This window comes from Thermobia domestica, chromosome 14 (genome assembly GCF_964235325.1).
Source record: "Thermobia domestica chromosome 14, izTheDome1.hap1.1, whole genome shotgun sequence".
Lineage (NCBI taxonomy): Eukaryota > Metazoa > Arthropoda > Insecta > Zygentoma > Lepismatidae > Thermobia > Thermobia domestica.
This window is the reverse complement of record NC_137467.1, coordinates 45,171,131-45,243,219: the sequence shown is the minus strand read 5'-3', so window position 1 is coordinate 45,243,219 and position 72,089 is coordinate 45,171,131. Positions and strand designations below refer to the sequence as shown.

At 35.2% G+C, this 72,089-nt stretch overlaps 1 protein-coding gene across 1 annotated transcript; it reads left to right on the top strand.

Moving 5' to 3' along the window:
• Window positions 1-14,593: 14,593 nt before the first annotated feature.
• Window positions 14,594-71,750, top strand: LOC145669665 (putative cytochrome P450 301a1, mitochondrial). Its single transcript, XM_081737923.1, has 11 exons — window positions 14,594-14,965; window positions 31,601-31,832; window positions 41,652-41,898; window positions 46,068-46,184; window positions 47,551-47,627; window positions 50,234-50,435; window positions 53,304-53,466; window positions 56,733-56,902; window positions 61,115-61,193; window positions 65,333-65,557; window positions 71,590-71,750. Exons 2-11 carry the CDS (start codon window positions 31,613-31,615, stop codon window positions 71,710-71,712), a joined length of 1,623 nt encoding a protein of 540 aa, XP_081594049.1. The 5' UTR covers window positions 14,594-14,965; window positions 31,601-31,612; the 3' UTR covers window positions 71,713-71,750.
• The last annotated feature ends 339 nt before the right edge of the window (window positions 71,751-72,089 follow it).

Below are 72,089 nucleotides of genomic sequence, written 5' to 3'. Positions count from 1 at the left end.
CTTATATTCGACAATACTCTGACAAGTGTGAGCAGAGGCGTAGTACATAGTGACAGAGAAGTGGCGGCTAAGCGCAAGTAAAAATTGTCATATAATTATCACATAATTGAGGAAAACGGAGAAACAAGAAGTCAGGGGAATTGTACAATAATAATACATGGTCAAGTAATCAAACACAAACTACAGACAGCCTGTAGGTGACACCGTGAAGCAGAAATGGAAGAAAGTCAGCTATGGAGAGGATTGTTCGTACAGTCCGGACCGCCTCCCCTCGAAGCGTCCGATGTGTATAGACTGTTGTATACAGGGTGAACGGTAACTATTTGGACAAACTTCAGCAGGTGATTCTGGACGCCTGTACGAGAAAAAAATCTTTAGAACATATGCGAGCTGATCAATAGTTTGGGAGATAAAGGACTCCGAAAGCGTGTGAAACTTCATTTGGGAGCTCCATAGCTCAACCATCCTGAATGACAGAGCTAAGGCGGCAAGATCACGTGAAAGAAACCGAACCCGCTCTAATCAAAAATGTCTATGCTGAAATCGTGACATACGTGTGCAAGGGATTCCCCGAAGGAACTGTGTCAAAATGTCTGTCGAAATGTGGGTCTAAAGTTTCACGGTTCGAAGGTTATACAAACAGTAAGCAATGATTTGTTGTCAGAAATGTCATATCGCCTACATTGTCAATATGGCACAGGAGTGTACATTTGCTATGTTAGGTTACCTGGTGTTGTTATACCTGCAACATCAGACAGCAGTTACAACAGGGAAGAATGTGCTCTTGAGTTACCATATATGGGAGGAGAAGTCCTTTACAATGAATAGAAATAGCACATTATGTAAACAACTGCAATACAAAGACACTGGAATTAGTAGTAACAAAGACGAAAATAGGGTGCAAGAACTCGAAACATATGGCATATGAAAGACAACTAAATGAGACATACATTTGCGTGTATTGTACGATTGAACCAATTAAACGAAACTAGCAGGTCAGTCTTGTCTCGTTTCGAAAGTTCGTATCGGTTTTCAATGAGACGAGACAGAAAAAGTTATCGTCTCCTAGCAACGCTAACAAGAACTCGAAAATGTTTGGGTTCATGTGGACACCGAAACACTACGCTGGTAGGAATGGCCTATGTTCTATTAAAGGATTGAGATATGTAGGAGACATCCAGTTCATTTCAGTACAGATACCACTGAGGCATAGCCCTAGTGGTACTGAGGGTAACCCTGACAACTATCAGGATGGCCGAAACGGAATTTAGCAATGTAAATAGTGTGTGGTATGTACGTCCCTCAGCCAGCATAACGTGAGGGGTGACGGGAGATGAGGTAACGACCAAGGTCTTGGAGAGGTACCTTTACCATATTCGCGTTATGAAACAGTGGAAATTATGGGAAACTGCATTAGGGTAAAAGAGAAACAAAGTTATTCATACAAAGAACTATCCAGTTCCAAAATATGTCATTCTACCATTCGTATAGTACAAGAATATTTGAACCTGTTTCTTACAATAGCTTATTGCATACGACAGGGTTTTTCTTTCTTCTGGAAACTTCATAGAAGATAGGAAGTTTCCTCTCTGCGCGTCAATGCATGCAGCAACTCGTCGCATCATGGATTCCGAACTTGCTCCAAACGACCATGTTGACCCGAAGTTCGTTAAAGGTTGTAGAGATACGTTGTTGAAGCGTTTGGAAATCAGGAACGTGCTCGGCATATACGAGAAATTTTCACGTGTCACCCAAGCAGAAGTCTAAGGGGTTGATGTCAGGTGATCGGGCAGGCCATACAATAGGACCTCCGTGACCAATCCGTATGTCCGAGAAAATGCTGTTTAAATATTTTCGGACGGGACGCCGGAAGTGGGCTGGAGCTCCGACATGCGACATCCACATGATCATTCGTACATGGAGTGGTTCATCTTCAAGTAGAATAGGCAGATTGTTTCGCAGAAAATCCATATAAACCCGTCCATTGATCTCCTGGGGAAGAAATACTGGCCCAAGGGGGAGGTCCCGAATAATCCCTGCCCAAACACTAACGCTGAACCGCTCCTGATGGGACGATTCAACCATTTCATGGGGGTTCTCTGTATCCAAAGATGGCGGTTGAAGACGCCAGTCGTACTAAACGTCTCTTCATCTGTGAAGAGGATTGCCGAAAGAACTCCAACAATAGTGGTGTCATTGTGTAATAACTACCGACAAAACTTTTCTCTAGGAGGGAAATCCACAGGCGATAATGCCTGGACACATTGGAGGTAATAGGGATAGTAGTTGTTGTCATGCAGAATACGTAACACAGTGTCTTGGCTTATACGAAAATGGCGGGACACTGTCTAGAGCTTGCACTGGGGTTATTCGCAATCTCTTGTAGCACACATTCTTCGAAGTTTGGTGTACGAACATACGCCACACGCCCTCCACGTTCACACATTCCCTCAAACGATCATGTTGCACGCAAACGTCGGAAAATTAGCAAAAGTTTGGTAATTGGGTTGCTGTCGCCCAGAATACTTCTCCTCGCAAATTCGTGCAGTATTCCGACTATTGCCGTCTGCTTGGCCATACACGAACATCATATCAGCTTGTTCTCGGTATGAATACCGGACCATTTTAACAGGACCACACAACACACGTTCACTCACGAGGCACACTCACTAGTACAGTAAACACGGTGGAGTGCCTTGACTGCCGCTACAGGACAGAATGCCATCTATGTACTGAACATCATTCCATTGTTTTTTTATCATATGCTGTGTATGTCTTGCGGGCTCCTGATTTTAAACACTGATTTTAAACACTGTAATGTCTTCCTACTGTGAATTGGGCTCCGATTAATGTTATTATACATAATAATAATAATAATAATAATAATAATAATAATAATAATAATAATAATAATAATAATAATAATAATAACAATAATAGTTTCTACAAAACGTATGTCTGCTCGTCTTACTCTTATTCTTATATATATTTTGTTTTGCTGCTTCCCCTCTCTCCAGTTCCAACTCTAACACCAAGCGAATGATGGTACCTCTTCAAGACCTAGGTCGTTACCTTATCTCCCGTCACCCCTCACGTTATGCTGGCTGAGGGACGTATATGCAACACACTATTTACACTGCTAAATTCCGGTTCGGCCATCCTGACAGTTGTCAGGGTCTCCCTCAGTACCACCAGGCCTATGCCTGATTGGTATCTGTACTCAAATTTTGTAGAAACATGACAACTGGCGTTAGTCTTCCAGCGCCTTAAAATTATAATGCTTAAGGTTTGGCCAAACCTCCTGGAAACGTTGAAACAGTGCAATATTTGGACCTGTAGTAGGCTCAAACAACGTGTCAAATACCGTGAAAATGATTAGTTCTTGGATTTGGAGCATGCAAGTTAAATACAACAAATTTCTTCCAATATGTTGTTCAAACAAAATGCAGGCATCTCTCATCGTACTTGTATTAGCAGCTGTTGTATCGGAACTCATGGCCACAATGTCATCCAGCACTTCCCAAAGAACAACAAGTTGATACATCGCTTTTGCTTGTGCCTCTCCTGTTCCAGACGGTAGTTTAACAACACCTAGTATTTTGTTAACGCTATTACCTTCACAAGTACTGGCAGTCTATCCACAGTTTCTTTTGGATTCATTTCATTTGTTCGATCTTTCATCACCTTTCTATCCCAGTGCAAGACCTAGTATTTTGCTAAGGTCATAGCCTGTCACAAGTACTGGCAGTCTATCCACAGTTGCTTTTGGATTCATTTTATTTGTTCGGTCATTCGTCACCTTACTATCCCAGTGCAAGACTAAGGGAGATTTTTCACTGTTACGAAATTCCTCGCACACAGCTTTATCAATGGTTTCCTGATGAGACTCTCGCTTTCGCTTCACTGTAGATCATGACAGTGATCCATCGTCGAGATTTTGGCCATCTGCTTTGGCAATCGCTGCCGCAAGTATAGTAAATTTTCTGTGCGAAACGTTGATACGATCTAAGGCTGAAGCAACATCTGAAGAGTTGAGCATAGTTTGAAGGATGCATGACTTTTCAGGTACATTATCGTCATCAGTAAGGTCTAGTTCTCCAGATGCTGTTTGCTTTTCCTGTAGTTACTTTCTGTAGTACGTAAGAATTTCAATCCCGTAATCGTTATCATCGTAATCTTCATATTCTTCACTACCATCAATGTCGCTAGCAATTACGGGTGACGTACTTGCTACAGCTTTCAATCTTTGTTCTTCTTGTCGTGTGCGCTTTAATTATTTTTCCTTCCTTTGTCTCGCTTGTTCTTTCCCCCCGAGTTAAATCAACATCAACCCCTGCCATCTTCATTTTCCGACAACTCTGATCTCCCAAGAATACTTTATCTTTCCCAGTTCTTATCATACGTTCCGCATCTTTGTGAACAATATCGAAGAGATGATTAATTTTTTCCCGTGAATGCCTTTTCTTTGGACTTCTGAGTTTCAGAATTTCAACCTTTGGTTTTCTTCAGGAACTTGTACTCTTTGAACAAATACTTCATCTTGGATACAATGTTCTGTTCGAAAGCTGTTGGGATACAAGCCTTGTTCCAAATACCAATTAGTTCATCGGTGGTTACCTTCAGACTCCCAGGAACTGTCATTTTTAAACTATTATGGTAATGATAGAAAGTTTTTAAAACATCACCTTTTGTAGGAAGAACTAATTCTGGTAACTTTTGTTCAGGTTGACTGATTAACCATAAACAGATTTTGTGTCGAGTAGCAATTGCAGAAAAGTCTAAGAAAACACTTCAGGCCACTTTACTGTTACTTGTACAACAACTGGACATCACAATTAAATGGTACATAATGTACTGGTTAGTAGATCAAGTTCGTAAAAAATATTTCCCCCTATCTCCATTCACAGTAACTTCACCTCGTTTTCTTTAAAATTAGTCGCCTGCGTCTGCTCTCCTCAAAGCCTAGACTCAAACTTCATACAATGACGTCAATACCACTGTTCTAGGACACTTTGTTCAGCATTGTTTTGCTTTGTACTTGTATCATTGTTGTTAGAGCGATTAAGTTTATTAAAACACTAAGAAATTATAGATAATTAACTGTTTGTTTTAAGTTTTATGACAACACGTTAATATTAAGGAAACGATGGACCTTTACTTTGGTTTGCGTAGTGCTTGTAAAATTCCTTCAACAAGATTTAAACTGGAGTTTCTGAAAAACTATGGTTGTAGGTGTAAAAATAAGACATCTAAGTTCACGGCAGCAAGAAAAATCTAGTTTTATTTATGACAGGTGTCGCACACAGAACCACAGACGCGTTAGTTGACACAAAAAAATGTATAACTTTTGTGACTCCAGCAAAACCTTTAGATGCATAATTTTTAAGGATGCAACTAAATGCATAATGAAAACTGTGTTAATTGATGCACTTGTGTGCATAAAATTTATTATGCAGATAAACGTTTTGCTGAAATCACAAAATGTTATGCATTTTTTTGTCTCCTACTGAAGCATTTACATGCATTAATTGAAACAGTGGTTGGTATCGCTGGTTGCATATTCCCTAAATATACAGGATTTCCAAGGGTGTGAAAACGATTAAATAAATTTAGAACACTACTAAAAATATGTAATCGAGGCTTTTTGGGTAATGCAGGACAGAGTACAGATATTCCATATTACATGAGAGCCTCTACGGCCATTTTGGAAGTAGTCATACTGGATGTGAGTTAATTAAGTGAAATATAGACTTTACGATACACTACTATTTTTGAAATAAAGTGTGATTTTTAAAGACATTAACAAGATTGTTTTCTATATTCTTTGTTAACGAAATTTTGATCACATAGATCTAGATACAAAAACTTGTCATTGTAAATTTATGATCATAATTTTGTTCAGGATGCAAACAAGCAGAGAGGAAACTACCATAATATCGTTACGAAATCACACCTTATTTCAACAATAGTATCGGATCGTAAAGTTCCCATTTCACTGAATTAATTAAAATCCAGTATGATACCTTCCAAAATGGTCGCAGAGGCTCTCATGTAAAGTGGAATATTTTCACTCTGTCATGCATCACACTAATAAACCTCGATTTCATAGTTTTGGTAGTGTTGTAAATTTATTCCATCGTTTTCACACCCTTGACAACCCTGTATATCAGATGTGCAATATAGAATTTAGGCCACTCAATTTATGAGATCCATCTAAACTATGTCACAACCATTATGAGAAAATAGTTACAAAAATAAGGCCTTCAAATAGTATATCTTACAAGTCAAAAAAGGAAAAGAACTCAATTTATTATACCTAGGTACATAGCTTTTTTTTACAGGTTGCTCTACAAGAGGAGTTTTGCCATTTTCACTAAAGCTAAAATCCCAAATTATCTTTGGTGAAATAAAAGAACATGGGTCAATGTTAGAAAAATCGTACCGATAGCAAATCTAGCGATAGGAAACACAAAACTTTACAGAGTAAAAAAAAAAAAAAAAAAAAAAAAAAAAGTGGAAACTACCAACTCAGATTATAAATCAAACTTTGTATGTCTATGTTCTCTGAATCTTTCTATCGCTTTTTTATAATATATTTTAGTATACTAATTTATGCCCGTTTGGCCTTTTTCCGTTTCGCCTTATGCCCTCAAAACATTTTGCCATAAAACCGATAAGGGTGTTATCTTAAGGCGGAAGAGGAATTCCCGTTTGGCCTTTTCCTGCTTGACCTTATAACATACAAGGGAATTTTCACTCTGTTTCTGTAACAAAGAGGGATTTATCTTATTCTCAACTGCAACGTATCTTCTATTTCAGACAAATTAAACTCAAATATCTTAGAACATAAATTTTATTATCACACCCAAAATAGCATATCAAGTTTCTATGTGGATATAATATGAAACAGCATCAGTATATGAAATTACATCAATTTCACTGTTCTTAAGTCTATCTTTTAGGCGGTGAATCCTGTCGTCAAACCGTCTCTACCTTAGCTTTCTAAGTGTATTTTCTGATAACCACTTGAAGAAGTACTCGCAATCTTTCATTTTCACGTTGCCTGTCTTTCATTAATTCAATGAAAGAATGTATGTCTAAGTGATCCCTTGATGCCTTTCTTCGTAATTTGACGTGCCACTGTCTTGCATTGTTAGTCATTTGTTCTTGATCGTTTTCAAAGTGATTCCACAAGTCACTGCAAATAGGTAAAAATACATCATTAGCACATTAAAAATTCAAAGGATTGCAGGAGAATCTACGTTGGAAAGTCGATGGCAAAATTTTGGGTGAACCTAATTTATTTCTTTTGCAAAGCAAAAGAATGTGTTCTTTTGATAATTTACAAATCAGTGAATGTAGAATCTTCAATACATGCACGTCGCAAGAAAATCTATATTACACTTTACATTAGGTGTTAATGGAAAAAATGCTATACTGTAGAGTGCTCGGGATAGCTTAATTAATGATTTAATAATAAAAAACAATCATTAATTTTTTGCACTAAACGCCATCTATTTATGTAGGAAAGAAAACATACTTACAGAGAAAATAACGTGTCACCATCATCCAGCCAAGTCTCTATAAGATAATCATGAAACTCCTCCTTCATAGAACGTCAGGCACATCTTCTTGCAAACGTACAAACACTACATCTAAATGGGAAGTTGGTACCAGAGGCTGTGCTGCTGCATGTCGAATCCATCTTTTTACTTCAGTGTTCCCTTTGTACAGTTGAGAAAGTTCTAACTGCTGAACCTTCCTCCAAACAGACTGAGAGAAGTGGAAGGAAAATCCTGTGATTTTAACCAGGAAATACTTTATTTATAGCATTGATTGCTACTTTCTTAAGATCAATAGAAATTTCTTTCAATTTGAAACGCAGTCCAAATTTCTCAGCTTCTTCCATGATTATCTCCAGTAATCTTACATGTGTCTCTTGCTTTTTACTGGGCAATATGCAGAAGAGGAGAACAAATACCTGGCCGAAATATTTTCCGTGCAGAATGTACATTTGGGAGAAAAGGAGAGGTACAGTCTTAAGTGTCCCTCCATTACAATCCTGTCGCACTGACACATAATTTTCAAAGTTCCAATAGTGCCGAAAACCTGTTGAAGATAGAAAGACTAGAATAAACAACACAGACATTCTAAAGAAAATGCTTTAATATTAATATTCTTACTCCTATTACTATTGTCATAACAGATTTTCACGATTAAAAAAAAAGAAACAAGAAGAACGTAAGAAATTATAAACTATTTTCTTGATTACTAAAATATAACTTACAAGAATTCTACTGGTGTCATCGCCTTCATCCCCCAATAAAAGTTTTTGCCGTCCTGCGTTTCGCTCCACGATCCTTCCACATTCAATTTATTCAATCTTTGCGATAGTGGTGCCCGGTTCATGCTCGTACGTTATATAGAGAGTGTTTAACGACACCAAAAATAGGGACAACAGATGCAGTTTCACCACAGTAATTTCCCTTAGCAATCTTCTTCCTGGAGAGAAGAAAATAAATTCATTTTAAACATCAATAGCAAAAAAAAAAAAAGTTGTACTTTCCCTCTAGAAAGTAAAGACAGACGGAATATTGCTTAATTACGACCGGTTAATTGTGTTACACTATAAATAAAAAAAAAAGACTATGTATTTGTGTGCTAGCTAGGATGCCATTTAAGAAAAGTTCCACATCTAAAGTTCTAAAATAACTTTTGGAAAAGTTGCACGAGTAAATATTTGAAACATGCAGAGAAGCTTCAGTGTCAAAATTACTTATACCTTATTACAACTATTATATATACTTACCTATATGTCTTAGTAATTGTTGATGTTCGTTCTTCCGCCGCTCTCTTCTTCATATGTGAGGTACAAATACAAGGCTACATGAGCAATTTTTTAAACAGTGACGCAGATAACACAAAATTCTGAATACTTGCTTTGATTATACGCTATTCTGTTCGTTCAAACGTAAATACTACTAGCATTACAAATGTTTTCCAAAATGACACTAAATTTCCCTATCATAACTTGAAAATCCCCTTCGCTGGTGTAAGGCGAAATGGAAAGGGCAAAGGGGAATTCCTGTTTCCCCTTGCAATCAAATTAGCATATACTATCTTAGCATCATAGCCTGAAGTAATGAAAACAGGCACAAGGCGAAACGGCAAAAGGCCAAACGGGAAGACATCCAAAGTTTCATTTTAAAATCATCTGAAAGAATTGTTCACTTACATTTCCCTGTTTTTAATTATTAAAGATATATTTTGCAAACGGACAAATACGTGGACGTTTCGAATTAGGTACAAAAATATGAAAACTGTTCTTGTGATGTATAATTACAATATTCTAAAAAAGTTATATTTCTGGGATAAAAGTCTGTAGGTCTATAGTAATTTACCATGTTAAATTCAAATCTGAAATCAGAATTTCGCTATCAGGTTTACTTTCTCAGTAATATAGGAGTTTACGTAAGTACACGACGCATGTTCTAAAAAAAAAACTGAAAATGGAACAGTAACTAAGACGTTACTGGTTTAGCCTGTAGCATGTTTTCTAGTACGTGTGTCTCTTGTCTCTACTGACACATCATCAGTAGCCTTCTGACATGCTGAGTTATGTTTCTTTCATTTCCCATTCATGAAACTACGAATTTTAATTAAAAATGAAGTAACAGTCAGTTTAAATCTCATAATCAAATTGAATTCATTGGAAGAACATAACACTAGTGGAAAATCCTGTTAACCTCTGAAAAGTTAACCTGATAATGATACCAGAAATTACATTTGAAATTTCCTTTCCTTATTATACGCTGTGTTAAAACGGCACCATTCACATTTCCCTATCATGTCCCTGAAACGGAAAGTTTGAGGGGGGAAATAAGGCTTTTGGTAGAAAAAATCCCTTTTTTCTATTTTGGGTCCCTCCGGAACACCCTGTGTTAACACACAGATCTCAAAATAAACTGAAAAATACTAAATGGTGTACGAAACGTGAGTACAAAATTTCAAGCTTCTATCTTGAATAGTAAGGATGGGAGAAACAAATTACCAATCAGCTAAGAACATCCCCACAGTGGCCCAGATGACTCAAAAAGATTCGGATGTAATATAAAAATTTTCTGAGACATCCTAGGGTCATGTTTTACACTTCATTCTCATCAGAATAGAACAGTCTTTCAAACGGTACCATTCATATGTTTCCGTCATGTATCTGAGGCGGGAAAAATTGCAAAAAATGGGATTTTTGTTAAAATATCCCTATTTTAGCATTTCTGGACCCCCCCCCCTGCGTTAACACACAGATCTCAAAATCAACTAAAAAAATGTTAAGGGCATAGTGAATATGTCTACAAAATTTCAAGCTTCTATTTAGAACAGTAAGGTAAATATATATATATATATATATAAACAAATGTGCTAAGAATATCCCCACAATACCCCAAATTCCCGCAAAAACGGGAAATTTTCTAAGACATCCCTATTTACCCTAGGATCATGTTTCGTACCTCATTTTCTTCAGAATGGAAAGTACTTTCTAACGTTACCAATCACATGTCTTCATCATGTATCTGAGGCGGGAAAATCTCGATAAAGGGATTTATTAAAATATCCCTTTTTAAAACCTTTTTACCCGTTTGAACACAACTTGGGGCACCGCAGAGATCTGAAATATATCTGTAGAATACTAAGGAGTACACTGAATGTATTTGCAAAATATCGATCTTCTAGGTGCAAAAGTAAGCCCGCAAAAAATAATATGCCCACAGAACCATAAATTCCCGTTTAAAACAAGATCTCAGGTAAAAATTTCCTGAGACATCCTTATTTACATTAGCATTATGGTTCGTACCTCATTCTCTTCAGAAAAGAACAGCCTTTGAAACGTTTTCCATTCGCATGTCTCCGTCGAGTATCTGAGCGGAAATATCGAGAAAAACGGAATTTTTGTTATAGGTGCAAAAGTAAGTAACTCAAAAAATAGTAAAAATAGGCCTAACAAAAAATTCTTTAGTTTTAATTTATGACGTATCACACCCTTTGTTTCGACCCAGAAAGGCGTAAAACCATACGTAACGTGTTCTAGAACGCTTCCACTCTAGAAAAAAAGCTTTATTAGTACTTTTTAAATCGAATAATGAAAATACAACTCTAACGTATAAACATATACGATATATGTAAGGGTTAATGCCGTGCTACTGTTTTTAACCTTCAATTTATTTCCTGCTCAATAGTAGGCACACCCGTGTTTTGTCAATATTTACTTCAATATCACGAAATCGGTGCTTTTGGCCCGATACTCTAACCAAAACATCACAATTACGTGACCATGTGTGACTTTTAGTAGATACTCAACTATTGGTATGTGCAGGACAAGGGCGCCGTTTTCTGTGTAACTTTGGAGGGCTCTATGAAAGATATGCATTAGTAGAAAGGAAAAATGAACGACCATGTACTGTAGAAATAGGAGAACCTGCTTCAACGTAGCAATTTGGCCCCCCTCGTTAGAGGACCATTTCAACTTTGGGGGTCCCAGACCACTAAACACCCCCAGGATCGGCGCCCTTGGTGCAGCAGTAACAACTTATGCGAGTTAAATGAAGTTTTTCTAAATAATCAACCTTCACCTAATAAGAATATTAAGTATTATTATTATTATTATTATTATTATTATTATTAATAATAATAATATTAATAATAATAATAATAACAGCGGTTCGGAGTTCACGCATGCATCGGATATATTTAATGAGAATCAAGCAGCCACTAGCATGAGTCACTTCAACATAGAGTATGTACTGTAGTTAACCTAAATATTTCTTCACTCCTTTGTGGATTTTTGTAGGAAACGAGTTCCTTCTGAGAATCCCTTATGGCTTTGTCTCTATTCTTGTTGCTATTTTTGTTTTGCTAACGGTACTTTTCTTAATAACTACATACTTGCACTACCTAACACAATAATATCGTATTTTAATATACACTTACCTCCGTTTTTCTAAGCAGACTCCAGCACTAGACAAAAGAACACACACAATAACAAATCAGAATTCGCTCCACAACAACACGAAAACCAGTCGAGCATGCGCAGTAAGTGCTGGAGACTAGCTTCAAACAAAACACGACAGGTGACGCTCACATCAAGAAGAAATGCATCAGTACCGATGCAAAGATCTGCATCAATCGAGTAATCTTAAACTACAATGCATTTATATGTCTCAAATGACCCATTTTTTATTTTTGATCGTTCTCTAGGGTTGAAAATGCTCCGCATCAGTGACAAAAACGAAATTTATACATAATAACGCGCCGTTTGATGCACGTAAATGTTTCAAATTTCCTATGATGCACTTGTAGTTCTGTGTGTGTCGTTCAAAATTACGCATAAACTTCAATTTCATTTTATGTTTCCCAAAATTGTGGGAGGTGCATAATTAATTAGGTGAAATTTATCCGTATTTTAGACGATACCAATCATAAATATAACTCCGTTTCTCTTCCAGTCGTGAACTTATATGTCTTATATTTATGCCTACACTAGAAACGCCATTTCAAGCAAATAGCCAAGGGGGATATGGACTTCCCTTCGAAACCAAGAAATGGAAAAAATAAGGGCGGATTACAAAAACAAACGACGAAAAGAAGATTCGGCGTTAAAATTAAAAAGTTACAGCAAGCGTTTGGTTACTCTTTCTTATGAGCAGCTTTGTGTGGAGGAAACGGGGGTGTAAGTTAAAAATGGATATTGTTGTAACGAGGTTATTTCATGTCACGGACCCTCTCTCCCCCTATTACGAAATCCTGGCTACGTGCCTGGAAACTTTAAATGTTGTTTTTGGATGAAATTCACAAGCATTGCACAAAACAACGAAAAGGTCCATCCCCACTTAAATGCGAATACGTTCAATATTTCAAATAACAGGTGTGAAACATATTTGAAGGCTTTGAGCGACCTCTAAATAATTTTTATTGCGATGAAATTCTTCATTCAGTACATTGAGACCACATGGATCGAAACTGGCAACTATGCGTTTATATCAGAGATCTTTTTTTTATTTTCCATTCTATGCTGAACCACCCTATATAATAACTATTGAAACACTCGACCGATCTCAATCAAATTTTCATCATAGATGAAGTTGAGGCCTAGAACGATTTTTGTCATTTTACTTTGACAAAATGTGCAACGTATGGGAGTGGCAGGAGGGAGATATATATGTAAACAAAAACAAAAAAAAAATAGGTGACTGTAACTTCATCACTCTTGAGCCAGGAGATCGATCTATGAAATTTTCAACATAGATGAGGTTTGCACTTGGAGTGGTTTTATAATATCAATTTGACGGTATCACGTAGGGGAGGGGGAGGAGAGGGGAAATGTACAAAAATAAATAAAACTTAATAACTCTTGAACCACCCGACCGATCTCGATCACATTTTCAACATAGATGAGGTTTGGACCTGAGCTGGTTTCTGTCATATCACTTTGGGTGTGCAGCTTAGGGGGGGAGGGAATAGATATTAAAAATTGATCGAAAATGACCGATATTAGAACGGAATCTATAGTTTTAGGGGCGGCTGAGGTAAATAGTGATAGTTCCGATGCTGTTTAAATTCAATTTCAGCCCCGTAGCTTGGCGAAGGGACGAATACTAGTATCAAATCCATATAGTTTTTCAGGTCACTGAGTTGAATACTGACACTTCCGATAACGTTTACGACCAAATTCAGCCTCTTAACTTAGAGAAGAGTGAGATACGTAGAAATGATCAAAAATGACCAAATATTAGTGTCGAATCCATAGTTTTCGGGGTCGCTAAGATGAACAGTGATGCTTCCGATCCCATTTAAATGCAAATTCAGCACCGCAACTTGGAGGAGGGAGAGGAAGGATATATATATAAGGATTATCGAAAATGACCATTATCTTGCATTTGCTCACCACTACATTTTTGTTCATGCTATACCATAAAAAGTGAGTGGCTATGAATATTTTTAAATGTCAGTACTACTGAGAACAGATATATATGTTTGTTACTTGCAGTTTATAATCTTTTTTTCTTTTCAATTTCTTACATATGATTTTATGTTTGAGAAATTATCCAAGATATTTTTACCTAATTTTGAGAATGTAAGGCTATTTATTGAACAAAATGAATTTTCAAGACTCGTTAATGGGGATTTGCTGTTGTTAACCTGGCAAATCTGAGTCTGTATATAAGACTTGTACATTATATCAGCATGCTTCAGAATTGCAATGTGTTTCCTCAAAAATTACATTATTTCGATTTTTTTTTCAGTCAGTGGCACTTCAGTATATGTAAGAGAAGGGAGATAGTGATGAAAACTGAAAATTTCAAAATAAGTAGGAAAGTGAATTTAAAATATCATATGAATTTGCGGCCCTCGCCATATAGAAATTTCTATAATGCGGCCACTATAGTTTAAAGAGGTTGGCTATAACTGTGCTATGTGGTTACTCGTACAATTTCCATTTGTTCTATAAACAACTGCCATCTATTGGCCGTTTCTTGAACTAGCAGCACATTCACTGCCCTTACATGTTACTGCGCAGGTCCTGCTGTCACGAGTCAGTCGCGAGTGTAACGCCCACTTGCGAATGCGATCCTAACCTTGAAAGGCTGGCAGATAACATAGTATTAACATTGTGCTAACGATGTAATAAAGGTGTTAATACACGCTAGGCGCAATAAAGAAACACTACATATCATATAAGTAACTGTTAAGTACATGAATTTCTATTATCCGTAAAGTATGAGAACTAGTATTAAAACGAGTGTTTCGTGCTGCATTGTCAATTCGGAGTTCCATTAGTGATATAAAGTTATTTTTTAACTTAGTTGCGTCTGGGAGAATATTATGTGTTGTGAAGCATCATCTGTTGCCTTAAGAACTTCGTTGTAGAAGATAGTCGTAGTTTTTATGTCTAGGAGTACAGAATCTGAAGGTAAGGGTTTTCTTTTTAATCTTTCTTTTTGTTTCTATTTTTCGGTCTGTTGTACTGACTTTCATAATATCTTGGCTAACTGGTAGAGCGTTCCCCTCTGGTGCATGGGGTCCTTGGTTCGGTTCCAGCTTGCGCCAAGTGAACTATGTGGTAGGCAAACACCATCTGCGTGGGTTTTCTCGGGGTTCTCCCGTTTCCTCCCACTATTCATTCCACCATTTCATTCATTTCACATCACCACCGTCTCCTTTAGCCTAACCGGCATACCCGTGAAACGTAAAACTTAAAGATTTCCTTTTTGTTCTTATAAGATCTTGTTTAGTTTTACTTTCATTTATTAAGGATTTTGATTTACCAAAAGTTTTCTATTTATTTACCCAGTCTCTTCATCGTGTGTGTCGATTTCCGGCGGGAGCTAATCAGGATCGTATCTACGGGGCCTAGCGCGCCGGATCCCCCTAAATTTTTACTGGCCTCCCCTAAAATTTTCACTGCATTCTTGCAAATGAACTATAATACGGTGATGAACCATAATATGGTTGGTCCGTCTCCTTTAGCCTAACCGGCATAACCGTGGGAATTAGAGATTTCATTTCATTTCATTTTTTATAATATGTTTCGATCGAGCCCCTCTAATTCTACCGCTCCCCTCCCCTGCATTTTGGGGCTGGCAATAAGCCTGGAGCTTATGTGGTTTGGATCACATGTAAAGTTGTAGGTCCACGTCTCACATAGCCTTGCTGTTGAAGAGGATGCTAAAGTTAAAATCAAATCTTATTTCCATGTATGTCTGTTTGTCCAGGTGTCAAAAGTCTCAAGAACCGCTTGATGAATCAACATTTTAGAGTCAAAGGTTAGAAGTCAAGTTCCTTAAAACCTATAATTGTTGTTATTATAAAGAAAAAACGGTAATAGATAGCGAAATTCGGTTTCTTGCAATCGCTTAGCCGTCCGAGGAATACATCTCACAGGAATACATTCGTTCTTAACTTTGCACTAGAGCTCCCTCTGGCTAAGCGGTTAGCGTACGCGCCTTTGGCGTGGGAGACCCGGGTTCGATTCCCGGCGGGAGTTTATGAGGTTCGGATTCGACGTTAATCAGTAGGTCCACGTCTCATATAACCTCGCTGCTGAACGGGACGTTAAAATCAACTCAACTCATTAACTTTGTACTAAAAGTGCAAGTTATAGAAATCCACTACAATTTCCGGTTTCGATATTTCTTTTACAACTAGCAAAAATAAGAGGAAGTGAGAAACAATTTACTTTAATCGATTTAGCGTTCTAAAAGTTATAGAAATCCACTACAATTTCCGGTTTCGATATTTCTTTTACAACTAGCAAAAATAAGAGGAAGCGAGAAACAATTTACTTTAATCGATTTAGCGTTCTAAAAGTTATAGAAATCCACTACAATTTCCGGTTTCGATATTTCTTTTACAACTAGCAAAAATAAGAGGAAGTGAGAAACAATTTACTTTAATCGATTTAGCGTTCTAAAAGTTATAGAAATCCACTACAATTTCCGGTTTCGATATTTCTTTTACAACTAGCAAAAATAAGAGGAAGTGAGAAACAATTTACTTTAATCGATTTAGCGTTCTAAAAGTTATAGAAATCCACTACAATTTCCGGTTTCGATATTTCTTTTACAACTAGCAAAAATAAGAGGAAGTGAGAAACAATTTACTTTAATCGATTTAGCGTTCTAAAAGTTATAGAAATCCACTACAATTTCCGGTTTCGATATTTCTTTTACAACTAGCAAAAATAAGAGGAAGTGAGAAACAATTTACTTTAATCGATTTAGCGTTCTAAAAGTTATAGAAATCCACTACAATTTCCGGTTTCGATATTTCTTTTACAACTAGCAAAAATAAGAGGAAGTGAGAAACAATTTACTTTAATCGATTTAGCGTTCTAAAAGTTATAGAAATCCACTACAATTTCCGGTTTCGATATTTCTTTTACAACTAGCAAAAATAAGAGGAAGTGAGAAACAATTTACTTTAATCGATTTAGCGTTCTAAAAGTTATAGAAATCCACTACAATTTCCGGTTTCGATATTTCTTTTACAACTAGCAAAAATAAGAGGAAGTGAGAAACAATTTACTTTAATCGATTTAGCGTTCTAAAAGTTATAGAAATCCACTACAATTTCCGGTTTCGATATTTCTTTTACAACTAGCAAAAATAAGAGGAAGTGAGAAACAATTTACTTTAATCGATTTAGCGTTCTAAAAGTTATAGAAATCCACTACAATTTCCGGTTTCGATATTTCTTTTACAACTAGCAAAAATAAGAGGAAGTGAGAAACAATTTACTTTAATCGATTTAGCGTTCTAAAAGTTATAGAAATCCACTACAATTTCCGGTTTCGATATTTCTTTTACAACTAGCAAAAATAAGAGGAAGTGAGAAACAATTTACTTTAATCGATTTAGCGTTCTAAAAGTTATAGAAATCCACTACAATTTCCGGTTTCGATATTTCTTTTACAACTAGCAAAAATAAGAGGAAGTGAGAAACAATTTACTTTAATCGATTTAGCGTTCTAAAAGTTATAGAAATCCACTACAATTTCCGGTTTCGATATTTCTTTTACAACTAGCAAAAATAAGAGGAAGTGAGAAACAATTTACTTTAATCGATTTAGCGTTCTAAAAGTTATAGAAATCCACTACAATTTCCGGTTTCGATATTTCTTTTACAACTAGCAAAAATAAGAGGAAGTGAGAAACAATTTACTTTAATCGATTTAGCGTTCTAAAAGTTATAGAAATCCACTACAATTTCCGGTTTCGATATTTCTTTTACAACTAGCAAAAATAAGAGGAAGTGAGAAACAATTTACTTTAATCGATTTAGCGTTCTAAAAGTTATAGAAATCCACTACAATTTCCGGTTTCGATATTTCTTTTACAACTAGCAAAAATAAGAGGAAGTGAGAAACAATTTACTTTAATCGATTTAGCGTTCTAAAAGTTATAGAAATCCACTACAATTTCCGGTTTCGATATTTCTTTTACAACTAGCAAAAATAAGAGGAAGTGAGAAACAATTTACTTTAATCGATTTAGCGTTCTAAAAGTTATAGAAATCCACTACAATTTCCGGTTTCGATATTTCTTTTACAACTAGCAAAAATAAGAGGAAGTGAGAAACAATTTACTTTAATCGATTTAGCGTTCTAAATGTTATAGAAATCCACTACAATTTCCGGTTTCGATATTTCTTTTACAACTAGCAAAAATAAGAGGAAGTGAGAAACAATTTACTTTAATCGATTTAGCGTTCTAAAAGTTATAGAAATCCACTACAATTTCCGGTTTCGATATTTCTTTTACAACTAGCAAAAATAAGAGGAAGTGAGAAACAATTTACTTTAATCGATTTAGCGTTCTAAAAGTTATAGAAATCCACTACAATTTCCGGTTTCGATATTTCTTTTACAACTAGCAAAAATAAGAGGAAGTGAGAAACAATTTACTTTAATCGATTTAGCGTTCTAAAAGTTATAGAAATCCACTACAATTTCCGGTTTCGATATTTCTTTTACAACTAGCAAAAACAAGAGGAAGTGAGAAACAATTTACTTTAATCGATTTAGCGTTCTAAAAGTTATAGAAATCCACTACAATTTCCGGATTCGATATTTCTTTTACAACTAGCAAAAATAAGAGGAAGTGAGAAACAATTTACTTTAATCGATTTAGCGTTCTAAAAGTTATAGAAATCCACTACAATTTCCGGATTCGATATTTCTTTTACAACTAGCAAAAATAAGAGAAAGTGAGAAACAATTTACTTTAATCGATTTAGCGTTCTAAAAGTTATAGAAATCCACTACAATTTCCGGTTTCGATATTTCTTTTACAACTAGCAAAAATAAGAGGAAGTGAGAAACAATTTACTTTAATCGATTTAGCGTTCTAAAAGTTATAGAAATCCACTACAATTTCCGGTTTCGATATTTCTTTTACAACTAGCAAAAATAAGAGGAAGTGAGAAACAATTTACTTTAATCGATTTAGCGTTCTAAAAGTTATAGAAATCCACTACAATTTCCGGATTCGATATTTCTTTTACAACTAGCAAAAATAAGAGGAAGTGAGAAACAATTTACTTTAATCGATTTAGCGTTCTAAAAGTTATAGAAATCCACTACAATTTCCGGTTTCGATATTTCTTTTACAACTAGCAAAAATAAGAGGAAGTGAGAAACAATTTACTTTAATCGATTTAGCGTTCTAAAAGTTATAGAAATCCACTACAATTTCCGGTTTCGATATTTCTTTTACAACTAGCAAAAATAAGAGGAAGTGAGAAACAATTTACTTTAATCGATTTAGCGTTCTAAAAGTTATAGAAATCCACTACAATTTCCGGTTTCGATATTTCTTTTACAACTAGCAAAAATAAGAGGAAGTGAGAAACAATTTACTTTAATCGATTTAGCGTTCTAAAAGTTATAGAAATCCACTACAATTTCCGCTTTCGATATTTCTTTTACAACTAGCAAAAATAAGAGGAAGTGAGAAACAATTTACTTTAATCGATTTAGCGTTCTAAAAGTTATAGAAATCCACTACAATTTCCGGTTTCGATATTTCTTTTACAACTAGCAAAAATAAGAGGAAGTGAGAAACAATTTACTTTAATCGATTTAGCGTTCTAAAAGTTATAGAAATCCACTACAATTTCCGGTTTCGATATTTCTTTTACAACTAGCAAAAATAAGAGGAAGTGAGAAACAATTTACTTTAATCGATTTAGCGTTCTAAAAGTTATAGAAATCCACTACAATTTCCGGTTTCGATATTTCTTTTACAACTAGCAAAAATAAGAGGAAGTGAGAAACTATTTACTTTAATCGATTTAGCGTTCTAAAAGTTATAGAAATCCACTACAATTTCCGGTTTCGATATTTCTTTTACAACTAGCAAAAATAAGAGGAAGTGAGAAACAATTTACTTTAATCGATTTAGCGTTCTAAAAGTTATAGAAATCCACTACAATTTCCGGTTTCGATATTTCTTTTACAACTAGCAAAAATAAGAGGAAGTGAGAAACAATTTACTTTAATCGATTTAGCGTTCTAAAAGTTATAGAAATCCACTACAATTTCCGGTTTCGATATTTCTTTTACAACTAGCAAAAATAAGAGGAAGTGAGAAACAATTTACTTTAATCGATTTAGCGTTCTAAAAGTTATAGAAATCCACTACAATTTCCGGTTTCGATATTTCTTTTACAACTAGCAAAAATAAGAGGAAGTGAGAAACAATTTACTTTAATCGATTTAGCGTTCTAAAAGTTATAGAAATCCACTACAATTTCCGGTTTCGATATTTCTTTTACAACTAGCAAAAATAAGAGGAAGTGAGAAACAATTTACTTTAATCGATTTAGCGTTCTAAAAGTTATAGAAATCCACTACAATTTCCGGTTTCGATATTTCTTTTACAACTAGCAAAAATAAGAGGAAGTGAGAAACAATTTACTTTAATCGATTTAGCGTTCTAAAAGTTATAGAAATCCACTACAATTTCCGGTTTCGATATTTCTTTTACAACTAGCAAAAATAAGAGGAAGTGAGAAACAATTTACTTTAATCGATTTAGCGTTCTAAAAGTTATAGAAATCCACTACAATTTCCGGTTTCGATATTTCTTTTACAACTAGCAAAAATAAGAGGAAGTGAGAAACAATTTACTTTAATCGATTTAGCGTTCTAAAAGTTATAGAAATCCACTACAATTTCCGGTTTCGATATTTCTTTTACAACTAGCAAAAATAAGAGGAAGTGAGAAACAATTTACTTTAATCGATTTAGCGTTCTAAAAGTTATAGAAATCCACTACAATTTCCGGTTTCGATATTTCTTTTACAACTAGCAAAAATAAGAGGAAGTGAGAAACAATTTACTTTAATCGATTTAGCGTTCTAAAAGTTATAGAAATCCACTACAATTTCCGGTTTCGATATTTCTTTTACAACTAGCAAAAATAAGAGGAAGTGAGAAACAATTCACTTTAATCGATTTAGCGTTCTAAAAGTTATAGAAATCCACTACAATTTCCGGTTTCGATATTTCTTTTACAACTAGCAAAAATAAGAGGAAGTGAGAAACAATTTACTTTAATCGATTTAGCGTTCTAAAAGTTATAGAAATCCACTACAATTTCCGGTTTCGATATTTCTTTTACAACTAGCAAAAATAAGAGGAAGTGAGAAACAATTTACTTTAATCGATTTAGCGTTCTAAAATTTATAGAAATCCACTACAATTTCCGGTTTCGATATTTCTTTTACAACTAGCAAAAATAAGAGGAAGTGAGAAACAATTTACTTTAATCGATTTAGCGTTCTAAAAGTTATAGAAATCCACTACAATTTCCGGTTTCGATATTTCTTTTACAACTAGCAAAAATAAGAGGAAGTGAGAAACAATTTACTTTAATCGATTTAGCGTTCTAAAAGTTATAGAAATCCACTACAATTTCCGGTTTCGATATTTCTTTTACAACTAGCAAAAATAAGAGGAAGTGAGAAACAATTTACTTTAATCGATTTAGCGTTCTAAAAGTTATAGAAATCCACTACAATTTCCGGTTTCGATATTTCTTTTACAACTAGCAAAAATAAGAGGAAGTGAGAAACAATTTACTTTAATCGATTTAGCGTTCTAAAAGTTATAGAAATCCACCACAATTTCCGGTTTCGATATTTCTTTTACAACTAGCAAAAATAAGAGGAAGTGAGAAACAATTTACTTTAATCGATTTAGCGTTCTAAAAGTTATAGAAATCCACTACAATTTCCGGTTTCGATATTTCTTTTACAACTAGCAAAAATAAGAGGAAGTGAGAAACAATTTACTTTAATCGATTTAGCGTTCTAAAAGTTATAGAAATCCACTACAATTTCCGGTTTCGATATTTCTTTTACAACTAGCAAAAATAAGAGGAAGTGAGAAACAATTTACTTTAATCGATTTAGCGTTCTAAAAGTTATAGAAATCCACTACAATTTCCGGTTTCGATATTTCTTTTACAACTAGCAAAAATAAGAGGAAGTGAGAAACAATTTACTTTAATCGATTTAGCGTTCTAAAAGTTATAGAAATCCACTACAATTTCCGGTTTCGATATTTCTTTTACAACTAGCAAAAATAAGAGGAAGTGAGAAACAATTTACTTTAATCGATTTAGCGTTCTAAAAGTTATAGAAATCCACTACAATTTCCGGTTTCGATATTTCTTTTACAACTAGCAAAAATAAGAGGAAGTGAGAAACAATTTACTTTAATCGATTTAGCGTTCTAAAAGTTATAGAAATCCACTACAATTTCCGGTTTCGATATTTCTTTTACAACTAGCAAAAATAAGAGGAAGTGAGAAACAATTTACTTTAATCGATTTAGCGTTCTAAAAGTTATAGAAATCCACTACAATTTCCGGTTTCGATATTTCTTTTACAACTAGCAAAAATAAGAGGAAGTGAGAAACAATTTACTTTAATCGATTTAGCGTTCTAAAAGTTATAGAAATCCACTACAATTTCCGGTTTCGATATTTCTTTTACAACTAGCAAAAATAAGAGGAAGTGAGAAACAATTTACTTTAATCGATTTAGCGTTCTAAAAGTTATAGAAATCCACTACAATTTCCGGTTTCGATATTTCTTTTACAACTAGCAAAAATAAGAGGAAGTGAGAAACAATTTACTTTAATCGATTTAGCGTTCTAAAAGTTATAGAAATCCACTACAATTTCCGGTTTCGATATTTCTTTTACAACTAGCAAAAATAAGAGGAAGTGAGAAACAATTCACTTTAATCGATTTAGCGTTCTAAAAGTTATAGAAATCCACTACAATTTCCGGTTTCGATATTTCTTTTACAACTAGCAAAATAAGAGGAAGTGAGAAACAATTTACTTTAATCGATTTAGCGTTCTAAAAGTTATAGAAATCCACTACAATTTCCGGTTTCGATATTTCTTTTACAACTAGCAAAAATAAGAGGAAGTGAGAAACAATTTACTTTAATCGATTTAGCGTTCTAAAAGTTATAGAAATCCACTACAATTTCCGGTTTCGATATTTCTTTTACAACTAGCAAAAATAAGAGGAAGTGAGAAACAATTTACTTTAATCGATTTAGCGTTCTAAAAGTTATAGAAATCCACTACAATTTCCGGTTTCGATATTTCTTTTACAACTAGCAAAAATAAGAGGAAGTGAGAAACAATTTACTTTAATCGATTTAGCGTTCTAAAAGTTATAGAAATCCACTACAATTTCCGGTTTCGATATTTCTTTTACAACTAGCAAAAATAAGAGGAAGTGAGAAACAATTTACTTTAATCGATTTAGCGTTCTAAAAGTTATAGAAATCCACTACAATTTCCGGTTTCGATATTTCTTTTACAACTAGCAAAAATAAGAGGAAGTGAGAAACAATTTACTTTAATCGATTTAGCGTTCTAAAAGTTATAGAAATCCACTACAATTTCCGGTTTCGATATTTCTTTTACAACTAGCAAAAATAAGAGGAAGTGAGAAACAATTTACTTTAATTGATTTAGCGTTCTAAAATTATACTCTCTCTCTTAGCCCTCTATTCAAATTGGAAACGGCAGAGATGCAGGGAGACACCTTGTATTGTCATTGAGGTTTCTTCCGCATAAAATATCGTGTTTTTTTTTGTTTTTTTGTTTTTTTTTTTTTTTTGTTTTGTTTTTTTGCGATTTTCTTCCTCAAGGATGACCATTTTTCCCTGTAGTGTTTTGTACAATTATTAAAAAGTGTCTATGATTCTACTCTACAACATTCATTACTCACGATTCCTTGGTTCACTTCGTGGCTGACTACATTCATTAGTTTTCGAACTAACATTTCGTTAGTGGTCAGTAAGTTTAAGTTATGCAGCTCATATATCACAATAGTCGTGTTGGTTGCATAACCACCATGTTTAGTTCTGAAATTTATACATCTTGCCATGTTTGTTGTACGGGTTTCCTAAATTCAAATTGACACGCAAGGAAAAAAAAGTATTGTTAAGCGAAATCTTTCAGTGTTGTGTCACATAATTATTCCCTTTAGGCTAAGGGAGTCAGATGAATAAGGCAAGCGAATGATAATGGAAGAATTGGTGGAATGAGAAAGTGGGAGGCAACAGGAGTACCACGAGAAAACCCACTGACACGATGTTGTACACTACAAACTTACTTACCCGGGGATCGAACCCCATGCACCAGAGGTAAGCGTTCTAACACTGACCCGCCGTGACTCCCTGAAAATACTATAAATCAAGAACCAAATATAAACTCATACTTGATTTGGTATAGAATTCCGCTTACATCTCGTTTTCGTTCGGGAAGCACACTATTGTGAGCTTCGGCTTTTACAACGGCTTAAGGGCTGAGCCTGCAGTTTAAACCTCCGTAGTTCGGCTTCTAATTAACCTAGAGAGATTAATTAGGTATCTATCTCCTTAGGAAGGATAAAACGTTCCAACGGTGTGGATTTCATCCATACTTGGTGTTCCGCAGCGGAAAAATAGGGGAAATTTGGATGCTTTTAGTTCCACCTCACTTTCAGCATTTGGTTAGGAGCTACAAGAATACAAATTGGTATCAATAAAGATAAATTAACATACTAACTAGTGATACCCTGTGTATGACCATTGGGCTTGCGAGGGGTGAATGGAGGGGTATTGAATTCACCATTTTTTTAGTGTATAATTTCTTATAAAATAAAATCATACTACTTGAAAATTGTGGGACACTGGCAAAACTATCATTTGCCATACACCGAATAATTATACATTCGGAACAATTGTACGAAGAATGAAAGGCAAAGATACAATAGCAAGGGAGAAAAATATTCGGAACATCATACAAACAAGAATCATCCTGTATATATTTTTCGATGAACTGTCGTCTACCCTGACATTGACAATCCTAGCGACGCCTCAAACTGTCGCACAGACAGGAACGATATCTCGTTGAAAAGCTTGTGGGACTCAGATTTCAACAAGGTAACTTTTGTGCCTCCCTTGTCCAACCCTAAAAGAATACAAAAGTCAAAAGTCGCGGGAAAAAACTTTTTCGAAGTTTGTGGGGCTTGTTAACTCTATTAATTGTCGTACTCAAGAAAAAAATTCTGATATATACGCCAGACATTGGTAACTATTGTACAAAAAATGAAGAGCGTAAGTCCAATAACAACTTAGCAAAAATTCGAAACATCGTACCTTCGTGAATCGTCGTGGGTATTTTCCGATGGACTGTCGTCTACCCTGGCGATGTCAGACCTAGCGCCTCTAACTCTCACAGAAACATGAATAATATTTCTTTGAAAAGTTTATGGGGCACAGATTCCAACAATCTAACTTTTGTATCTCCCGTGTCCAACCCCGTAAAAGAAGAAGAAAAATGTCAAAAAGTCGGGAAAAATACACTTTTTTTTAAGTTTGTGGAACTATGGCAACACTGTTATTTGACGTACGCAAGAAAAAAAGTTCTTACATATATGTCAAACATTGGAAACTATTTTACAAAAAAAGGAAAGGTGTAAGTGCAATAATAATGGAGCAAAAAATAAAGAACATCGTATCTTGGTGAATCATCCTGTATATTTTCCGTCTACCTCGACGTTCGCAGCCGTAGCAACGTCTGTAATTGCTGCAGGGACATGAACCATACCTTGCTGAAAAGTTTATGGAACATAGATTCTAGTAATGTAACCTGTTGGCCTTCTGTGTTCAACCCGTAATTAAAGAAAATATTTAAAAAATTGGAAAAGAATACTTTTTTTTTTAAAGTTTGTGGGACTATTTGAACACTGCTATTGCGCCCACGCCCTCCATTTCTTATACAATGATCAATAATATCTGACTTATGTGTGGGCAAGAGCGCCGTACCTGGGGGGCAAAACTCATGTGGGCCCCCTCATTGTATTTGTAAATTTATAATATATCGCATAATTTCAATGTAATTTGTCTTAAAATCCTCATATATGCTTTCTGCATCTGAATGCCCCCCCCCCAAATTTACAGAAAAATCGGCGCCCTTGTTTGTGAAAACTTTTTTTGTGAGTACAACGAATAATAGTGTTGCCGTACTCCTATAAACTTTGAAAACTTTTTTTTTTAATTTTTATTTTCTTCTATTACAAGTTAGGCACGGTGGCCACAAAAGTTATCTCGTTGGCAGTTGTGTCTCTTGAGCTTTCCAATAAGGTATGGCTCATGTCTATGTCACAATTAGAGGCGTCGCTAGGTCTGGCAACGACAGGCTAGACAACAAACAGTCCCTCGAAAAATATACAGGATGATTCACGTAGGTACAATGTTCCGAATTTTTTTCTCCATTGCTATTCGCTTAGGCCCTTCATTTTCTTACATAATTGAACCCAATATCTGGCGTATACGTCAAAATATCTTTTTTCTGCGTACGACAAGTAACAGTGTTGCCAGCCTCTGATAATTTCCAAAAACAAAATATTCTATTTATTTTTTTTAAATTATTCTTCTTCTACGGATTTGGTACGGGTTGGAATGTGTGTTTTATAACCTTTACAACAAGGTATCGCCCATGTCCCTGTGACAATTAGAAGGGGTGCTAGCAGGGTTTGAAAAAATCCTGGCATTTTTGAATAAAAAAACAACCCATATGGATTTTTTCTGGTGTTTTCGGGTTTAATTGTTTTTTTTTTTTTAATATTTCAATGTCTTTGGGGTAAAAGTGTTAAAATGTGGTTTATATTTCAAGATTAGCATTGTCACAACTTACAACAATTTTCTATTCACTGCTGTTTTAAAATAAATGGCCACTATTTTGAAATTTTACATTGGATAGCCGAGAAAATCTGTATAGCAAATTTAGAATGTCTCGGGCTTCTGCCCCCAATATTTCAACTTAAAAATTCGAAAATTGCACCCTGTAACGTTAATACCCGACATTTTGAAAAATTGCCGCCATTTTGAAATTTTACGTTGGATTCCTCCAAAATATCTCGTTCATGCTTGTACCCTGAAAATTTAACCGTAAAAGACCAAAAGTTGTACCCTATAGTGTGTGTGTGTGGTACAGGTAGACAAACGAACAAATGTAGATGTGACGTTCGCCAAATAAGAATACCAAATATATTAATTTAAAGATATAATTTATGTTTTATAAAATAAATGTTTCAAAATATCTTATATGAAATGAATATTTTCCAGTGTAACATAAATGGTTTTATTTTTGAAGTTCACTTCCGATGCTTTGTGTGTTCAATTGCGGGAATTTCCCGAGTACTTCTTTCACGACGTGTTGTTCCCGAAAATGCTGCTTTCTTTACTGTACATCAAAATTTCCACTAGTACGTAAGTTTGGATTCAGCACTTGAAATAGTAAGCGTTACGTAGTCTTCGGAACTCCGAGCATTAAGCTTCTTAAATTTGACAAGAATTTTTACCTTATTGCTGGTGTTGATTCTACAGACTGTTTATTTGAAGAGTAGCAACAAACGACTGAACTTAACTATTGTTGTTGGAAAACCAAATTTTACTGAAGGAAACTTCTGTTATCATCAAAGATAAGAAATAATACTAGTAGTTTCACTAATGTATTTAAATATTTACTGCTATGGCCTTAAATCCGTCGAAAGTATGAAGGATAATGTCGCCGAGATTTCGAGCACACTATTCACAGAAAGTATTTTCTAAAATATAAAATTGCATGTTTTACTTATTGCATGTTTCACTTTTAATTATCTCAAGCTGTTTTTTTTTTTTTTTTTTTTTACTTCATTCAGTGCATTCAGAATTTTATAATGGTCTTATGTTGAATTTTGTATATCTTAACGCGAAAGCATCTAATTTGCCCATAGGAAGTCCAAAATCTGATAAAAATCACTTGCAATGTGGTCACCTTAGTGACCAATGTTGTACCAATAATATACTAACAAAAAACTCAAAAACTCAGGTGGGTTTTAAAGTGGGCCCTTTCAGGTTGGGTCCACTTGGGCAAACCCTGCGGTGCTAGGGCTACCAACCTAAAGGTCTACGATTTTCTTGAAATCCCTGTAGGTTCTGAAAAGGTTTTAAAGCTATGAGCAAGTACTTTGAGTATGATGTTAGTTTAACGGTAGTAGAAGTATATTTACATTTCTTTTTTTGCATCCATATTTGAAATGGAAAAAATGAAATGAAATCTTTGAGTTTTACGTCCCACGGTTATGCCGGTTAGGCTAAAGGAGACGGTGATAATGAGAAATGAGTGAAATGAAGAAAGTGGGAGGAAACGGGAGAACCCCGAGGGAAACCACGCACACTGTGTTTGTCCACCACAAAGTTCACTTGGCGGGGGCTGGGATCGAACCCGGGACCCCAAGCACCAGAGGTGAACGCTCTACCACTGAGCCACCGCGGCCCCATATTTGAAATGGAGAACTTCAAAGGATCCAGAAAGGTACGTATCTGATCCTTAACAGTTATGAAAAAGAGAATGACTGCAAAAACACCCATCTTAAATCACGAGGGATCCAATGTTGTCTTACCCTGCACCTACTCAAAAAACGTTGGAGTATGTAACTTGTTTTTAATACCCATAAAAAAAAGAAAAGAGTGAGCTACCCCTCTATAGGATCAAAAACGCTCATCTTAGACGACAAATATCGCCAAAACCACGAAATTTTCCACTTTTGAAAATTCTTTTGTCCATCTAAGTAAACGAACTAAGATGCCCAGTAACACTCATCATAAGGGTGCGAAACTGGTCGTTAATAGCCATGAAAGAGTGAGCTAACCCTACATAGAAATTTGCAAATTTTTGCAACTTTTTCCATCCAGGATAATAAGTTACGACCCCAAAAAGTTCATATTTAGGACCCGTAGACTCTTTCAAAATTAGGGCCGCGGTGCCTCAGTGGTAGAGCGTTCACCTCTGGTGCTTGGGGTCCCGAGTTCAAACCCTGCTCCCGCCAAGTGAACTTTGTGGTGGACAAACACCGTGTGTGGGGGTTTTCTCGGGGTTCACCCGTTTCCTCCCACTTTCGTCATTCCACCATTTTCATTCATCTCTCATCATCACCGTCTCCTTTAGCCTAACCGGCATAACCGTGAGACGTAAAACTCAAAGATTTCATTTCATTTTTTTCTTTCAAAATTAGGAAGTAACATGCCTTTGTGATGTCATAACATAGGATTAAGGTCATTACCTTGTGATGTCACCAGGGTCAATGGCGTAAGTAGCATGTCGGAATAATGATCTAGATCACGTAGACGGCCAAATCGGATATAAAGGGTCCATTACTACTATTTACAATAAATACGAAGAATATTATTATTGTAGTGCTCGTCTGTCAATATACTGCTGCGTTAGTATGTTTCAATCTTCTTGATAATGAGATAAGATAAATTATCAATAACAGCGTTGTGAAAAACTGTACCAAAATCAACATGTGGCAGTTACACGTAATTGTGGGTACAGGCGTGTGCATTTGTATTCCGGAAATGTCGTTCGTAGGCCGAGGGAAAAATTTGTTACCAAACTAGATCGTGAATCGATTAGTTTGCGAAGGGCACAAGGATGGGCACAAATCGAGCATAAGGATGGACACAAATCGAGTCAAAGGTAATTTTCTCGAGTCGAGTCAAGTTTAATAAATGGCTCGTTTGTTCAACTCGTTTTAACTAGTTTTGAAATCATGGCCTGATTAGACTATAAAGCGAAAGCCATGAGAAATGTAAGCAGTAATATGGAATACTTTTAGTGTTGCTCACGAGAGGGGACATTGCTCGCATGTCGTCTCGTCTCGATAACAAGACAGCTTCAAATGCCGTAAACATCAATGTCTCTACAAATGTCGTGAACATCAATCATAAATTTATACTGTAGTTCTTACCATCAAGGCTGAGACCTACACTGTCGAATTTTTAAGCCCAAGCTGAAACCCAACCAGGGTAGTGATGGCAACTGTCTCGGCTCAGTTTAACTGAAAGAAACACCTCTAGACGGCTCGGTTGAGGTGAGCCATCAGCTCGGTTCGGCTTGGTTGGGGTTAGGAATCGGCTAGAGCCGACTCGGTTGGGATGAACCAACGGCTTAGTTCGGCTCACCCGGGTCGACAACCGTAAATCCGGTCTTAGCAGTCTTGAACACGTTTTGGCGGCGCCGTATAACTTTTAACAATTTTTGGCTCGAACCCGAATACTTCATTCTCTGGAACTCAAACCCGGAACCTCGTGAAACATGGCCCTACCTCCTAGGCTTCACGACCACCGAGGTCGGGAGTCAAACTTTTAGTATTCAGATACAAACCGCCTATCTTTCATGTTTATACACGTTATAATAATAATAATAATAATAATAATAATAATAATAATAATAATAATAATAATAATAATAATAATAATAATAATAATAATAATAATAAAGTAGTAGTGGTATTGATAATTAATTTTTCTATGTATGATACTTGAAGAGAGTACTTGAAACTACACACAATTTTGCTCGATTGCCAAATTCGAGTCGAGTTAGAGGAAATTTTTCGAGCCGAGTTCTCGAGTCGAGCTCAAAGTTGTCTGTTTCGAGTCGAGTCGCTCAAACTCGCTCATGCCCATCCCTATTGCGAAGAGTGTAGTTCGTGAAACGATGGTCCACTATATTTTGAAGCAGCAGGTTTGTATGGTGGAGCGGTCTAATGATGTCACATGATTTGAATATCCTGAGTTCGAATCCTTCTCAAGGTATGGTTGTTAAGAACTGTGTTTTTAATATTCCTTTCATTATGTGATTTTTCGTCATCACATTTAGACTAGAGGGCATCAACGTAGTATGTAAAACTCATAACGAAAGAACATGAACCTGTCAACGGGACTTCCTAATCAAACCTAGTCCATTCGATGAACATAACGAAGATATGTTCATGCACAAAAAATTAGGTGCCATGACAACGGAGTAAGTCCCTGATAGACGGAATAGATATGAGGGAAAAGCTTGTATACCAATACACGATTTTCCCTCATATCTGTTCCGTCTATCAATGCAAAACTTGGTATACACATTTTCTATCCCCTATACTATATTTTGAGATACATTTCCCCTATACATTTGGATTGTGTTCTTTTCCCCGAGGACACTCCAGAGGGGTTCAAAGTTGATGGGAGGGATTTCTGGAGGGAATTTTCCCGACATTCTTCCAGTTTTCCCTGTTCAAGTACGTTAGGGGCTCAAATACATATCACCTCTGGAAAGTTTACTTCATGCTGAAGAGAATAAACCATGAAAGATGACTTTCCAATAAACAGTGTTGATGCAATAGCTTTTTCACTGCGAGTCCACAATTTTCTTTATACTAACAGGGTTAATAGGCCCCAGGGACTTACTCCGTTGTCCATGACACCTAATTTTTTTGGGCATGAACATATCTTTGTTATGTTTATCGAATGGGTTAGGTTTGATTAGGAAGTCCCGTTGACAAGTTTATGTCCTTTCCTTGTCAGAATAAAATTATTGAAGTTTTTAAAAATAAGACACATAATTCAATGTATTTAGAGGTGTAATATTGTCAATTGGACATTTTGAAATATTTATGTCGATTGCCAGTGCTATAACCACAGGATTGTCTCTAATTACAGAAGGAATGCAACATGAATACAAATTGCCTTTGTCGATTAGTAACAAACATGAGCAAATTAGACTTTATATCACATTGCAACTTGTCAATGATAGTGAGATATGCGACGACTGTCTCTACGGCCTCCAAGACGTCACAAGATGAGTTACTAAGTGCTAAACCTTATAAGGATATACCTGGTCCCAGAAGTCTACCCGTTGTTGGAACTCTTCTTAGTATGTTACCACTTACATGTGAGTATATTTTTCACGTTGTTATTTATTTGCTATAAGAAAGTGGTATGCTCAGTATGATAGCAATTAATAGAAGAATTGAAAATTTTCTGTCAACTTCATCTTTACTACATAAAATCTACAGTTCTTCTCAAAGCAACTACATAGAAGTAACATTAGTGAAAATTTCTTATAACAGTTTGTTTTGAAAGTTATGTTTCCAGGGTTAATAGCTATCCGCCTTATGCAGAGTCGTTTTGACAAATGATTAGTGTCATGCTAAACACCCGACTTCTGCAGTAAGCATATGTAAATCGAACGCTTTAGTATGGCACTAATCACACGTCAGAAGGACTCTACATATGGCCCTATATGTCTATGGAACTTGTAATACAGGTAAGAGCACACGATAAAAATTAAATTATGGAATTATTAGATCTAGAAAGTTAGATATTGACAATTAATACTCTGTAGACAGTTATAAGTACTTAACTATAATTTTGTAAGCGTAGCGTGGTCTTGGACCCGATTTCCGGCAGGTTCTTCCCAATTTTCGGCGTCCACCCAGCGTCGTGAGCCAAATTGGAAGTCAAGTGAATAAAAGATGTGAGAACCACTAGAGGTAGAAAACTCGTGATACGCCTGTTAAGAGACTGGGCGACGCAGATCTCTGATCGCTAGGCTGGACTTAGTTCAGTCGGTCGCTAACAGATGGCGTTGGAAGCGGACTAGACTCATAAGGGCTGTCATGTCACTGCTTAGTCAGTCAGCTAAGCGTACAATGATAACTAATTTGCTCGTGGGCGCTTGATCATAAGCACCATGTAATTTACAGGAGCTAAAGAATAACACCTACGTCTTGATGTTGAGGTTCTTTGTGATGATTAGTTTATAGTTACTAACAATGGACATCACCCAATTGTCCGACTCGGATTTCAATGATTTTTTTTTCTAGTACAGGACATGTATTTATTATTTGTTATGACAGAAATTTTTGCCATGGTGCATGTTTTGTATTTTTCTATAATTTTTAAGAGTTGTGATGTGGTTATTAGAGATTACTGCAGAAGTCACTTACTACCCTTTGTAAACGGAGTGTTAATGAAAAAACAACCACGTAGATACTTTAAGGCATAGGGTAGGTATGATCTTGACGGCAGCCATCTTAAAATCCGCCATTTTGAATTAAGATCAAGTTTTGGAAAGGAAATAGGCTAATATAATAAATAATTTCGAGCTAGAATTTAATCAGGAAGACAATGGTGAAGCTAGTTTTAAGATATGCCCATTTGGGGAAAAGTTACAGGCATATTAATTGTTTATACTTACTATGTGCGTAAGTCCCTTACCTCCGCTTCTAACTCGCGTATTAATGATAATAAGTGGATAAGAGCTTCGGTATTATGCCTAGAGGGAAGTGATATGGTAAGGGTATCCTTGATTACAGCCATCTTGAAATCCGCCATTTTGAATTAAAGTGAAGTTTTGAAAAATGAAAACGATAGCATGTGGCACCTCATTTTAATAGTGAATTTTCTCAAAAAGCCAATACTATGCTTATTTTTGATCTGTAGTTAACTAGTATGAATTTAGGACTGCTTCTACCAAACGTTCATTATTCGATCTTTCAAATTGGCAACACTCCTAATTTTCACCGCATGTTTTAAGATTCCAACTGCACTTTGCAATTGCTGCCATGGCTCATGGTTTCTAAATTTATTACATCTTTTAAGAGTTGTGATTTGTCAGTTCGTGATAGTGTTGGGATAAGCATCCAGCAATCTTTCTTAATTTTGAAGACTTGCAATGTAATTATTTTATTTTAAACCAAAATATATGAGGAACCTATGGACCTATGTGACGTAAAGAAATACAAATGAAATTAAAACAAATTGGTGTTATACGAACACAAAATTATCAAGAAATGTAGCCTACAGGTTGCGCAAACGACAAACAAAAAAATATTTTTAATAAATACAACTTTAAAGGAACAGCAGCAATGATGGAAAATATCAAAGATGCATAATATGACTGTTTGCAACACACTATTTGTACCAAGAACATAGTATGAAAACAGGTAACTTGTTTATAAGTAGGTGTAACTTAATCGAGTTCCCGATGAATACTGATTATAAATCTTACAAGCATGAACTATCGACAACTATCACTAGAAAACGAATGATTTTTTGTCTGACTAGCTAAAAAAATCCCATAGAAAATAAACAAATACACAATAAAGAAATAAATATAAAACAAAACAAAAGACCATTGATTTATACAATAATCATATTTCGTTTTCCTTTTTCAAGTGAATTTTCATTTGATTTCTCGTCTCATCTACTATCCATTACAAGCTACGTCTTCGGTATTACCTGAATGCAAGGTTGGAGTTCTTTTGTTGTGCGATGATTCATGTCAGTAAACGAGTTTCTGAAGGGCAGGTATAGGAAGTAAATAATTACGTGGCATAGGAAATAAATAATTACATGACAAGTCTTCAAACTTCAGAAATATTTCTGGATGCTTATCCCAACACTATCATGAACTGAAAAATTGAAACTCTTTAAAAAAATGTAATAAATTTAGAAAACATGAGCTATGGCAACAATTGCAAAGTGCCAGTTAGAATTTTAAAACATGCGGTGAAAATTAGGAGTGTTGCCAATTTGAAAGATCGAATAATGGACGTTTGGTAGAAGCAGTCCTAAATTCATACTAGTTAACTACAGAACAAAAATAAGCATAGTATTGGCTTTTTGAGAAAATTTACTATTAAAATGAGGTGCCACATGCTATCGTTTTCATTTTTCAAAACTTCACTTTAATTCAAAATGGCGGATTTCAAGATGGTTGCAGTCAAGGATACCCTTACCGTATCACTTCCCTCTAGACATAATATGTATTACGGAAGCTTTTATCCACTTATTATCATTAATACGCGGGTTAGAAGCGGAGGTAAGGGACTTACGCACATAGTAAGTATAAACAATTAATATGCCTGTAACTTTTCCTCAAATGGGCGTATCTTAAAACTAACTTCACCATTGTCTTCCTGATTAAATTCTAGTCCGAAATTGTGTATCGCATTACCCTTATCCTATTTCAAAAACTTGATCTTAATTCGAAATGGCGGATTTCAAGGTGGCTGCCGTCAAGGTCATACCTACCATACGACTTCCCCTTATGCCTTATATGTATCTACATGGTTGTTTTTTTATTAACACTCCGTTTACAAAGGGTAGTAAGTGACTTTGCAGTAATCCTTAATAACTACATCACAACTCTTAAAAATTATAGAAAAATAGAAAACATGCACCATGGCAAAAATTTCTGTCATAACAAATAATACATACATGTCCTTTATCAGCAAAAAAAAAAACATCATTGAAATCAGAGCCGGACAATTGGGTGATATCCCTTGTAAGGTGCAGTAAAAATGAGGCATATTAATGCTGATGAAGTAGAATGTATACAGTGAAGTCCCAGTAATCCGAACAGGTCCGGGAGAAAAAAATTATTTTTTGGCGTAAATACTTAGTTTTAGGAAATTAATAACTAAAAGGATGAAAATGTGTGCATGTTTTCGTAGAAAACGAAGTGAACTTTCGTTAATTACAGTTTTTTTCTTTAATACTTGTATTTAGGCCTTAAGCCACATTACGACAATTATAAAAAGTTTGAAATAGAACAAAGGTTTTTTTCAACATTTTTAACATTATTCCAGTAGTCAGAAAACATGTTTTGGAATACTATACGCTATGTATTACAACACAATAGACCACTTCACCTGCTCCAAACCGCGATTTCACTGTTATTCCGGCTAATACGACAGGGTTCGATCCCTGTTATTTCGGATTAGCGAGACTCCACTTTATAATAATGCTGTTGACTGGCGAATGAAAATTTGAAAATAAGGGAACTCATGTGTACTCTTAAATAAGTTTATATAGTAGCATACATTTATATATATATATATATATATATATATATATATATATATATATATATATATATATATATACGTATTACATTATATATTAAAAATCTATTCATAGGGGTTGCTCTGATTCAGTTGTAGAATGTTCATCTTTAGAACGAGAAGTCCCTACTTTGATCCACGGCCACACGAGTTTGTAGTGAGCTCCTCCGTGGCTAAGCGGTTAGCGTGCGCGCCTTTGGCGTGGGTGACCCGGGTTCGATTCCCGGCGGGAGCTCATGTGGTTCGGATTCCACGTTAATCAGTAGGTCCACGTCTCATATAGCCTCGCTGCTGAAAGGGACGCTAAACTAAAATCAACTCAATTCAACTCAACGAGTTTGTAGTGAATAATATAATATTCATGACTTTTTTTCGATAATCTCATTTCCTCTAGTATTCCATAATCCATTATTTCATAATGATTCGCCTCCTTTTTGTCTCCAGGGCATAAGGATGTGGCGTAAAACTAAAAATATTATATATTATTTGTTCCACGAACTGGCAAATTACAGTGTCAACATCTTTCACTCCTACTCAGAAAAAGTAGGCAGAAATAATTATTTTCTATACTTTTACAAATCTAAAACATTACTTAACTCTACTTGATTATACGATATTATATTAAAGTTTATAGAATTAAATTTTACGGTTTAATTAGCTATTTCTACTAAGAAATTAAAAGTGGGTATGGAGAAGAATGGATATGATTAGTTGGACCGAACAGAAAGTGAGTGAGAGAGTATTAGAAATATTAGGCGAGAAAAGAACAATTTTAGATATTATTGGGAAGAGGAAGAGAAACTGGTTGGGACATTGGAACATGAAGGAGGATCATGGGAGACGTACTAAAGAGTATGGTGGCAGGAAAGAGAGGGAATGAGCGAAGGAAGCTACAATCAATGGACGATATCAAAGCGAAATTCGTACGTGAAGACGAAGGCGTTAGCGATACACTGTGGAGCATAATTTCTCACTTGCGGAAAGTGGCCTGTCAATAATGGCAGAATACCTATGATGATCATGATGATGATTCCTTCTTTTTTAGATAGATGGATCGGTAGAATGATTATCGAATTCGTTAGTGGAGCCAATCCGTTAAAATCTTAACATGAACTGTAGTCATCAATGTCCCATTCATCCATATGTAAATATACGTTTAGTATATCTAATACAAAACCTCAAAACATTCAAGTGCTTCTGGTTGCATAACAATCTAGACGTACATATTTATGTATTCTTAAACCTAATTATAAACGAAAGTCTATTCAGTCTAAGTGCTCGCTTTGTGTAATTATCTTTACTGTGATGTAGCAGAGTTTATTATTAATACTAGTACGTATTACATGACTATTACTTATTAGCTGCATTCTTGTTGTGTAGCAGTGTGGAATTCAGACATTTTCACCCGGGGGGGAATGTCAACTCCTCGGGGGGGAGGGTTGTTTTTTCTGTATTTTTGTAAGAAAGCAGCATTTTAACAATTCCATTCACATACACATCTTACCTATTATTGAGACTAATTGCTGATAAATATCCAATGTGAAATTATAATTTAAAAAAAAGAAACAATAGTTTGATTTCATTAAATAAAGACTGGCAAAAATATTTTACACTAAACTTTAACTGCTATTTACAGTAGCTATTTTTGTTATTATTTCCTGTATTCAGTAGTTACTGCTTGTTACTAATGTAGAAGTTTTTAAAAAGATTTAAATTAACTCAAATATTTTTTGTCCTAAAACAAACATACATAGGAATATCTTAACAAAAAGTTATCATTCTTTCTCACACTTCTGATTCTAAATCAAGCATATTAGCCTTGGTTTCTGCACTGCAATAGTTTAGTTTACGAAATCTTCAGTAGGATTAGTGCTGGAAGCGCTGGAAAATCAGCGCTTGGCGCGAGAGTATACGACGGCACCCCCGTATATATGAGTGAGGTCGACAGACCAGTCGCGAAAGCTGAGAAAATTTTAAAAAGTAAACCCTGCTTTTCATAGATTTTGAGCACTTTTCATTACTTTTTTCTTTTCATGTTATATACGTGCACATGTGTTTCATTCCTCTGTTTTTCTTTTCTTTTCTTTTTCCCTCCCGAATTTTACACCCCTTAATTCGGCGCCCGGGGCCATCGCCCCGCTTGCCTCTCCCCCATGGCACGGCACTGAGCAGGATCTTCATCACCTTCAATAGCAATCTTTCACTTATATACTACTATCATATTGATAAATTCTATATAAGTCTCTAATCCAGGAGGGATAACTGTTCCTCCCTGATCCCTTTAAATGGCGCCCTCTGAATCTCGCCCTTTAACTGAATTATTTTTAATTAAAGAAAGGTGTATTTACTTTAACAACCGTAAAACACATTTACGTCTGTTATTTCCGATGCGAGAAATGGGATTTAGGTGCCCTATTTCAAATAATGCAAGAACTGTACATTTTCAAGAACTGAAGTCTGTTGACACCAGAGATCATATGAAATGATCGAAAGATCTTCTCTATCTTTCCTTTCCTATCTCAATCTGTGCTAGTGCTACCTACTAATATATAATATAGGGCGAGAGTATAGTACCCACTAAAATACAAACCTTTCTTCAACAGTTAACAATTTCATGTTCTGCCAAACTCGGTCATAGCGTTAAGAAATACAAGTTTTATTGACTATTTGGTATTCTATCTTAGATGTTACAAGTTTAATATTTATATAGAATGGGTCTGCGTCATTTATATGTATATTGAGAGATCGGATTTCGTGTGCACGTGCACGGAAAGAAAACAAATAATTGGGTGAAGTAATTTCTACATTTTGTGAGTGAAAATTTTTTAGGTTCTCCGGGGGGAATGAATTTCCTTCGGGGGGAAATTCCCCCCCGGGCTACCCCCTGAATTCAACCCTGTTGTGTAGTAATACGCAAATAGAATTTGAACTGTATAGAATGATATAGAGAATACGAACTAAGGCCACTGAGTATGATATCGGAGATGGTCAAACGTGAAGGACGTTTGTGGATGTTTTGGAAACTAATATCTTGAATTGTGGTCAAAATATTTAAATGGGAATCAGTATATAGAGTAAAAAATTAATTGCCTTAAAAAGTACATGTCTTCTTTGTTAAACACTCATTTATAAAAATAATACTTGCATACAACATGCTATAAGTAACATTCTTTTCACTAAAATCTCTGTTTTCTTTACATATTATTGTATGTTTGAGAGTTCATGAGCAAAAGAAGTTATTAAAGCGTAGGGCACAGTCAATGGCATGTGTTCTAGGAAATTGAAATTAAGTGATTCGCGATGTTGCCATATAGTAAGAGGGTGTGGTTAAGCATACACATACACACTACTGCGCAAGCGTATGAGCAATTGACAGAAAACGTGGCAATAGTGCAATTCTCTTATTTGCTAACAGCACTTACAAGTAACTCGGAATGCAGCCTTCAAACGCCGGCTAATTATTTATGGATAGTCTGATGAAGCCAAAGTGTTAGTTGGCGAAACTGTAACACGTATATAGTTTTTTTTTAAATGCGAATATATTGTTTTGCTTAGCAAATAGTTTGTTTGTGTTTAAGTACACACAAAGCAAAGCTTCTACTTATGCAAAATTATTACGTAAATACCGTTTTCGTTGGTAATAGAGGTTGAGTGTAAATGATATTCCTGATTTCAATCTTTTTTAATAACCTGTATGTAAACAGAGATTACACGCACTGACTAATTAACTCAAAAAAGATTCTTTTAACATATTTTAAATGTTGAATATGCGATCCACAAGTTACATGACACATCTAGTCTATAATCAAGTTCCTGCCCAACTCTTCCTACCATGTTGGGATGGATATTGGCCGCAGCTGCAGCGATGCACTCACACCAATTGAACCACAGTTGTAGCAATTGTCGGCACAAATACTCTAAATTTTCCATAGTAATACCATTGAACTTACACATTGTACTTAGTCGCATGAAAATCAATCACACACAAAATGCTCTGTAGCTTGTAGAATCCATATTGCTCACTTCGACTAAACTGCCTCCTGGAGGCCCTGGTGAACCTTTGCAATAGAAAGAAAAAACTTTTTCAGATCATATTCGAGGAAAAAAAATTATATTGACAAGAAAAGGTCATTACTGTTCAAATAATAAATTAACGAAATCTGGAACATCATTTTGTCTCAATCGGTATATTTGAACCTTAATTAAACCCTAGGTTATGTTAGGTTCCTTTGGTTATAATGTAAGAGCGTTCTTCTTACAGGCCAGACACATATTTTCCAGTATAGCAGTGAAGTTATTTGGGACACTCATTTTTAAAATAATTGGCCTTTTGTAACGGAATTGAAGAAATAGTAGTGACAGGCAGCGATTCTTGCCCTGGTGTGACCTCATCCACTTTGAAATTAGAAATCGCCACCTCAAACTCTGTCTGTCTGTCTCTCTTTCTCCTCGTAGCAGTGGTACCAGAGCTCCAGTTTCTTTCCTGAATATTGGTAGAGAACGTTTTTCATCCATCTCCGGGGAAGATTTTTCAACATTTGAGGACTGAAAATAGTACTGCAAAAATAGTTACAATTTGTTTTGCGCACAACACAAGAGGTACATTTTTATATTCGAGACTAGGAATTTCACCTATCTTCTGAGCAACACTAGTCCAAAAAAGTTTTAGATCCTAATCCTGTTTTAGTGTTACATTATTGATAAGAAAAAGATTATAAATTGATAAAGTAATTGTATAAACACAATGAAGAGCACTTATTAATGTCTAGATTAAATCAGTACACAATAGAATATACTTCAATAGTAAATTTGGTTTAAATGTTGTTAGAACATACCCTTCCTGGGCTTCTCATAATACGGCAGAATTCTAGTCACTTTTAGATGAAACTAAGAAAGAAATCGGGGCATAAATTTCGTACATAAATTTACAATCCAGACTAGAGTTTTTCGGGACGAGACGAGATATGTTTTTCTACAATTGAGGCGAGAATGAATTGTTCCAGAATCAAGACGAGATCTCTAACACATCTATGATATAAGATAAGAAAGCATTATTTCTGAGCAATATTACTCGTAATCCACATTGATCACTATCAGAGATATCACCCCGGAAGATTTTTTTTTCCTGGGCCATCTCCTGAAATCATCTCTCAATCTTATGCTGAGACCCGTTTATCCTTTCTTTATACGCTGAGCGTAGGGATATTTGTCGAGTATGAAAGAAATTTAAAACAAGAATCTTGGGAATGATCAAAAGAAAATGGATCAAAAGATTATGATATTGACCAAATAATTAGTTTTCGGATCAGGGGGTCACATTTTTTTAATGGCCTAAATCAAGCTTTTTTTTATTTACGGAATAAACACATCATACTGAGTTAAGAGATAGTTTGGGTTTGGCTACACTATATGCAGTTCTCCAGATATAAGGCGTACAGAAAAATATTTGATTGAAATATATTGGAATTTTTGGATCAGGGGCCTCAATATTTTTGAACAGCCCTTAAATCGAGTTTTTGTAGTTTTGCGGGATAAGCACATCATACTGAGTTAAGTAATCGATTGGATTTGGCTACACTATATGTGTTTCTCCAGATATAACCTACAAGAAAATTTTTGCCTGAAATATATTGGATCTTTTGATCAAAAAATATGTTGGAGGTTCTTTCTGTCTTTCTGTTAGAGAATCTGCGTTCAACGAAAATGGTTTCAACATTCCTGAAACAACGTGCTGTAGTGTATACAGTTGCGTGTTCTTTTAGAACATAATTTATCATTTTTAGGGCATGAATGAATACATATTTTCAAAGTTTTGGGGTCATAGAAATTTCAACTCTAATAATTATGTTTTCTAATTTCAGTGAAATACGGAAAGGACAAGGCACATTTGTTCAATTGGCATTTATACAACACGTATGGTGACATTGTAGTTATCAGAGATCTACCATTGGATCCTGACATCGTTATCATATTTAATCCGAAAGATGTGGAAACAGTATTCAGAAATGAAGGACCTTGGCCTAAAAGACCTGGTTTTGATTCTTTAGCCTACGACAGAAAAGTCACTAATTCAGACTTTTTCCGTCATAATGCTGGACTTCTCATTGAGTAAGTAGGTGTTTTAAGTTAATTAATAATCTAAGGGGATTTTCAAATCTTCAATTGGAGGAATTGATGTTTAAGCAAAGTTTCAGTAAGTCATTAATGGTAACGGACCTGAAAATATTTCAGGTTCCAGCTCCCGAAATCTAAATAAATGTTTTATAGTATTTCGGCGTTCTTTGAGAAGAGTAGCAAAGTACATTTCGACATAATGGTTCTGTTCATAAAATTGAGAGCTTTAATTCAGCGTGTCGCGACCGAAACTCGTGTACTTTGGATCGCATAGGATAACGTCTCATACAGCCTCGCTGCTGAAAGGGACGATAAACGCATAACCAATACAATATTGATTCAGTGTGGTTCAATGGTTGTTTGATTTGAAATTTAACGTCTCCCTCAGTATCGAGGCTATAGGAAACGGGGACGTACAGATTAATAGGTTTCGAACTACATGACATTCTCAATCGAGAATCGAATCTGGGTTCTCCCACACCAACAGCGCGTACGCTAACCATATTGCACTAGGTCATTGTATTTCGAGATAACAAGCGAAATACATTTTGACATCATTTGCGGACATCCTTACCACAAGATCCTCACAAGCACTATGTTGAGGGACTGCGATATGGCAACTCGAGTGAATTACCTCTTTTTTCTGTAATCTTGCTTCCATTTCAGTATCGGTTGGGTTCTACAGTCAATGACCCTTTTTTCTTTTTTTCAGAAAATCAGTCTGAATTCCGGCCCTGGAAATGATTTCCTCTGTAAGTTCATTTTGGTACTGATTTCGAAACTGTTTTTATCAAAAAAATATGACACGGTTCCATGCGCAGAATTGAGTTTCGAGAAATTACGATCCGGTTCCAGTTTTTGAAACGACTTAGGTCAAATAGACTTTATCTTCGTTTTTAGATCTCTATTAAAGCCGGAAGTGGTAGATTTAGCAACTTCCAGTTTTGTTATTCGATTCTAATAAAGAAGAAGTCATTGATATACATAACGAAATATTGAGTTGAATTGAGTTGACTTTGAGTTTATCGTTCGTTCAGCCGCGAGACTATATGAAACGTTGACCTACTGATTAATTCGAACCACATGAACTGTCGCCGGGAATCGAACCCAGGTCTCCCATAGAACGAATTCTTGTTTGATGTTCATAGATTCATTGTTCCTAGATGAGTTTGCATATTTCCACCTTATATTTTTATGTTGAAACACAAAATGGCAATTTACCCATCTCCAATTTCAGCACAGGATTTCAATGGAGCGGTCATTCCTAACCGGTGGGTCGCGACACACTCTTGCGTCGTGCAATTGCTTGGAGTGGATCGTCAAATTTTAGAATTTAAAAAATAATGAAGCATTCAATAATCAGTTACCATCAATATTAAAGTATAGAGTACCAGTCAACGTCTCCACCGGTAGCATCAATGCTTAAAAACTTCATTGACCCACTATTTCATAGAAGCTTAGTATTACACCACTAGAATTTATGGACGGTATTCAAAGAGAATTCGTTAATCGAGTGTTAGTCACATTCTAGTTAGTAGCATACTAAGTCTTTACTAAGGAAGGTGCATTTTTTGGTATTCAGGGTCTACTTTGAGTACAACTAAAAAGATGATTTGGGTATGATTTTAACTTATATAGCCTCAATGCATCGGATGAGAAAAATAAATGTGGCAACTAAGGAAAAGTACATCAGCGCATGCGTAGTCTGTAAAAATGAAAACACATGAAATACGAAACACGAAATGTTATATCGCAGGCTAAACCGCGGGTAAAAGATTAGCATCTGCTTTAGATTAATTAGTCACATGTGATTAACTTCGTGAAATACTACGTCCTAATCAGAGAATCTGAATACAATTTTGATAACCATCCGTTAGTCAACCTCGTAGTATGGCTTTAATGAGACGTGAAAACGACTCTGCATAAGGCCCTAAATTATTATTATTACTACAAAAATGAATTAATCGTGTCGTGATGCCGTGTTCATTGTAAAGTAAAATGTATTGTCAGTCAAAAAATTTGGGACCCACTTCTGTAGAACGGAAATTGTATTCGGTAGTGCGAAACGTTTTGTTATGTTTGTACTCAGCGTCCCCGAAGTAGATTCCGTGTCCGTCCATATCTTTCAATTGGAATCTGAAGACGTACCGTAGATTCAGTTACGTTTTATTTCAATGTTGGATCCCCATAGAGCGAAAATTATGGTTCATTCCAAATAAGCTAATAGGAGTAAGAATCAAGCATGCCCATAGCCTTCCACACGGAATTTGATGTCCGTCTTTCGTACGCATTTACTGGTTAACGGAATACTGATTTACAAAAAAATAGCCTGTATACCCTGGCCGGTGAATGATGATTTCTGACAGCTTTGCACAAGGCCACGGCGAGCGAGCAGAAGACAGCAGATCAACCAACCTTAGGCTGAGAACTTGTCGCGTCTCCCTGGTAACCACCGCATATTGCCAAACTTTCACTCACCTCCTCTCACCCTCAACGAGGAAGCAGACGATTCTCCCCTTGCGCGAGAAGCACATGGCAACACCGCATTCCTCAGTCGTCCTTCGCAAGCTGATCTGACAGAAACCATCGTTCGCCGGCCAGGGTATACCAACCCAAACGTCTGACGTTTCCATCCAAACAGATCTTCTACCCGACAAGTCCAGAAATTCAGACCGCAGTCGCATCGATTAGTAAACCCCTCGAAACCTCACGTGTTTCTCTTAGTGTTGGTCTTCGGCGATCCCCAACTCTTCGCCGCTCATCTTATATTGCCAGCCTAAAATTTAGCCAACACATACGTCAACTAAATGACAGGGTCTTTTTTTTTTTTTTTCGAAAAGAACTAAATCTCCACCTGTCCGTAAGCCACCTGCAATTATGGTGGAAGATGACCTGATGGATACAGAGTGGATGATACTTTTCCCACGTGGAAAGGTTCGCCACAAACTTTGATTCCTGACGTTTTATTATTTTTACTATTGTTATTCTTATATATTTTCTTTACAATACTCTTATTAGTGTTTATTGTTATTGTTATATATTTTCTCTATTATTATTACTATTTGTTGTTATAGATTTATTGTTCTTGTTATATATTTGTTGTACTTATATATTTATTATTTTATATCTTCTTTAAATTTTTATTTCTCTTTTACAGCAGTATTTTTATTACATTTTGATACGTATGTTTTTAAATTTTGTTTACGGCAGTCCGTGTATGAGCAGTCGTGTTAATGTCTTGGACATTTGATGAGCATCGAAATACAAAGTAGCATTTCCGTGTTGTATCTAGTCTACAGAGAATTATTTGATTTAAAATATTGACAAACTTTTTGGAGAAATTGAGATCGAGACAAAACGATAATTATTTTATGATAGTTCTCGCCTTGTGAGCAACACTAGTAGCTCATATAACATACATGTTAGGGATTTTTTTTATATTTTCTTTTTTGCAATATATAGGTAGAGCGATATCTCAGCCAATGTTATTAATGAAGTCAATCCGTTAACGGATAACGGCGACTTCAAAAGCGGCTTTCTATGCCGTATATCCTATACATATAAGAAAATTTTTAAAATTCTCTTTTCGCAGCATATAGGTAGAGCGATTATCTTGGTCGATTCCGTTAACGGACTCAATTTCTTTAACATCTTAACGGGTAACGATGACTGAAGGTGGCTATGCATATCCCATACATGAAAATATTTCGCGTGATCCTTCATTAATCCACTATAACATTGTGCAACGATAGTGTAAAGATGATATTTTTGCTGCTTCCCCGTCGCCGAATCGGACCGGAATCACCACATCAGACCGGATGCAAAGTGAGATCCTTACCCGGACTAAATTCGTGATGAAAGTGACACAGGTAACCCGTGACCCTTCCATCACTATTACATAGGTACTTCCTGTAAACAGGATTCGATGAAAAGATATATCTGTTTACGTTAACAAAGCTACAAAAGTTCCTTTCTCCTTCTCTCTCTCTCTCTCTCTCTCCCTCGCTCGCTCGCTCTGTCTCTCTGTCTTTCTCAGTTACTATTTTACTCAGTGAGTACTATTTCTGCTAACCTTTCGATAATACCGCTCATAGAAATAAAAACTATAAAGGTGAAAAAAGCATGTTAACATACTTCATGTATTTTGGTATTAATATTTGCAGGCAGGACAAGAAGTGGCATGACATGAGGTCAAAAGTTCAGCAGCCAATGATGAGACCGCTGTCGGCAAAACAGTATTCTGCGCCAATGATAGATGTTGCTGAGGATTTTGTGAAAAGGTAAATTAAAATATGGTACATTAATAGCACTATAGAATCTAGTTCCTGTGACCGTAAGTCTTCAATGTTTAAGAGCAATTGATTTCACGTAGGTATCATTGTATGTCTATTGATACAGTGTTATATCATTACCCCCGCAAAAAAGGTGCAAAATTTCAAGTGTCCCGATTTTTCTCCAAAATAAATTAGAGTCTAATATTATTCGTGTAATAGTTGAAATATACTGTTTTTAATAGGAATCTTAACATGTAAAATTTCGACACTGTCAGTAGATCTCAATTGTCATTAGGGTCTCCAGATTAAAATAAACTCTTCTTGCTGACTTGCAAGTCTCACTGTTCTTGGCTATACCGTTCTGTGAACATTAATATTGAAATAAAATTTTAAAAAGTGGTTCTTATGGTTTTCTGTGTCGTGTTCTTAATACATACATGTATGGCCTTAGCTAATGCACCTTCTTCATGCCAATTGTCAGATGTTATGAGAAAACTTGATATACGAGAGTGCTTGGTAAACGAGAGTTGAGGGAAAGAAACTTTATTTCTAGTTGCATTATAATAATGTAAATTATAGTTTGATCATTGTAGCTCTGTATATCTAATATATGTGGATATTAATATCAAAGGGTTAAGAGATTGACTTAGTCAATAGTAGTATTAATATTAAATTTCTGTTCTAAATTAAGGTTCATAGTGGAAAGATTGCTCTTCGTATCACTGGCGTTGAGTTAACTTCAGTATTAGTACGAATGTAAGATAAATTTCGGTTTATACAGTACAGTGAAGAAATCTGTTTATATTTTTAAGATTTACCACGGCTTACGGCGGCAATTATTAAGTAGTTTAGTTTACCAAAACTCCTTTACATTAATATATTCATCACCTCTGTCCATGTGTTTGTCCGTCTGGTAGATAAAACTGCACTGTCCATGTGTCCATTTTTTTCGCGAAAAATAATATCTCAAGAACTATTTGACTGATCACGTTAATTTTTGCAATGATGATAATAGTCAAAGGTTAAGAATCAAGTCCGTTAATGGAGGTGATCCATCCACCGAGAGTAGTAGAAATCAATCATTTCCAGTTCTTATATTAATCAATATAGAGGAAAGACGTAGATAATATCTAGCATAGCTAGTAAGAGAAGTGCATTTCGTCTCCATAATCCGGTTCTCCCACACAATCTTTCAACTTACAGTCAAGTATTCTCTATTTTCACAGACACATTACATCTAATAATCTAGCAACAACACAGAGTTTGTGTATGACAAACTCTTTGTATGTAATAGTATGTTGCTTATCTTCTGTCAAACAACATGTCCTTTTTCTATAACTCTATTGATATAGTTGTTTCAATTTTTTTGCAGGATTAACTATATAAGGGATAGTAACAAAGAGGTACCGGAAGATTTTGTGAATGAAATTTACAAGTGGGCATTGGAATGTAAGTTCGTTATTATTATAACTGAGTATAGTGTAAACTTGTGTAAAGTAGTTATAAAGTAAATATTTTGACACTTATTGATCTCGTTATTGTGGTTATTGAAGTAAATACTGACAACACAGACTTAGATAAGGATACATTTGTTGTCCACGAGACGAGATTTGACACTTCAGAAGGTCTCGTCTCAAAAACATGCGTGAAAATTATGTCTACCATATCCGTTTCTATTTCAAGGGCTTCATTTTACTTCGCATCCTATCACTAGAAGTTTGTCTTGCCTTATAGGCAACAAACACTATCTCATACAATACTTGATCAAAAAATTTGCGGATTTTAGAACTGTATAGATCCAGCTGTTTGTTTGTTGTGTGTGAGTGTGTTGTGTGTGAGTGGTTTATATCAAGTCTTTGACGTATCTTGACATTGATGGCCGACTAGAATACATATTTTGCTAGAGTTCGCACTGGTCTCTTCTGTGAATTGTCCTTACCTGTGGTCTAACGGAATTCTAGGGGACAGCAGTGCTATAAGGTTTCAGGGGCAGACAATGGTAGTCATCACTCCGGAAAATAAAGTATAAATAGAAAGTGTTACGATCGAACCACAGAACAGTATGTAGGTAGGCATATCCGCAGATAAGAGAGGAAGCTTGTTTGATATATTTCAATAAATTGTGTGAGAATATAGAACTTTGTTTCAGTTTACTCGAAATTTAGAAAATCTCATAATTTTTTTCCTCTTGAGTCGCTCATATAATATAAAAGGAGAGATCTCAGATACTGGATAATTACATTAAAAAGGTCATAAGTACAATACAAATAATTTTATTTAATTATTTTAAAATATTACATTCAAATTTCTAATATCTGATCTTAACATTATCTAAAATGTTATTTGTATGAACGTAACATAGAAAGATAAAAAATGTAATAAAAGTGATTCTCCGTTAAAATGTATAATTCCACACTACATATCACTTAAAAGTACATCAACTCAAGATGGATGTCTTTCATAAGATGATTAATACAGACAGATTTCAAAAGAAAAGGATTTCATTCGTATTCATTTCTTGAGTTCCATTTTCTAGACTTCCATAGAGAATCTGCACAGAACAAAAACGGTAAGAGATAGCGACTAGCAGTTCTCAGCAACAGGTTCCCTTCACTCTGTTAACCGCCTACGTAAACGGGAAGTGTTAGAAAGTAACTATTTCCAGTTTTATCATTGTTTACCTTAGAGCACAAAGGGCCAAAGATAGCGAAAAGTAGTCTATTGCAATCGACTCAGCATTCTACGAAGAGTAAGCATATTTCATAGAATACGTTAACTTTCTGTTCAAACCAGAAGCGATAAAAATTAACAATTTCTGGTTTCAATGTTGCCACTATGCAACAAATACAGTTATGTACAGCGGCAAGTTAACTTTTGCAGTCGATTCATTGTGTGAAAGAAAGATTTTATTTTCACTCGCACCTCCCTGCTAAAACCAAAAGCAGAATAAATATACTGCTTCCGATTTAAGTATAGATCTGCAGAAATAAAAAACACTAAAAGGTAGCGCCAATTATTTCTTAATGAATTCAAAATCCCTACAATAGGTTCCACCTGTGACTTTAGAAGTGGAAGTTATAGACCTACTACATCCAGTCAATATTGAGTTCGCATAGTTTGAAAGTCTACTGTGAAAGTCACTTTTACCAAAAGAGTTCCTTTGGACTATCGAACCTCCTACTCATACTGTATTGTTTAAGACTTTAAACGACAAAACATCTATTACCCTAATAAATATACTCCATAGTTCTGGATAATCACAATAACATTTTAAAACACATTTTTCTGACCAGAACAAAATGAATTATTTAATAACTATAATCTTTCTTTTTCCTAATAATCTTCCTAATAATCTTTCTTTTTTCTCTTTCTAAACCTCTAGCCCCTTCCCAATCTATCCCATGTCCCGTTTCTTTCACATGTTTGTAAATAGCATTATTTTCTCTTTTCATTCGAATACCATCTTTATGTCGTTTCAATCTGTCCATGAGCCCTTTTCCCGTCTCCCCTATTAGGAAGTGGAAGGAAGCGAGAAGAATAAAGAAAGAACTAAAGGAGAACTTAATGAACTGGACAAGTGGTATAAATATACATGAGCAATGGGAGAAATTATTAGAAGTGATAGAAAAGAAAAATGCATTAGACTATTAGTGCAATTTGAATATTTTCAAATTTCTGTTATTTTATTTTATTTTATTTTATATAAAGATCAATAGAATTGTAAAATTGCATTGACAATTAACATGTATTAACAATGTAATTATATGATATTGTTACATATTACAAATTTAAATTATATATATATAAAAACAATTAAAATTATATAAATGAAAATGCTAACTAACGGCTGAGGAAGATATAAGATTTGCTGTCATCTGTCTTTTCTCAATGTCTGATGAAGAGGACGTTAGGTCCTTGAAACTGTAACAAAAATCGTGTAGTTATTTAATAATTCATTTTGTTTTGGTCAGAAAAATGTTTTTAAAATATATTACCATGTTTTCTACTACTTCTATTACGAATTAACTCATGTTATGGTATTTCGTTTATTGCAGCAATAGGAACTGTTGCGTTAGATGCAAGACTCGGCTGCTTAGATCCTAATCTGTCATCGAATTCCAAATCACAAATGATGATCAATGCAGCCAAAGACATGGTGGATGCTCTTGGTGTTTTAGAATTTGGCTACAAATTTTGGAAAGTAGTCAAAACACCAACACTTAGAAAATTAGAGAAAAGTGAGAAGTTTTTCATGAGGTAAGACTTTCTTCCATCTAAATCTGAACAGGTTATAGTTTGTCTTTTTCTAATTAGAATTTTGGTCTGCATAGTCTTACGTAGAGTATTTTCCAATTTTCCATGTATTTATCAAATTATCATAAGTTGTACCCATTTTATTCACGTACAAACAGTGAATAAGGAAATCTAAATGTTCATGAACAAGAACCGCCCTTAATTTATTTTACATTCACGACCAACGAACGTGCATTATTTTCAAGAGTCTTAATCAATTAAATATTGAGAAATTAAGGCGAAATGTAGTTGCAACAGGGAATTGGATAGTTCAAGTACCACAGGAAAAATAGCAAGGAAGTATAAACTTCATAATCGTTATTGCAACTGTTTGGATAGCAAATCTTTAATTGCTGCTTATAAGTACCAGGAATTTTTATATTATACAGATTTATTTTATATAATACTAATTACGTTGAATGAGGGACTACAAAATAAACGTTTGACATTTATTAGTGCACAAGGGAACTTTATGAGATAGCATCTGTTCAATCTTATTGCTTTCAAAACGGTTTACACACATGCTGATTAGCATGCCCTCAACATAGCAATATTGAGAGCCATATTTATTTAGGTAATATTACTAAATATTGGAAAAGTGATAGACACTACTTAAGTAAGAGTAATCCAGACTCCATTATATTATTAGTCGAGCTATAAAATATTCTTGAAATGAACGTAATGGAAATATGCCTTAGGAATTTGAGTGATTAGTCACCCTTATAATCATTCTCGGTATTTCCACCATTATAACTTATTTATCTTCCTAACACTTTACTGGATTAAGGGAAGGGCTAATGACACTACAGGCTATATCCACGTTTGTTACAATTGGTATATCATACGTTATTTTCTACTTCGATTTAAGTCACTTGTAGATCGTACCACCTTATTTTTGAAGGTTCGAGTTGGACCAGTTGTCGGCTGATTGGCGCTTAGAATTTAATGGTTTCTAATTGAGTGAATATAACTCAATAACTAACTTAATACTAGTAATTCCTAGAATTATATTTTTCTGTCTTTAAGTATACGAAAAATATATATTTTTACACTACGGGAAAAAAAATGTAAAACCCTTCTTATCGGAGCGCAATCTTTTGATTGGTTTGATTTTTATCCTTTCCTATCCTAAGCCGGTCTTTTTATTTCATATATCTTTTCTTCTTTATATTTTACATTATTTGCTAGGCATATTTTAATTATGGCCTTTCTATTCTATTTTTCCTCCTTCTGCTGTAGCTAATAACGTGATTCCTCTGTCTCACAATGTGTCCAATCACCTTAACTTTTCTCTTTGAAATAAACTTCAGTATCCTTTTTTTTGCTTTGCCGATCATTTCGAACACTTTCACTTGAAATCGTATCCATCCATCTAATGCTCAGCATCCTTTTCTTTCTCAGTACCACATTTTGAAGGCCTCTTTTCTTCGGTTTTCTTCTCCTAGTGTCCATAATTCACATCCATACAGCACTACACTCAATAGAGCGGAAACACAAGATGATAGTCTTCAATATATATGGTAGGTGGAATTGCACAAGTCGTGTTGCTGAAGTAAAAGATGTTAAAAGACTACAACATACACGTAGGCTTTTGGTTTAGCTTAAAGTTCTTTCAAAACTATAAAGATAAAATAATCCTAAGCAATATTACATAATCAAAGGTTCAGTATATAATATATATGTTAGAAATCCTAACATATTCATCTAAAGTTCTTTTACTTCTTGTCTTGCTTTTGATACTGTCAACATGGCTTCAACGTCATATGCTTTTAAGGAGTTTGATTCGCGAAAAATTTCTTTCTGTATATACGTACTTTCTCTGTCCGAGAGAGACAAAATCTTCAGAACTATTTGATGGAGTATATACAGAACGTAGATTATCAAAAGTTAGAGATCTTGTTTGTTGGTGGAGGTGAGTGATTCATCGAAATTGGTGGGAATCAACCATTTCCGGTTTTCACGTCGATCATTATATAGAACAAATGGTAATAAGTAGAGAAGCAGTAGATGTAAAGAGACCTGTTACTACTACTTGTTTTAATATTGATTCCCAGTCTTCCTTCCGAAAACCTAACAATTACAAAATGGTTTCCTTTCTGTATCGTTAGCAGCACCAATTCTTGACCTTGACAGTAGAAACTTTCAGGAACCAACGTACTTCATAGTCTCGAGTGATTTCATACTTCGCGTTATAAGAATAAACATACACTCTTACTGAAAAGGCAATTTTCCTTTTAGTGCATCTAATAATTTTCGGAATATATCTCTTTTTTCTTCTGCCTATATAGATACAGTAGATTACCCTCCTACTTTTGCTTACACTAAGTGGATATTTTCTGAAAATAATTGCATTCTGTCTCCGTGTCGTGAGCAAGAACATTATAACCAGAATTTTAAACAAAAGAAATATCTTTGAATATCTACCTTCATAATCACACAATAAATTTTGAAGATTTTTTAACCGAACAGAGATCGTAACCTTCTGCTTAGGTTAGCATGCTATTAAAGAAGAATAGCAACAGAGAAGCATTTAAACCCCGGAGGGACTTACCGGATCTGTTGTAAATTGTGGAAATCATGTAAACTAAACAAAATATTGTTGTATAAATCAACTTCCACCATTTACGCAAAAGATGTATCCTTTTGCAGAAAACTAAAGTCAAAGAAAGTTGTGTATGTAAATAGTAATAATAATAATCATTAGTGAAGAAGATCCTTAAAGAAATATTTCTTGTTTGACTATTTCGTAAAGCTGCTTTAAGAACTTAAAATAATATTTTTATATTGTTATTCTATTGTCTGTATAATATATAATTTTCTTGTTGTTTTAAGAATAGCAAATGAATATATTCAGGAAGCTCTGAAAAAGATGGAAAATGTGCCAAAAGACAATGAAGAGGAACAAACATTGCTTCAAAAATTTCTTTCCAAGGACAAAGATCCACATGACGCTATAGTTATGGCCTTGGATATGTTGATGGCTGGCATTGACACGGTAATGAGATTTTTTAAAATTTCTTTTAAATAGTGTAATTCGGGTTAAAGTAAGTAGTTTCAAGGAATTTATAGTACAAAGTTCTAATTTACGTAATATATTTGAAACTTAATGGAAACTAAACTTTCAAGCTTCGAGCATAGAGTGAGATGATAATACTAATAATGAAACTGAAATATAGCGAATTACCTGCTTCACCCAAAATATTGAGGTAAACTTAGTAAATATATGGATTGAGGTGAGTAGGTCGAGGAACAGCTCTTCTTCCGCACGTATTTTGTATGATTCAGAAATAATATACACTTTGAACAACTGTGCATAGAATTAATATTTACTATAACAACAATAGTGCAGTATATATACGTAATTTTTGTAGGCAGAAATTTACGAATATTCTCTCAGCGCACACTTGGTAACATGGTCTACACACAAAGTGCAAGTATTAACAGTACTCACACAATTCGTGTCAGCAAACCTAATAACTTTGGCATCATCTACTGATACATGATATAGTGCTTGCTGTGGCACTGGTAATTCACGATACTCGGACACGTTTTCGGTTCCTGAAATATCTTTAACACATAATTCCATCCAGAGACGGTTACCTTTTCGTGTACTCAATCTCGCAACATGATTGAGAGAAGTTAATTTTTCTGATCTCTGCTTATATTTTATCACTTTACCCTTGAAGAGTGCGTTTTAGTGCTGTGAAAGTGGGATATATCGAACTTTATCGATTTTTGCTTTTCCATCTTCCTGCTACGCGTTACGTGGCATTTCATTATAGACTTATTTTCAATGTTTTCTCTCTCGTCTTACGTGGACAATTTATTTAGCGGCTAAGTGGCAGTGGCTGTGAAGGTAGCGTGGAGGTCACTCAATGGAATGAAGAGAATTAGTCATTTTCCTGTGTTTTAGAGAGAAAATATTATGAATTACTGAAATAAATTGCATCAAACTATCATATTATTTATATCGTAGTGTTACTTCATTTTACTATTTTTAAGTTGAAACACGCCAAAGATACCGATATAGATACCGCTTTTCCACTGCGCAGATCCTCATGTGCATTTCACGTGGCGCAACGAAGCTAAGATAAAACTGGTACAGTTACTTTGTCTTGCTATGTCATTATTGCGAGTAGAAATCCATGCTCGTAACCATTCCCTTGAAACAAGTTTTGTTCAGGTGTGGTATGATTTTCAGGTTTCGAAGTATAAATTAAAATAGTCACGGATATGCGAAGTAAATATTTATTTTAATTAGTTCAAAACCTGATGTTTATGTTTGTGCTTGGAGTTCGATCCTTTCGTAGATATGTATGAAGGCCGTGTAAGATAGGGGATGACTGCAAGTAAAGTACAAAAGCAGAGTTAGGCTTTCAGGTTGAAGGTCAATACGGTATTGCTTGAGACATCAACAGATGCAGTTTAAGAGATGACGGCTTGAAAGAATAGACCAGGATAAAGTTAATCTGAAGGAAATATCTACGTAACGAATTTGGGAAGGCGTGTTGAAGTAATTTCACATTTTCGTAGAAGAGAAAATGGGACTAACTCCGTACCAGGAATGCGATACTGTATTACGGTGTACAGTGTGCTAATTGCATAGGAACCAACGTTATTGCGGATTGATACCAGTGTAATCGCGTTTAAAAATAGGAAGCAAAAACAAGCTCTTCTCAAGAACGAAGAGCAGTCAATCAAAATAAGTGAACTCAAAGCATGTATTGCAATAATGTACGCATATGATATGTATTACTGTAAGAATATGAATATTCATAGATATAATCTGGTATTTGTAGTGTACAATTTTGTAAGAAAACGATAGCTGGTAAATGCTTTATCAAGATAATGATGTTTGTCAGGTAGCACGTACAAACGACATGCAACTAGAATGAATAGTTTACGTTATTTACTGAGATATGGAGTATTTTTTTTTTTAAATCTGTCAAGAGTTTCTCAAACGAGAAACGTATATAACCATCGAAGAAAATAGGCCCTCTCGAGCAAGATCCGGTTCGTTGCCTCAAATCCAGATAGTAGACAGTAGTACCGATACAACTATCTTCTACTCAGGATGAAGTATATCAAGAGAAAAGTGTGTATTCAGAAATTGACTGGTGTTTGTGTTCATTATATGAAGCAAATCAGGATGAACGCAACCTACATGCTGTCATAGCGCATCAAATCTCAAAGAGCAAAAAGTATCAGATAGCAAAACGATGTGAAAAGTAAAAAAAAATTGCAACCCGTGTGCAAATTTGGTTTGCAATATTGGAATGAAAGGACAACTGGTGTAACATTAATCGAAATTTAATTTAGTACGAAATGTACAGTCATCTTTTACTCTGAGCTCTCGAATCGCCTTAACCCCCCCCCCCCCCATTGTTATGACATTGCTTCATCAGTATGGATGAGAGATTATAGACATCACAGAAATGAATTATGATTTTTCCTCAACGTTTATTTAACGATAAAACATAAAAAATTATTAAGAAAAAATTGTCCACCCGTAGGCGTTTAATGTTAGTGAAAATCCTGAGTGTTTCAGTGTTAAACATATTATAATTACAACATATTGTTTTATTGTATTTTCTACGCTATTGTGCAAAGTTATGTATTCAATTTATTCATTTTACCCTTTTGTTTTTTATATTTACTATTACTGTCACTATTCAATTCACACTTTTTTCTTCACAAATTCTGTAGAAGAATTTGAAGCTTAAAATAAATAAAAGAATAGTTACGCCTGTTCTGCTTTATATACGATACATGGTCTCTTACTTTGAGGGAGGAATACAGACTGAAAGGATTTGAAAATAAAATCCTGAGGCGAATATTCCGGCCCAAAAAGGAACAGAAATGGAGAATGGAAGGAACATCATAACGAGAAAGTGTACATTTTTTTAACGTTTACACTACATTATTGTTGTCGTTAAGTGTAGGAGACTTAAGTGAGCAGGTCATGTAACCAAACTGGAAAAAGTAGGAACATTAACTGAAAACCCAATCAGTAAAAAAGGTCTATTAAGAATATCCAGGTGCAGATAGAAGAATGATATTGGGATAGATCTCGCAGAAATAGGAATACATAGTAGAAACTAACTCCAGTTGGCTGAGGACAGAGGTCAATAGACAAAATTTGTAAATATGACATTGAATTTTCAGGTTTTCATAGGCCATTGACCTTAATTACTTAACATTTACTGATTCCAAATGAACTTTAAATTATTGTTTTTTGTTTGTTTATCTCTTCCTGTGTAGACCTCGCACTCGTTGGCCTTCGTTTTGTATCACCTTGCAGCAAACCAAGAGAAGCAACAGAAACTGTACGACGAGATTCAAGATATGATACCTAATGATGATCCGAAGACGATAGTAGACGCTCTAGATCAACTGAAATACCTTAAGGCATGCATAAAAGAATCAATGAGGTGAGACATTTCCAACGAAACATGACATAAATTGTCTTCGATGATTAATAACTACTGTTATTAATTGGTGTTGGAATCTGAAAACGTGAGATATTGGAAATATCCAAAAATAATAAATAAGTAAATAAATAAATAGCGTAATATATTCCTAAACTTGCAAATGAATCAATTGCCGCTGATTGCTTTCAGCTCATTCTGAAAGCTCAAAGAAAGAGTTGAATGGCCCAGGCGAACATAATGGTAAGCGCATTTCCTGTGAAGTTGAATTATTAGGTAGAATGGGTTAGGATCTAACCACAAAATAATATGTAGGTAGTCTTATTTCGGAAATGTTCCTGCAGATGGTATAGGGAGATCGTTTAGTATGTGTTGTTTCATTGAATTGCATGGAAATGGTCAACCGTCTTCTCCAGTCTACTCGATAATTAGAAACTATATCATTATGTTCACCTGAGCCGCTTAGTTCTCCATGTCTTATGAATGTGTATAGTTTTAGGAAAGATATCATTGAAGATAAGATGTTGGAACGTATTGGCGATCATACATTTAGTAATAAGGTAATGGTACGATTATTATGTATGAGATATTCTGTAGCGAAGAATAAATTATAAAGAACTGATAATATATGTAAGTATGACAATACCAGTTTGTCAACACAATATGAAATGATAGTACACAGTTATTAGCAGTTCTCAGAGAACTATGTCATATACATGAGAATAATTTATACAGAATGGTTATATCTAACTATATATTTAAGGTTCGTAACTTCATTATATAATTGATTTTTGTAGAACGTATTTTCATGTGTTACCTATTGAAGGTTGATTCCAAGTTCAGATAAATGAGAGGCATATGATTTAGTTTAGAAAGTCATTTTTCCTACTGATTAACAGTTATTTAGTGTGTGAAATTTTAGATAGGGAAAGGGGCGAGTGTATTGAAGAATTTCAATGTTAAGGTTTGAGGTTGAAGATAGACTTAACTTATTTCTGAGTTGCAATAAGATTACATTTTAAATTATAACTTAAATTTGTTAACATCCTCTTTTTATCTTCATAACTTTATATCATTTTGTTTCATACAATTTAGCATGAGCTTGTATGTATCTAGATTTGAAGATCGGAAATTTTGTATGACAGTGTAAACACTCGCCAGTAGAGGCAGCATGGCTAAGTATCGTAGCCAGGAGTGGTACAATCTTAGTGAGTCCACATATTGACTTAATAATACAGAAGCTGTTCACGTGTATATGACCAAAATTTGCTTACCTCATAGCTCAAAAGTCCATGGCACACACAAGGACACCGATTTCTCTGTAACTTTGGGGGTCCCCATTCATAAAGAATACATATAACAATAAAAACTACATATAAAATATATTTTCATAAGAATGCATGGGGTCCACATAAGCTTTGGGGGCCCGGCTTCCCCTGGCCTTCCCAGGATCGGCGCCCTTGGCACTAGATGCATAAGTGCTTGATGTCTTCCCTGGTTCTGAATAATGGCCTGGCCGAATAATGATTTTCATTCCAAAAGGCTCCGTTGGAGAACTATGGCGGGAAACTTTATCCATTCCTCTTTCACACCTTCCAGAGTACACTAACAGTTCGCACATGTCTCTTGCGTAAATCCCTTTCAAGACATATGCGCTGTCAATATCCATAAAAGGGGCATTGAAGATTTCCATGTGGAGATTTCATAGGTATCTTGTTGAAAGAATTGCCTGTATTCTAGTAGCCTTCTCCATATCCTGGTCGAATGCTACGATTGATCGTGAGGTGTCTGATGAAGCTTTGCCTTAATAGGTGCAGCCCATGTTGATCTCATTTCCATAAATTATGTAGCTCTTGCTCGTAAATCAACCTCAGGATGCCCTCATAACAGTAATGTAAGTTAATTTTGCAGTTCTTCTTCACCTTGTGAATCTTCAGAGTAACAGAAGCCGCCAACCACCACAAACCCTCTTGGGAAACCTTCTTTTAACCCTCACTTTTATGAACATTGAAACACTGAGCTTTTCGTCATAAAGGGCTACAACATAACCCTCGCAAATTATGACTACGTTTTGGGGCATTCTCCACGCGGCTAGAAACTGCAAACACCTAGAAAAGTTGTACAACTCAGTCCTTCTTAAGCAGTTCAGTTTGAGCGTAATTTCTGACCCAGAAAGAAAATACAAACACATTACACTGACACACATGTTTGGTCATAGTCGGGTGGTTCATACCGTGCAGGGGCCAAGAAATCGCATTCGGCCAAACATACTTCCTTCTTTAATTTATCGATTATGTTACAATACGATTAATTATCACCCCTACCTATTATTTCAGCTCCAAACAGGACAAACGCTGTGTTGCGTTCGAATTAGAGATCTTTTTATTAAATGTGTCTTGGGATGGTAAATATAATATGTTCGGTGGTAAATAAGTTCGATGGTATATTTATTTCTTTTTCTCCACCAAGTGCAACACCAAACAAGAGAATGATCTTCTAATGAGAGAATAAGTTATATTGCACCCAAATCAAATATTTTCTTCTACAAGTGTTTGCGGAAACAAAGCTCGAGGTGAATTTACATCTTTTTACCTTTCTTATCAGCGCCCTATTTCAATCCTAAGAAACGAGATAATTGGTCATTTTCAAAGAAATTATTCATTATATTGTGTCAGAATGTAATAATTTTTTTCTTTTTTTTTTACAAGAGTTAAATTGGAAAACTATTTTGGTCACATTTTATACATGTAGGGTTCACCGTACATCCTTTTATACATGATGAATTTCAAATCTAAATTGAGGCCTTATTTACTTAGCCTGAGGAAAACAATTTCTTGTCATTAAATTGTTAAGTTCTCTTATAAGTGGATAAGTCTTGTGAACTTATTGAGGAACGATTAGACCTACTCACAAATCGATCTTGAGTTGAATTTAGAAGCTTACTTACCCCTATTTCAGTTAATATTAAAAGCATATAGGGTATAAAACTTATAGTTGCTCGTCACACGCAATTTGTCATAGCAAAAAATATATTTGAAGATGATTACCTATTCCATAGTACTACAATATCAAGTTCTTATATAATAATTATATGTAATAACTGCCAGAACCATTCGTCCGTCGCACGAAAAGAATAAGGTTAGTAAATACAAAACCGGAAAATTGAATGTTATAAATATTACTTGAATTATGTAAATTGTCAAATTCTCCTTCAGGAGCGTAATCTTCAAAAACTCTGAAAGATGTGTTCCCGTATTTTTAATAAAGAGTTTTTATACAGAATTTTACAATTCTAACTGAACCAAACTCTTATTCTGAATTTCACGAATATAAAATCATATATTTAAGTAGTTAAGCGCTTGACACCATCTCCGTCTTCAGAAGCAGAATGTTCGACTATGAATGAAACACATTTTCACTGGTTTGCAACGAAAAGTTTATATTCTGAGTCTCATTTCCCTAACTTCAGGGAATCGTGAGATACTTATTTCTTAGCTACTAAATGAAATCTTCCTTATCCTTCTTCGCCTTTATTTATTTCAAAAATTCCTTTCTTATCCTTAGCTTTCTTGATAAAATGAGTTTTCTGTTTTAATTTTACGTATCTAGATATAGTAGATCTGTAGTAATTTGATGGGTAGGGAAGTAAACGAGACGATATTATAATTCGAGACCAGACCAGACGCGACATTTTACGAGTTTTGTGGGCAACACTAATTCACCCAAGTCTCAGATCTTAAACATTGTTTTAGTAGTGCATAATACATAGTATGTAAGTATAAATTTTAGAAATGACTCTACGAACATAATGATTACATTTATCAGCGTTTAAGGGCATGCAAGTCATAACAGAATGCACTTCAATAGTCAATAGAATATTTGTTAAATATTGTTATACCACACCCTTTGTGGACTTCTCATAATGACAAAGGATTCTGATAGCTTTTAAATGGAATTAAGGAGACAATCTCGTCATAAATTTTGTAGACTACATAAATTTACAGGACAAAGGCGAGACTAGAAAGACTTTTTCGACAATCAAGACGACTCTTGTTCAAAGTTGACAAGGCGAGACCGTAAATACTCCCGTGCACGACACTATTAACAAGTATATATTCTAGCGGTAGTAGTTTGATAAGCAACTATCATTTTTATATAATTGTATAGACTTCAAGAAAATAAAAATATTAAAACTATTCTCTTTTTGTACTGTAGGCTTCTACCCGTCATAAGTGTTGTAGCAAGAATTGTTCCAACAGATGTAGTTTTATCTGGTTATCATGTACCGAAAGGAGTAAGTATCATTTTAGTTATACAAAAAATTATCTGGTTATCATGAACCGAAAGGAATAAGTATCATTTTAGTTATACAAAAATTTAACTATTACAGTTCTTGAGGTATTTAAACTTAAAAGTTTCATATTCTCAAGTTATTTATAGATACATTTACGTGGCAACTTTTCTCGTTTGCAGCCAAGACGATATCGAATATGTCAAATGTTGGTTCCAGCAGAGATAATTTCCCAACTTTTGGACCAGCGTAAGCTACCTTTAATCTCTTTTCTACACTTTCCTCTTCTTTTACTGGTCCTTTCAACATTTCCCGGTCGTTGTAGATTCAGCTTGCTGTTTCTTGTTTGAGAACAAAATGTTGGTGTTTCCTCTGGATCCAAACGATGCAGGTACAACTTCCAAACACATCAACTTTTTCAGCCAGATGAGATTATTTGCAGATAGAACTGTTTTGTACCTACAGTTACGAATATGTAACGGCATCCATTAAAAAGTTGGACAATGCTTTGAAAAAGAACATTTTGAAAGGATTGAATGGTTTTGTGAAAGAAAAGCTTAAGGTTAACATTTAGGAGAACCCGAATGTTGTCGGATTTTTCAACATCTACACAGTTAATATTCCGACTGAGTACAAAGTTTGCCCATGGTCTCTCTCTAGATAAGGAAAACTTTGAATCAATGGGTTAGGGGACGTTGAATAAATGGAGGTAAATGTATTGCAAAAATACTGTCAACCTACGGATTGGAAAAATGCTTCGTGGGAATTTCGCTCTGAGTCACTCCTGGAGAAAAGGAAGACAAAATTATCAGCTTTACATGTTTTGAATCTATTTTACCTTAATAAATTTGAATCTTTATCTGTACATATTAATATTTGGTGTTTCACGTACAACCGTCCCAATCGGACATAAGTATTTATTTTGTCTGTTCTTTTATATTGTTAGTGTTCGTGCTCCGATTGTGCTACAAATAATTCAGTTTAATGATTCCAGGATACCGCCCAGATTAGTAAATGCTGATTTCTGACCGTTTCTGGTGCTGATCATGTGTTTTTCTTCGAGAATGATATATTCAGTGAAACAAACAATGTGTTTTGTTGAGATATAGCTAGTTTCGAGTTGGTTTCATTGGGATAACCAGGATATTTTGCTAGGGTAGAATGGCTCTTGACTTCTGAGAATTGAAATAACCCTATCTGTGGTCTAAAGGTTTTTTAATAGTCTATTCCCCTATTTCCGTCCAGTTACACTTTGACTGGAGCTCGTAAGTAAAATTGCTCATGAACAATTCCAAGACGTCAGTACATCTATGAAGATTACTATTCAGAATTTTATTACAAAAGGTCAAGTGGATGTTACATGTTCAATGCTAAAGTTAGAATTTGATTTGGTGTGCAAAAAGATGACTAGAAGTAGAAGACATTTTAAGCACCTGTTGTAATACTGTTTCATATTGTTTGTTTGTAAAATAAAGTGCAACGTGATGGCTTGTTAACTTGTTTGATATCTGTTCACGATATGTACAAGGTGACATTTACAACACAATCCAGAGTTGGCGGGGGGGGGGAGTTGGAACCGGAGAAGCTGGTATAAAGTGAGAACCGGAAGTGGTATATGTCTAAGCCATGTGCCAAATTTAAATCTTGTTCAAGTAGATTTTTTAAAGCTTAGAAATAACAAATGGAGCTCATTAGTGTACATGAGATAACGTAAAGAGTAAATGGCAATAATTGAATGGTACTGTTACTTTTTCTCTAACGCCAACCACTGCGAAGTTAAGACTGTTTCTTTGTTTGTATCATTGTAAGTAATTTACTAACAGAAAATTGTCTAGACGCATGCAAAGCACATTAATATCGAGTTAATCTCTGAAAAACGAAGCACACATTCATTGCCAACAATTTTAATGGCCGTCATCTGGAAAGAACTTTCCATTGGTAATGGTACTATGTTCAGTGTGCTGAGTAAATTCCAAGAAAGCGGACCTGGGGCAGATCATCTCAAAACTTGTAGACCACGCACAGCAACAGGTGAGGCAACAACTGTGACAGTGTTCGCATCAGTCAGTAAAGAGAAACACGCATAGTGTATCCCGAGAAAGTATTGTTATTCGCACCTCGATCATGCGTATTATTTCACTGAATAAATGGTAACCTTATTAACTGCAACGCAACTAATGCCTTGCATTAAGAGATCTAGAATGTAGTCTAAAATTTGCTTAATGGACCACAAAGCAGCTAGCGGAACCCCACATTCCTCTCTGACGTATTGTTTACCGATAAAGCACACTTTTACGTACCGGGCAAGGTTAACAAACAGAAGGTGCGGTATGGCTCGGATATTAACCCTCATTGGTTTGATGGAGCAACAGATGTTCCGAGTAAGGTGATAATGAGATATAACGGGGACGCGTTATGGTTCCGTTATCATTTAATGGACTCTAACGGCAAAAAGTTATTGGCGCATGTTAAAAGATGACATATTATTGTCACTGCTGTAAGAGGGTGGTTTATTCCGTAAGTTTTCTCTGACGCAATGGTGCCCCATCCAATTACAGTATCTTTGTTCGTGAGTGCCTTGATCAGCAGTTTTCTAATGCATGGACTGATCGACAAAGTGGCCTCCTCGTTCCCCCTGATCTATCGTTACTGGAATACTGCCTGTGGAACAATGTAAAGTATGTTGTGTATACGATAAAAATTAGGAATGTTCATCATCTCAAGGAACGAATTGTGGATGTGTTTCAGCATTTCCAGACGACACTTTGCGCAAGATTTGATGTAACTGGAGTTTGAAAGACGTTCTGTAAGAGTACGGGCCCTTGCCGTATGACTGACCACTTTTGTTGGAAACACAAGAAACATTAAGGTTAGTGTTTGAGCAAACATAACAGTGCCCACGAAAATTTGCTATTAAAATGCATATCACAAACTATGATTTCCATTTTAAGAGAATTGCGTAAAATTTAAGAGCGGGCGCATTTGTGGGGTGTCTTCAAACATTTTCCCCTACCATATTCTCCACCTACATTGTTACTTTAGCTACATTTTGCAGCGTTTACCTTGTATTAGGTGTTTCCATACTTTTGGACCACCTGCATTTTGTACGTTAGTAGACAAACATGATGGAAATTGCATTTGTTCACCAAAACAGATTGTACTTCTTAAAACTATCATATGATTTAAAAAAAAAACGGTCTACATATCAATATCTATATCAAACTCTATATATGTGTGTATATTTATAGAGTAAACAACCAGAATGTTTGTTTGGTCTTCTATTGGAATTCTGGCAAGTAGCTAGTTGCACGCTAGTAGGCACATCCACACTTAGCGAAGAATTCATAAGAGTAGAATGGCCAGTTCCTTTCCATTAGAGGTAATATAAATATGTAGAATTAGTGGAAAAAAACGAATGATGGTAAATGTAGATAGATAGATAAGCGTTCAGTATTATGTCACTTAATATACTTGTATATCAAATTCAATTTTAAAATACTGCAAAAAAAGTCTGTCTGTTCGTAACTAGTGTTTCTGTTGGAGGTGAATCAAATAAACACAGAGAAAATTCGTATGTTGATAATTTGAAGTTAAAAATACTCCTGAAATGTCCATTTATTCATGGTATTTTCCTGGCTAAAATTAAAACACAAATATTTTATATCACTATTTACAGGTTCATACATGTATTTTATATGTCATTTTACATGCTTTGTAAATAATAATAAAAAATGTTCTACATTTCATATTATATTCGGAAAGACTACATGCACACAAATGAACTCCATTCCCTGTTTCTAGGTTTTCAAATATCAGCATGAGTAAGGTTTAAATTTAGTATATGGATTAAAGATGTACCACTTACCGGTTCAAACTTTATACAAACCCCACTCCGGGTTGCATTGTAAATATGACACTCAGGACTATAAAGGTCTGTTTATAATCTACAGTTACTAGAGAAAGCGTTTCATACAGAACATGCAGACACAGTGTAATATGTTAGTTTATTATTTCTAACTTTCGTTTAATACCGAAATTTCCATCTTAATCATTATCTTCATATATATTTGTTTACACATTTATTTTTGACTAATGTCTGGCATCAATATTCATATAAATGACGTTTTTTCGAATTTGAGTAGGCGTTCGTGGCAATTGTGAATCACGTGATTAGCAGAAGACCTGATTTATTTCCTGAGCCGGATAAATATATACCAGAGCGATGGTTAACACGCCACCAAGAAGACCAAGAGTTTTCTAAATTCACTCAGCCACCGAGGTTCTCTTCTTTACCTTTTAGTCATGGACCAAGAATGTGCATCGGAAGACGGTTTGCTGAGCTTGAGTTGCAGATTGTTCTCATACAGGTAAAGTAACATTTGACTTTCAAAAGTGTGTACCTGATATCGCTGATAAAAAAAAATAATTAAAATGAGTTCAATCCATTTAATTTTCAAGTATTTGTGTCCTATATGAATTGTATGCAATAAACAGAAAACTTACACAACAATGTTTTCATATTGTATTAGATTAGTGCAAACGAACTACGAGTATTGATGTTTGGTAGGAATCTTACATCAGCAACAAAACTCAGGAATAGACTAAGGCAATACGCCTAACATCACAAATTTAGAACACGTCCAACAAACAGGCTCCGGCATCCAGACTTTCAGAAGGCAATCGGTTGTTGAACAGGGAAATGTGAAAGTACACCTTGCAGCACACATAATTACGAGTAACTTTCTTTACGAACTCAAAGTTAGGTATTTTGCGCAGCAAGCTTCAAGTAACAGTAATAATGCATTTGGTCCAGGAATGGCAAATGAACGAACAATTTGCCATACATTTGTCAAATTGATTCTGTTGACACAGTATTGTGAAATAAGCCCCTGTGGGCACCGACTAACATCATGTTCGAATGAGCCTCTCGGGAACACCGTGGAAGCAAACCCTTGGAAAAGTTTTAATGCCATTTCAAACGAACCAGCGAAGTACCATACTAGTGATGTCCAGTGGCTCTGTGTAACTGTTGAGTAGATATCAGCCAAACAGAATGAGTTTGGAGGTATAAGATTCACTGAGTTTGTGAAATACCTTGTAACATTGGCACCTTGGACGAAATATGAATCTCCTATCACGGTCAGAACAGTAGATGGTTCATGATTAACGTCCAGAATATGGTTCGAAACTACCCCTCTAACACCAGAAAATATTGTCACCGTTATAAAATGTGTGATCTATCATGTGTTTCTCTGTGAAATTAAAACCACCACTTGAGATTGTTACAGTTCTGAACTCCATGAAATGTAGCCCAAACTTGCCTCCAAGCATATATCAATGCTCAACAAACATATTGTTCACCTACATGACCATCCATGTCCATATGTTGCTGAGAGGACGGCGCAAACTCTCCATAAATTATACTACGAAGCCTTTCCTCAACCTCCGTATTCTACTGATCTATCTCTCTCGACTACCACCTCTTCCGTCATCTCGATCACGTAGTTGAGGACCTCTTCCCATTGCAGACACTAGAATTACTTGGCCAAGAATCCAATAGTTGAGGTGAGCGTGTAGACGGCCAGTATTTGATTAACCAAGTGATGTAGTTTTTATTCATTTTGAGCTTTGAAAATGATGCACATGAATTGGACATTTCATTCACACAAGACCAATAATAACAATACGGAACAAATAAGTCAAAATTGTCTTTCTCATTGCATTATCTTTCTAGAGATGTTTTTTTTTTTTTTTCGAGTTGGTTATTTGGATTATGCCCTCCACTTTCAGTGGAAATATCATTTCGTATTTCACGTAGGGAAAGAGACAGTATTCTTTCCCGGTGAAAGTTTCATATTTTTCGATAGTATATTAGCATGTTATTCACTGATATGTGTATGTGTACCTTCACTAAAGTCATGCGGAGAAGGAAGTAATTGTCAGCGTTGCCCAATCCCCGAAAGACGCCCTTGATTTTGTAAATTTGCAGTTTAAAGACGAATTCGACGTATACTTAGTCACAATTCGAATCGAACTTGGATCTTCTTCACTATTTAAATACGAAAGCTATCAAACAAGTTTGAAATTTTAGCATTTTAATCAACACAGAGTTTGAAACATCAGATTGTTAAACGTAAAATTTAAAGAGCATTGGGTACTGCCGAGTCCAGAATTGGTTTCCTTATACTGAAGGACACAATTTTAATTATATAGACAGAACAAACTCTAACATTTTTATTTTGAGACTGACACTCAATAAACCCTCAGAGAGCTGAGAACTCATCTGCCGAAAAATGTATACAATGATCAAATGACAACTTGTGGCTTTTTAGAAGCAAGAAATTTAAGTAGTATCGTTTTTGTATAAAGTTCTGTTTCAACAGTTAAGAAACAGAACTTCGGATCCGCCAACGATTGACACATTTTAAGTGTCCTCAAAAAAAAAAAAAATAAATACAGCAAACAAAATACTGAAAAATGAGTTAGCAACACACCATTGTGAAATTACATTGGACCATAATGCAAAACATACTTACGACATTTAAATAAACAATGTTTGATCATTTTTAAATATCATATTGCTTTTATGAAACCAGAACTTGTGAATGTGGTTTGCTTTATTTTTATCCTGTATATTATATATATTTATCCTGTATATTTTATATTTTTTATTATATATATATATCCTGTATTAAATTTCACAACTAATATTAGTGATGAATTTCTATGTGTCAATCAGTATAATCGATAAAGTAGCTCTGTGATCTAACGGATTCGTCAACATTAAGATTTAAAGATTGTGTGCCATTTTTGTCTTCTTACTTAAAAACAGAACGTCTCAGTTTCACCTCATAGAAGAATATCACTGGCAATGGTGTGTTCTTCGTAATGCTTCCGGACGGCCATGCTCACCGACGCACAGTGGTCGGAATCTGAGAAAAAGCGGTTAAAAATCGATTTTGTCAACTTCGCTTCCTATGAAATCGGTATTGATATTTGATTATATCTCCTGCTTCCAAATCCAGAGTTTCAGGACATAGATATATTTTTGCTGTCTATAAAATGCATGTAAACATGAACAAATAAAAGTGCCGAAACAATCAGTAAAATATTAACCTAACAATATGATATGTTTTAATCATTTATATCGTTTCTGAGGTCGATGAAAGCGGTTGGATAATACATCGGACACAAATACTTGTGTTTAGTGAAGAGTTTTATTTGTTATGTATTGTCATATCATTAATATGAAATATTTGTTAATGTTACTTACAAGTTACATATACGCTGATGTTACTAGCTCTGCAGTCTAAGCTTATCCTTGCTTATCTGTAAAATAGGGTTTATTGAGTTGTCCATGAGTAGTGCAAAGGTTGAGCATTAGAAATAGCTGCACCCAAGTGTTCCTGGAGAACGCAGCCCTTTCTAACTGCAAATGCATGGTGACTAATGTTGTAGTGATCTCAATCGAGGTCTGCTACCTGAGCCTTACAAAGGGAAAGGTCATATTGTCTTGTACGTAATTTGGATTGTCCTTCGTCCCTGAATCAATGTTGTAGTGAAAGTCTCATACGTAGTGCAGTGATAAACTATCAATCATGTGGAGCTGCTGTATATTACACGTCAATGCAATAGTATATAAGAAAATTCTATACTGAATCTTTTAACCTTACCGAAACAATATAATCCTGAACTAAATTACATTCCAATAAGTATTAGTGTTTCTTCGAAGAAGATGCGAATGCAAAACCGCGAACTTTAATTTTATATCCTAAGGCCAAACACACATTTGTTTTACACCGTCTTTTTATTAGCTGCACATACTATTAGAGGGAGAGCACATTGAACCTGTAACCGCTTCTCGGATGCATATTAACAACTGTCATAACTTCGTACTGGCTAGCGATGTCCAATTCACATAAGGCGTCAACATGTTATGTTTTCAATTTATAAACTGTATGCATGATTCACGATTGTAGATTTGAAGATGGCAGATTTCATTATTCTGTGTCCTCCCCAATTTCTTCTCGTCTTTATTACTCCTCTACGTTGTTCCTTTGGTTTTGTTGTGCAGTTTTTTACATTTATGCGAGGGATTTCCACACTTTTGGACCATTCTGTATATGTAACTGCGCGTATTGCAGCAGGGGTTCATCTAATCACTTTCACAGTAGTTGCAATCGATTGAGAAAGGTTAATTACGTATAGAGCCGTAGACAGACGTCCGTCAACTTCCATTGTTTCGCAATAAATGATTTTTGACCGCTTTTTCTCAGTTTCCGACCACTGTGCGACGCACAGCTTTCTGACTGACTGGGCACTCTAACCTGTTTTCTGAACATGTACAGAGTTTTGAAGTTGTAGCGTACTCATAGCCTCGGTTTATTTATTGGTTACACTACAGTCCGCGTCACCCGAATTAGCGTGTGGCATTAGCCAATAAGCTCGCAGAGCGCTGTTACTAAACCTTGAGGGAGGAACATGATCATTCAGAATTGTCCACAAATACGATCAAAATCAATTATGAATAATTAGATTCCTCCCTAAAGGTTTAGTAACAGGGCGCTGCAAGCTTATTGGCTAATACCACACGCAAATTGTGGTGACGTGGACTATAATGTAAAATCAAGACATTTTAGTCGCATAACCCAATACTCTGTATCATTCTTAAAATTGCGTCAGACTATCGATATTTAATTATAAATTTATATCAACTTGTTTAATTAGTACGTGAAAATAAGAAAATTTACAAGTTACATAAGATTGAGATTACTTAATAATAAAGCTGAAGGTAACTAACTGCTTTCAAAATTTCAAATAAATGTACCAAGTAGGAAAAGACGCATAGAAAACTATATTTTATTTGACGAAAATCGGAATGAAGTATGTCAGCAACAGCGTATGAGTGCAACCACTGGCGTCGATAGCTTTTTAAATTTGGGGGAGTCGGATGAATCAAAATCAAAATCCTCTTTCCGACAAAAGTTATATATACAAAGTAGTATAGTTTCTTTATATATAAATTTGACTAGAGTCTGGAGAGACGCATCCCCCGACTCCCCCGCTAACGACACCCATGGTGCAACCCTACATTAGGCAAAATGAAAATAGAAGAGGACAGGTAATACAGATATCTAAAAAAAAAATGACTTGGCTCTAAATATTCACTGCTTTACAAGATGAAATCTGAAATTGTAAATATACTATATAGTAAAAGATGAGCACTGTAATTCAGTAAAACTTCTGTTTCAACAATATAGGCCTACTAGTTTCATTGTAGGTTGACTGCACTTGGCTTAATATTCCTTTCGTTCTAGTGAACCGAAAAGATAATCTGGCAGCAAGAGCTAGCCGCATCTGTATTATTTTCCCAAAGCAGACTTAACGCTGATATCAACAGTACATCTCTCTCCATCTGTGCATCTGTTCACCACAGTGATCTATGCCAAAGACATTTATTTGTTAGTAAGAAATGAGTTATAATGTATGCCTACTCATGTAATAAGCAACTCTTGAACTCATGACCGATACATGTTTGTTTATTCGTATTACCTAATTATCAGGAAGTTCGAATAATTTGTATCCATGTACCATAATTTAGTATGTGCAATGGTGATTCAGAAAGTAATGCGTCCAAGGTATTTGTGTTTGACAGATAGCACTGACACAGGTATCAGTGAAGGGCTTGCAATATCAAACTAGAAATAGTGGCATTATTTTTCAACATAGTTCCCATTATGGGCAACGCATCTGCGCCAACACGAAACAAGGTTTCTCATGCCGTAGGCGAAGAATTGTGGTGGCTGCTGGCAAGAGCATTGGCAAATTGTTGCTTTGACCTACTCATTAGAAGTCTAGCGTTGGCCGTTGGTGATCCTTAAGTTTGGGGAAGAACCAAGAGTCGCATGTCGCAAGACACGGACTATAGGTAAGATGAGGCTGAATATCAACAACACTTTGCCAGCAGATGGGACAATTTTGAAACTTTTTTTGCCGGAGGAGAGGACGTGTGGCGGTACTACATCGACTGGAGCTTTGTTTCGGGGTCATAATAGTGTATCCATGACTTGTCACCGGCCATGAATGTTTCTGGAAGCACAACCTTCCACAATTAGGAATTCAGTGGACATCCCGCTGTTTCAACTGTGCGTCACCACTGGGTGTCATGGATTGCTTCTTTGCTTTGGAATGAGAAGAGGTAGAAAAGTGAAACAATTGACATTCTATAGCTTAAAATCAGTGCATTAATGATAAACAATTCAGAATGTTTGCAGTACTATTGGTCAAGTAGTGAGCTTTGAAGCATTACTTTCTGAATCGAGCTTGTAGTTTTGTTCTTATTATGAAATGATTTATGTAATGAACAAAATCGTTATTATATTATTTCTCATGTTTACAGTTACTCAAGGCTTATCGTGTGGAATACCATTATGGACAACTCGAATTCCTGACCAGTTTTGTGAACACTCCAGACAAACCGTTGAAATTTCGATTTCTCGACAGAAAATCGAGCAAAATATAAGTATTGAACTTTAAAATAAATCATTGTTATAAATTTAATATTTTTGTTGTTGTTCTTTTGTTCCCCAAGTCTTTTGTTCCCTGCATACTAGCGACATCTCTTCGAGTCAGGTAACAGGAAGAGTAACTAATGACATCTATTAGCCTGACTTTGAACTATAGCAAATTAGCGTGACTGGGAAAATGGAGTGTCATGCGTTAATTTCAAGGATTAAGAATTTCTAAATATTCTATGCAACCCGTAATTCTTCAATGTTTGGAAGGTTACATATTGGCATTACTTACAGACTGATGCATTTTTTAAAAAATAATAGAAATTATAAGAATTGTTCAACAACACATAACAACATTTGAATGCTGACGAATTGCGAGATATAC

What these genes read in the sequence shown, in the direction of transcription:
- LOC145669665 (XM_081737923.1), top strand. Translation starts at nt 31,613, where the DNA reads ATGAATACAAATTGCCTTTGTCGATTAGTAACAAACATGAGCAAATTA. An exon ending in TAGTATGTTACCACTTACAT is followed by an intron (nt 31,833 to 41,651) that starts GTGAGTATATTT and finishes TTCTAATTTCAG; the next exon opens with TGAAATACGGAAAGGACAAG. An exon ending in GCTGAGGATTTTGTGAAAAG is followed by an intron (nt 46,185 to 47,550) that starts GTAAATTAAAAT and finishes ATTTTTTTGCAG; the next exon opens with GATTAACTATATAAGGGATA.